Source organism: Leptopilina boulardi, unplaced genomic scaffold (assembly GCF_019393585.1).
Source record: "Leptopilina boulardi isolate dan_hultmark-lab unplaced genomic scaffold, ZJU_Lbou_2.1 LbouV2_44, whole genome shotgun sequence".
NCBI lineage: Eukaryota > Metazoa > Arthropoda > Insecta > Hymenoptera > Figitidae > Leptopilina > Leptopilina boulardi.
Window position 1 is genome coordinate 1,143,331 of NW_026137988.1, and position 72,089 is coordinate 1,215,419.

At 31.3% G+C, this 72,089-nt stretch overlaps 3 protein-coding genes across 3 annotated transcripts; 2 read left to right on the forward strand and 1 right to left on the reverse strand.

The window, feature by feature from the left end:
* The first annotated feature begins 11,604 nt into the window (after positions 1-11,604).
* LOC127289543 (uncharacterized) lies at positions 11,605-13,788 on the forward strand. The gene has a single exon (XM_051317529.1). It carries the CDS (start codon positions 11,605-11,607, stop codon positions 13,786-13,788), a length of 2,184 nt encoding a protein of 727 aa, XP_051173486.1.
* A 5,604-nt stretch (positions 13,789-19,392) lies between these two features.
* On the forward strand, positions 19,393-20,604 carry LOC127289544 (uncharacterized). The gene has a single exon (XM_051317530.1). The coding sequence runs from the start codon at positions 19,393-19,395 to the stop codon at positions 20,602-20,604; it is 1,212 nt and encodes a 403-aa protein (XP_051173487.1).
* Positions 20,605-22,698: 2,094 nt separating this feature from the next.
* On the reverse strand, positions 22,699-35,569 carry LOC127289545 (uncharacterized). The gene is made up of 3 exons (XM_051317531.1): positions 35,323-35,569; positions 24,693-24,817; positions 22,699-23,617 (listed from the first exon to the last, which is right to left on the reverse strand). The coding sequence occupies exons 1-3, from the start codon at positions 35,567-35,569 to the stop codon at positions 22,724-22,726; spliced, it is 1,266 nt and encodes a 421-aa protein (XP_051173488.1). The 3' UTR covers positions 22,699-22,723.
* Positions 35,570-72,089: the final 36,520 nt, after the last annotated feature.

The following is a 72,089-nucleotide window of genomic DNA, read 5'->3' on the forward strand; positions in this document are numbered from 1 at the left end:
ATGACGAAATGAATTGGCACAATTCTTTTCTTAAGATTCCTTGCGGAAAAGTTCCCTATTTTTCCAGCTAATAAGTGGGCGCCTTAATGGTATCCATATATAGGCCTCACTAGTTTTTCCTGTTTGAAGAAAATGCAAATAAATTAAGTTTAAAGATCACTTTCGTAAAAAAGTTATTACACTGAAAAAATTATATTCTAAATTTAAGAATATCTTCGTGGGACCTATTTAAGGGAAAGTAGGGGAATTGGAGCCCCTTAAGGGAAATGATTAAAAAAAACCAACTTATTCTTATAATAAAATATTGTTTTGGTCATTTTTTACTCCTTTTGTTATTAATCTTTAATTATAATTAATTAGAAATTAATAAAGAAAAATAAATTAGCAAAGTCAAATTTTTAAAAAAAATGCATTTCCTCCCATTACCCTACCTGTGTGGGCTATTGGGAGCTCTTACTTGAAATTCCAATAAAATGATATAATTTATATTTTCTTTAAATATTTTTTTTATTTTGTCAATAGTTTTTGACAGTTGAACATTTCACGAAGTATTTGAGATATAAACAAGATTTACAGCTACTTTTGTATTAAAATATCCAATAATAACACATTTTAAACAATAAAAGACAAATATGTCTTTTCCAATTTTCAAACAAATAAGATCCATATCAAGGTAACGAAACTCAGCTGGCTGACAATTCTCCCATTACCCAAAGAATTTTCACAGAGTACAATTTGACAAAAATAATAAAGACAAATTTAATTATTACCTTCATTTTTATTCATGTATCCAAATCTACACATATGTATCTCTAATAAAATAAGACAAAACATAATAAGGTAAATAATAAATTTTTAACTATTTACTTTGATCTCCAGAAATATTTTCCATTTAAGAAAAAAAAAACTTAAAAACTTGATTTTTCCATGTATGTAGTTTCTACATATCTGTCAGAAATGTGACCGTTTGTCTTCGTATGACATACAGGAAGATATCGAAGTTTTCCGAGTTATTTCCGCGAAATTTAAAGTCTCTAAGTCCTTGAGACCTTATAAAGGTCTCAAATGACTAATTTTATAAACTGACGTATTTTAATACCTTAAAATGTGTTAACTTCATTCTAATATACATATGTAAATATACATAAATAAATATTAGTCAATAATGTTTGCAAATTATTGACGACGACGTGAACAGCTCATGACTTTACCACCAATGATCCATTATTGGATGTTAATAATACACTAAGAGAAAACCATTGACTCCCATTTTTGGGTCATTGATATACCAATGGTATATCAATAGCTCATAAAAAAAATTGTGAAAAAGAAAGTCCCAACATTATAATGGATTTGAAATATTGCATTAGATAGAAATGTGAACAAATACATCGCAGATAATTATTCAGATCAAGTTTTGCCTCAGATTTCAGCTGAAGTAGCAGAAGATATAGTCTTGGTTCTCACATTTCTACATTGCAATGTCCATTTCTATTGTCTAAAATTACAAAAAATTATAATGGATGAAACACATCAAACTTTTATTAACACATTAATATATTCATTCAGCAAAACAAGAACTAAGAAATCGAATGGGACAATTGATACCTACAGTGTTTAATAAAATATAAAAAAAAATTAAACAACAACCCAACTAAAAATTTCGGTTTTCCACTTGTTGTATTTTGGTTTTGGTCTTACTTATTGATTGTATTGACTCTACAAGTTGAACACTTGACTTGAGAAGTTGACACTAGAAACTACATTTTTTTCCAAAAGGTAAAATTATTGACGGTTTAACCCTTTTAGTCACGCAATTCGAATAGACAAAACATTTTAAACGCTATTGTAAATATGGTTTTTAGCGTCGTTGAACACAAATCCGGTATCCGTTTTTAAATTTTAAAATAGCAGATCTAATATGGTGGACAAAAAAATTAAAAATTCATCAGATTCATCAGATATAATTTTTATTAATTACACAGGCCGACAAGATTTACTTTTCAAGAATCAGACAATATTTGCTATTTTCTCCCTTTAAAACGCATTTAAAAATTTTTTTAAATCTTCATTTGTCTCTGAGTAATCATTCATTCAATTTTCTGAGTTTGGCGAATTCTTCGATATTCCAAAATTGAATAGGAACAGATAAAACTTCGATAATACAGAAAACTAAAACTATACAAACATCTAAATTTCAAATAGTTGTGCAGATTTTGGTATAACTGAACACGAATTTGATGTCAGATTTTCAAAATTCAAATTGGCGGATCCAATATGACGATTTTTTTAAAAATCGATTGTTCCTTGTTATACCGAAAATCTGCAGAACTATTTGAAATTTAGATGTTTTTAGTTATATTCTTCTGTATTAACGAAGTTTTATCTGTTCCTATTCAGTTTTGGAATATCGAAAAATTCGCCATACTAAGAAAATTGAATGATCGATTACTCGGAGACAAATTAAGATTTTTTAAATTTTCAAAATGGGTTTTAAAGGAGAAGAATAGCACTTTCAGATGCAATATTGATCTTCTGAAAAAAATTGTCTCTTGATGTTGCATGACCTCAAATGCAATTACACAGAAAAAAACTGAACTCAGAATGAGCCGTGTAGGCGGCTCATTTTGATGTGCAACAAAAATGAACCAGGTTGGTGGTGCCACTGTCTATGTCGTTTAGCATTGGCTCATTTTGATTTGCAACAAAAATGAGAGAGCATGGTGAATTCTGAGGCCGGTTTCGGGTTCAGCACGTCGAAAACCTTCGGAAAAGTGTTGTCTGATTCTTGGAAAGTAAATTGAATAAAATTTTGTGGGCCTGTGTTATTAAAAATATATTTATCTATATATATTATATATACTATTTAAAATAGTTTCTGCACTTTGTTTCCTAAAAAATTACAATTATTTAATTCATTTAATTACACAGGCCTGCGAGGGTGAGTACCTAAAATAGTTCTAGGTGATTCTTGTAAATTTTTTTGTGCTGAAAACGAATCTGACCTCCAAAACGTCCCATCGCGTCAGGATTTTTAGTAAATGAAGCCTAAAGGGTCAAAAATGGCTATTTTAGCCATTTTTGATAGTTTTTTTTTTAATTTTTGACAAAAAGATCTTATAGTATGGTCAGTTAGTGTAAATAGAAACAGTAGTTATTTCAGTTAAATAAAATTTTTAAAAAATACATACGGCCTTAAACATTGAACCTTGGATCACCCTTAATAGGTTCTAAGTATTTTCCCATTTTCCATTTGTCAATTACCAGCAGTATAAACAAAGATATTTCCTATTGCATAAAAAATTGAAAATCAAAGAGGACACCCTTTTACTTTTTTTACTCACATTTGGAAAAAATAAACTAAAAATTCATATTATTATTTATAATTGTCTCTTATTAATACTACAACAAAAATCATGTTTGATTTTTTCCATTTGCAAAAAATTAAAAATAAGAGACTCTTTTTATTTACTCCCAGAAACTAAAACTTCGGGGTAAATAGAAACAGAAATTTCAACAATATTTCTTATATCAGAGAGAGAGAGAGAGAGAGAGAGAGAGAGAGAAAATTGTTTCTATCAAACTACAATACTATTTTCAGCATTATAAAAGTGCATTGAAACTTGAAAATTTGATTTGTAGGTATTTTATAGCGCATAGACGCAAGATCATTGTTTCAATGTATGTGTCAATGAGTATATTAAAGTTTTTGGGATCACTGAATGCAAATTTGAGGTCAGATTTAAAAAATTCAAAATGGCGGACACAATATGGCTGCCAAACTTAAAAATTTACCAGATTTACTTTAAAATTGTCCCTTGGTGGTCTTTGGGCTCACTGAATCCAAATTTGAAATCAGTTTTAAGAAATTAAACAATTGGATTTATAGACCCCAAAAAACCCCGAATAACGATTTTTGAACGAATCGAATCTATTTTTAAATGTTCCGCTATATTGGGTCACCATATTGGGTCCGCCATTTTGATTTTTAAAATCTGACCTCAAATTTATATATATTTATATATATATAAATAACATAATAAATACAAATATTTATGATATAAATAAGGCCGGATAAATAAATTTTCCGTATCCAATACCTTAATAGGGAACGGACAATTTGCAGCGGGGCAAATAGTATGTAGGGTCCGCAACAGTTTTCCTTACGCGGTCTGTAGTATTAATAAAGCAACCTTATCCGAACTTTAGGATGACCGGATTAAAATTTCTACACGGGTGGCTGTATGTTGAACGTACACACATTAATTTTCTATAATGGAAATCAAATATTTCTTTCTTATCGATATTTGCTTACGACACAGAGAAAAAAGAATTGTCGTGGTTACTAAAAATTAAGTCCACACAACAATTCCGGATTGTCAATATAGAACCAGCAGTTCTATTTGTTGTCGAGACAAAAAAAAATTGATAAAATGGGATTGTTCGGTGAAAAAACAGAATTGTTTGATGAACAAAGAAAATTGTTATGGAACAATTGAAATAACAAAACTAAATTGTTAAATCGGCAATACAATTTGTTTTATTAACAAAGCTTTGATCCATCTGATACAATTTTTTTAGTTTCTTCGCCTTCTAAAATAATCGATAGCAGATTTCCGTAGGTCATATCACCAGTTTCATTTGCATTAAAATCTGTGGAACATGCAGCTTCTGAATCAAATTCTTTGACCTGAAACCAAAAAATTATTTTGAGTTGAAATTTGTTTGCAAATAATATTCTATATACATTTTGTATTTTTTAAGATGAGGTAATGTTCAATAGTAAGCGTGTATAACTTACCTATAAACGATGAAATTGTCTTTTCATCCATTCACCATACTTGTAATAGATTTCACACTTTAACCGGATTCATTATTTAACAGCACTTTGTCATTTTAAAAAAAAACTAATAATAAAAGCAAAAGTGGCACATGTGCCAGATGCAAACGACGCGACGATCTGCACGCCAGTTTGCGAGAATTCAAGATGACCACGTGACATGGAACAATAAGCTTGTCAGCTGAACAAATCCGGATTGTTCCATCAGCAATCGACAGAAAGTTTGCTTCTGATGCAACTGTACGGAATTGCAAACTTAACAAAACTGACAACAAAAAATTCGTATTATTGTTAAAACAACATACATTTGTACTGACAACAATCCGAATTGTAATATTAACATTTAGAATTGTAATATCAACAAATCTATTGACAACAATCCAAAAATTGTTTGCACAACAATCCCATTTTTCTCCGTGTACATGTATGGAAGAATAAATCTTGTCTTAAAATGAACTCGAAAGATTATAATGACATAGTCGGTTGTCGACACGGAATATCGAGACCGTGAAGAAGGCCACCCTGACCCAGTCAGTCATGCTGTCCACTCGTCAACGAAGATCAATACTCTCTAATCAGATCAAGCCAACCAACTAGACGCTTAAATCTTCAACGCAGCACACTACGAACGTCCTGTGCCAACACATACGTAGTATTTGTTCTAAAATTGACTTGTTTAAACCAAAGCGTAAAATATTCATAGATTTTTCCTTGTATACTCGGAAAACGATCAAAAAATTTGAGATGTCAAAACTAAATATTTATTTGACATTGAAGCAATTGAAAAGTATACGAAACTTGTTTTTATTAAATTGGTTTTGTTAAGTCTTTATAAAATTCTACTGAAAGTAAATATGTCAGCTTAGTTTTTAATCTCATTCAAGTATGGAGTTTCATTCTTTTCACATTGTCTTTGGCACGAACTACACATAAGACAAGACTCTGTTAAAGTTTAAATTCTAAATCCAAGCAACATAAAGTGGTCTTTCGAAAGCTCGTCATTATCAGTTTAACACCGATCAAGCGAACCAAGCCAAGTCGATAAGAAACCTTGTGTCTGCATAGTTAAAGGTAACCAGTCTATATAATTAAATATTGCAAAATTTAAATAAAATAACTGCATGCAAATATTTATTAAAATTCTACAAAATCTTATCGAATATAATTTTCGTTCATATCTTAATAAAATTTACATTTTCGTCAAATAAATTTTTTTTTCAATCATTGTAAATCAATTAAATATTATTGATGTACAAAATATAAAAATGAAAAATTTCCATGAAAACAGAACCATAATTTATTTTTTTAAATATAATTCTAAAAATATTTTACAATAAATTAATAGAAAATCATCATTTATAAAAAGAAAAATTAAAATATTTCTTATATTTCCAGTACTTTATTTTGTAACATAAGAGATTTTACATTTTTTTATTGGTACTATCCTAGGAATTTTATCAAAGACAAATCTAGTCGTAATCGAAGTCTCTCTTTTACAGTGGCAGCGGCTTTGAACTAGATTGCCGGTAATCGTTGAAATAAAGCGAGTCACTATATATCTGATCGAAGGAAACGCTCAATTGTCCAGTGCGATGTTCAAGATTCCGCGCTGATTGGAAGGAAATGGCATTTGATACGCAAGACGTAACTTCAGTCTCGCTCTAGGGCGAAACTGTTTCCGAGGGGAACCGCATCGATTTCCGGTAATCACGTGATACGATTGCACCGCTCGTGAGGTGACTTCGTATATCAGAGGTCGGGACTATCCTTCCATATTTCGACACACTGAGCAGTGTCAAACAAGTATATTCATCCAATCTTTGTGAAATTCAAAATTTGTAATCAACATTTTTTGTACAAATAATAAAAAATTTATTATCAATTTTTCACATTTCATATATATTTTTAAAAAAATCGGACAAGTGCGAGTTACACTCGCACTGAAATCGAGGGTTTCATACATGAAACGAACTTATTTGGTATAAAAACAAATGTTTAATAAATATATGTTTTGTATGTCAAATAATAAAAAATTTAAGAAAATTGTTCCTCTTCGTATCACTTACATTATTTGATATACAAAGCTTATATTTATTAAACATTTGTTTTTATACCAAACAAGTTCGTTTCATGTACGGAACCCTCGATTTCAGTGCAAGTGTAACTCGCACTTGTCCGATTTTATTTTCAATTAAAAAAACATTTTTTTAAAACGTGAAGAAAATCGAATTAAAAAATAAAGAATAGGAGAAAGAAAAAATTAAATAGAACAGAGAAATGAATAAAAAACTAATAGGAAAAGTCCACTTTTTTCCAAAAATTTTCTTTTTCGAAAAAAACTTAATTAAAACAACTTTTTTTCATGTTTGTTAAATTATTTCTATAATCTACAAATAAACATACGTAAAAATGAATAAATAGGAAGCCCTTTTGATAAAATTTTCTTCGTTATTGGGAGAAAATTCATAATTTTTTCTAAAATTATCAGTTTTTTCTTGACAGCACCAGGAAAATCAACTCCAATCGTCTTGCTATATTTTTTTGTAATCTACACGTAAAAATATGTAAAAATGTATAAATTTGAATCATTTTAGAAAAAAAAAATTTTTGTTTTTGGTGGAAAAATACATTTTTTCCCTAAAATTATCATTTTTCTTTAAAAATTTGATAAAAATTGATCATTATCTCCAATTGTGCTCACATTTTTTCCCCTGTAATTTTCACGCAAAAATACATTTATACAACAAAAATAAACAGTCTGGGTTGAATATTGTGTGCGCTAAGGAGTTTAAACCATTTTTCTCAAAAATTTTGATACTTTCTCCTTGACAACGCTATGTAAATCGATCCGAATCAAGTTCGCTATATTTTTCCTGTATTTTTCACGTAAAAATACGTAAGTGTACCAAATTTGAGCTCTTTATGTCAAAAGATGTGGCTGCTAGGTTGGAGGGGGGGTGATACATAGTCATTTTTAGTCATTTTTCGTAAAAATTCATGGTTTTACCTTCACAACGCTATGATAATAATCAATTCCAATCAGGTTAATCAGGTCTAATCCAGATAAATTCGTGGTGCCGCGAGGGGGGGGGGGGTACACGATTTCAAAAAAAAGATATTAATAGGGTTCCGAACCAAGTACGGAACCCTAAAAAACATCAACAGCGCTACGAAGATTTCACTACGTAGCGATTTGACGCTAAATTCACTTAAACAAATTTTTAGTTACTGGGTGACTCAAAAAAATTGTATAAGTTTCACAGATTTAGTTTTTTTTTAGTCTTGAAGAAACTGTCAACGCTATTTTATTTATTATATTTTATTCCTACTACTGTAACGATTACTATTTCATTTAAAGTTACGATAATTTTTTAAAAATATATATTATCTCATTAATTAGCGACAAATCAACACGATAATTGGACCAAGCCAGTTCAATGAAGCCAAAGTTTTTTCATAATCATTTTTGCAGTAATAATGATAGATCCTAAAAGTCTCAAAGGATCTAATAATTCCGCAATTTCGAAAACCACAATTCTCTTAGTGATTTGTTTATCATAGAATTAATGTGCCATATGTGATAGTATTAAGAAGAGGGACTGCTGTAATTTCAACCTATCTAAATTGCGGCTGTTTAAGGTTGCCAATTATTTTCTGACTATATTGAGTATTTAAAACTGTAATATACTATGGGAAAATGAAAAACAATTAATTTATTAATAATTTTTTAAATAAAACTCGAAATCTTCAAAAACTAAAAATTTTAACTTCTGTGGCAATTTTTATTATTTTTCATTACTGATTTTTATACACTTTTTTATGATTCTAAACAATTAACCGTATAGATTTTAAAAAAATTTAATTTTTTAAAAATAAAAAAAATGGTAAAATTGTTAAAAAATGCTTTTTTTATTTTTTATAGTGACATATGATTTTAGATTATAAAAAATTTGTTAAAAAAATTGTTATCTTTAAACCAAACCAATTATTTTTGATTTAAATTTTATCAATTATTCCTTAAAAATTCAACTTCTTCTACAATTTTTATTATTTTTTATAGGTAATTTTTTTGTAGGCTTTTTACATGATTTTGAGCAATAAAAATTAGAATATTTTCTGAAAATAAAATTTCTAAAATGGTCAAATTTTTTTTTTAATTTTGATAATTCACAAAAATTTTAAATTACAAATGTAATGCCAGAAAAAATGAACACCTCTTAACAACATTAATTTTGATGAGTTGTATATGTTTATCATAAAGTTCATTTTCTCAATGTCTGCCGTGAAGACATGTGTGAACGAAAACGAAGAAGAAGCGCGAAAAGACTATCTAGCATTGCCGTACTATCACACTGATAAAAATTCATTTGGATCAAATAAAAAGTATTTGAATAAATAATTATTTTAATCAATTATGAAAATTATTTCATTCAATACTGCATGTTTTTTGATTCAAATAAATATTTATTTGCATTAATAAAATATTTTTCTTGAAACAACTAAAAATTTTCTTGAATCAAAGTAGTATAACAAGGTATGTTCTACGCCACTTACCGTCAGTCGATAATGCAGATTGCTGCATTGCCGACGGAGGGTTTGAGCCTCGGTCGATAAGTTGTCAGCGGCCGGCATGGCAGAATTCTATAGTGACTTTTTACCATCGGTCGGTAATGCAGATTTGTATATTCACTTTTTATCAACGGTCGGTATTACAGATTTCTATAGTGACTTTTTACCATCGGTCGGTATTACAGATTTCTATAGTGACTTTTTACCGTCAGTCGGTATTGCAGATTCCTGACACGTAATCAGCACTCAATCAATAAGGAAGGTACCTGTTTTACCGACATAGTGCATGGTTGATGAGGCATCAGATAAGTAGTAGGGGGTAGGTAGAGTGGGGTATAGTGTATCCTTGAGTACATGTGCACTGAGAAGTCCTTGTGAACTTTCAAGACTTAGTGTACCCTGAAGACCTAGTGAACTGTTAAGTCCTAGTGTACCTTTAAAACCTAGTGAACTGTAAAATCCTAGTGAACTATAAAGTCCTAGTGTGTACCAAAAAAAAACTTAGTGAACCCCAGAGATTTAGTTAACTGTAGTTTAGTCTTGTGCAAAATGATTCTTAAAGAGTGTAAGAACCTTTTACCTGATATTGAGGTTGCGCTAAACTTGATGATGACATCAGGTTACGCCTCCTTAGATGAAGTTAACAAATGGATGAGTTTATGCTCCAGGTGTTTGAGGACTGTTCGTAAGGAACTATACCGGAAACTTCCGCTAAATAGTGGACAAAAACGTCAATGTTTAAATATTATTGGCAATTTAACATATCTAAAGCTTCAATTTGAGCAGTTTTTAAAACAAGGAAGTGGTTTACTAATAAAGAAAAGGAAGCTTGCAAATACAGAACAAGACATTCATCAAAGAGTGCAATGGGTTGATTTAGACAATGCGTTTAAAAAACGAGTAAGAACATGTGTCATCGTTAACTTGAAACATAAAGATGTGAGGGCTTTTTTCATAGATGTCGCTGTACTTCTTACGGAGCATATTGGAAGGCTTTTGCATGAACATAAAGCTCTTAAAGTTAACACTATGCTTACAGCCAAATTTTGTAAACCTGTTGATAAAAATAATTCAGAAAATCAATGTGAAGAGTTTTCTTTCAAGTCCAAAAATCATGAAATTTTTGCATCTTCAGACCTTAACTCTTGGATTGATGTTAACGTCAAGTCACCAATCATTAAGGAAATAGAAGAATTTGAGGAAAAAGACTCGGGATGGACACTACACTCCATAGTAAAATTAGATGTAAATTTTAATAAACTTAATCCATTGAAAGGTAGTTCCTATATCATGCTACCGAAATCGATTAAAGACAAAAAAGCATGTATCAATGTAATAAACGAGGACAATGAGTGCTTTAAGTGGGCTGTATTGTCTGCACTGCATCCTATAGAATATTACAATCATGCAGAACGTGTTTCAAACTATAAACCTTATAAAGACTCTCTCAATTTTGATGATATCCCTTTTCCCGTTGGATTGCATCACATTAAGAAATTTGAACAGCAACATGATATCTCTATAAATGTTTATGGTCTTAGCAAAAGAAAACAAAAGTTATCTGTAATTCCTCTTCACTTGACTGACTGTAACAAGAATCAACACATCAATTTGTTGCGAGTTGAAGAACACTATTATGAGGAAGACAGTAGTGATGAGGAGGAGGAGAAAGATGTAGTGGATCATGAAAGATGTTTTGTGATTCTAAACTTTCATTATGTGTGGATTAAGAACCTTTCACGATTAATAGGTAGTCAACTATCTAAACATACGAAAAAGAAGCTAATTTGCGATCGCTGCTTGCACTACTTTTCACACGAGGATAAGTTAACAACTCATATTGAAGATTGTGTAAAATTAAATCATTGCAAAGTTGTGCTCCCACAGCCAGGAAAGAACTTTATTGAATTTAAAAATTTTTAAAATCGTGAGAAAGTGCCATTTGTAATTTACGCAGACTGTGAATCTCTTTTAAAACCGGTTCTAGAAGACCACAATTCCAAACAATCTACCACTAAAGTTATTCAGCAGCATCAAGTAATCGACATTGGTTACTACTTGAAATGTAGTTTTAATGACTCAATGTCGGTTTATAAATCGTGTCCAGATGTGGATGTGAATCCAGCAGAATGGTTTGCCCTGGAGTTGCAGCAAATAGCGTTACAATTTGAACAAATTTTGTCACTCCAGTAGCTATGTATCCACTAACAGCTAAAGAAAAAGAAGACTTTGTTTGTGCAGTGATGTGTCATATTTGTAAAAAACCAATACGTCCACAGTTTAAGAAGGTTCGCGATCACTGCCACTTAACTGGAAAATATCGTGGGGCTGCACACGAATACTGCAATCTCATCTACCAAGACTGTAGTGTTATTCCCGTTGTATTTCACAACTTGAGTGGATACGATGCTCACTTCATCATTAGGGATGTAGCTACACAATTCAATGGAAAAGTTAAAGTTCTTGCTCTCAATAAAGAAAAGTATATTTCTTTCACAAAATATGTGGAAAATACGCGGATCAAATTTCGATTTATAGACTCATTCAGGTTTCTTGCTTCATCTCTCGAGAAGTTAGCATCATATCTCACCGAATACAAGTGTATCAATGCTGAGTTTTTCGATATAGAGAGGGAAAAAATTGAGTTGTTAACGCGAAAAGGTGTTTTTCCTTATGAATATCTAGATAAAAAAGAAAGACTTAGTGAAACGCAACTACCAGCGAAAAAACATTTTTATAGCACGCTAAACGATTCCACAATTTCTGATGATGACTATAGACATGCACAGAATGTATGGTCTGCATTTGAGTGTCAAACTTTAGGTGACTACGTCAAATTGTACCTCAAAACTGATGTTTTACTTCTCGCCGATGTTTTCGAGGGTTTTCGTGAGCAGTGTTGTAGTGTGTATGATCTAGACCCTGCGAATTATTACACAACACCGGGCCTAACATGGGACGCTATGCTTAAGTACACAAATATACGATTAGAACTCTTCACTGACGTTGACATGCTGTTGATGATTGAGCAAGGCAAACGAGGCGGTGTGAGTCAATGCTCTAACCGTTACTCGGCTGCCAACAACAAGTACATGACAGCTTACAACGAAAGTGAGGAGAGTGTGTACATTGTGTACTTGGATGAAAACAATTTGTATGGGTGGGCAATGGGACAACCGCTTCCTCATGGAGAATTTGAGTGGGTGTCCAATGTCGACGATAGCTTTGATTTTAATATTCCGGATGATGCACCATTCGGTTACATCTTAGAAGTCGACTTGGATTACCCGCAAGAGCTCCATGATGAACATAACGATTTACCGTTTTGTCCAGAACATGCGAGTCCACTAGGTTCAAATCAAGCAAAGCTCCTTACAACCCTCTCACCGAAACAAAAATATGTTCTTCATTATCGCACTCTAAAACAAGCTCTAGCAAATGGATTAGTATTGCGTCGAATATACCGTGTTATTAAATTTTCACAATCAACGTGGCTTAAAAGTTATATCGACTATAATACTAATCTTAGAGCAAATGCAAAGAACGATTTTGAAAAAAATTTATTTAAATTAATGAATAATGCCGTTTATGGAAAAACAATGGAAAATGTTCGAAAATATGTAAATGTTAAACTTGTGACAAAGTGGGAGGGAAGGTATGGAGCTGAAGCTTTAATAGCGAAACCAAATTTTCATAGTCGAGCGATTTTCAGTGAAAACCTTGTCGCTATTGAATTGCGTAGATTGGAAGTTCTGTTCAACAAACCCATCTATATCGGCCTCACTGTACTTGATGTGTCAAAGATATTAATGTATGAATTTCACTACGACTACGTGCGTAAAAAGTATGGTGACAAGTGTAAGTTATTATACACGGATACAGACAGTTTCATATATGAATTAAAATGTGTAGATGTATATGAAGATATGAAGAATGATATTCAGAAATTTGACACTTCCGATTACCCAGTAAACAATGTGTATGGAATGCCGCAGGCCAACAAAAAAGTATTAGGTCTTATGAAAGATGAATGTAGTGGAAAAATCATAACCGAGTTTGTTGGTCTGCGGAGTAAAATGTATAGTATACGCATAAACGGTGTGGACGGAGTTAAAAAAGCAAAAGGTGTAAAATCTAACATTGTAAAGAAAACTATTACTTTTGATGATTATAAAGAGTGCCTTCGAGAAAATATAAAGCAAACGCGAACTCAACATCTTATTCGGTCGCGATTACATAATGTAGAAACGATTCGTCAAACAAAACTAGCACTTAGTTCTTATGACGATAAGCGATTCTTACTGTCAAATAGTACTGATACCCTTGCGTTGGGACATTTTAGAATTAGAGAAGTCGAGGAAAATGATATGGAAGAATGAGAGAGAGATTTTTTAAATAATTTTTATGTAAAGTAAATAAAACACATAAAATGTAAATACTTTATATAACATCTTTTTATTTAATAAACCTTATACTTATTACAATGATAGAAATACTATACTTAGTACAATCACAGTAAATGTAGATATATTTAACGTTGATTCAACATTGATTTAACGTTGAATCAACATTGATTTAACGTTGATTCAACATTGATTCAACGTTAATTCAATGTTGCTTATAGATCTGTATTTGCTATCCAACTATTGTGCGTATGGTCAAAGCCTAGCCATTTAACAAAAAGTTTATTGCCACGTCTCTTTAAAACTTTTTCTACTAAATAAATATCGGGTTGTTTAACTTTAAGTAATTCAAATTCATAAAAGCCGCCAGCGATGGGTTGATCCTGATAATCCTTTAGCTTGTAAGTGATTGGAGTTGTGTGCATAACACGATCGACAGTAAATATCTCAGTTGTCCAGTTGGGAGTGTATCCTTTCTCGAAGATGTGCTTAAACTTGCTGACACGGACTTTGTCACCAACATTTAACTTTGGATGCTTGATGGGTATTTTTCGTAGTGCAATAAAACGCCACTTGAGGTCCTCTACATCAGCAGCAGTGACGTCTTTCGGTTTCATACCAATCGTTCGATGTTTTGTGTCGTTGTATTGCGAGACAAGTTGCGGTAAAATGTCTATCCACTTGTAAGTGCCTCTTAAATTAAATTGTGGCCACATCTTATTTTTAAGTGTACGATTAAAACGTTCAACGATAGATGCTTTTAGATTACTATGTGTTGAATACAAGTGAATGCCATAATGTGACATTAGACTTTTAAAAGTTGTATTGTAAAACTCTTTTCCTTGATCAGTGTGTAAATTTTTTGGTATACGTCCTTGTACAAGTATGGATTTCATTGCTGCAGTAACGTCGTTTGCATTTTTACTTTTGACAGGAACAGCCCAAGCATACTTTGAAAAATTGTCGATAACTGTGAGCAAGTACTTGTAGCCTTTGTTTTTTTTTTGCATAGGGTATCATTTCTACTAAATCTGCCTGCCAAGTTTCATCGATACTACGCATGTGTACACGACGTCGTGGATAGTTTCTTCTAGCTGGTTTATGAAGTTCAGTCACTACTGTTAACTTTTTGTCGTTCATTTTCCAAAGCGCTTAAGCGAGTATCTAATTCTTTAAGAATTTCAGCGTTTCGATATGATAAATTTTGATTTATTTCTCGTTCCAGCTTAATGAGTCTTTCATTTAATGAGTCTTCGTAAATTTTTAGCAACAGGTCAATGTTATCAATCTCTTTCCTCTGTGAAGATGTGACTTGATACAGCAGACGTACTTCGCTATCTATCATATGCCGTGCAAGTTGCAATGTTACTGCGTCATCTGCCGCTACAGCCGCAGCAACGTTGCAAATTCTTTTACCTTCTATGTCGTAGTTACCATCAGCGTTGAATTTAAATCCTATTCCAGGTGGTCCACGACTTGATGTCCCAGATGATTTCTCCAGATGACGTCCAAACACGTCAAGACTCATTTTTCAACTGACCAGTGATGACAATATTCACGTCTAATATATAATTTTTGCTTCACGCAGTTCTTCAATGATGGAGATGATCTCATTGTTGTGACTAGGATTTCCAGCTGCCTGAGATGCAACTAGTAGACGAAGTCGATCCACCAGTTCATTCGGATCATCCCAGTAGACGTAATCAGTGTTGATATTTTTGCTATTTGTCATGAATTTAGGTAATGCTCCACCACTTTTTGAGGACCGCCTGTTAGATGATGATGATGATGATGATGATGATGGTACCAATTTGGCAATAAAATTTTTATACTTTAGTGTTTTGCTAGTACGAGTCGGACCACTTGGGCTGTAGTGCTTTTTGTGTGCATTTGTGTCAATCAAAATTTCTTTATACGTCTTAAGATCAGAATCACTTATCAATGACTCATCAGGAGTTTGTCGAAAAAGCAATTCCATCAGACCAACAGTTTTAAAGTAACGTTTACCACCAACGTCAATGTACTGTCCCTCAAAATGAATAGGTGAGTTACCTATCATCAGAGTACCATTATCGAGTTTACGCACTCCATAAATCATATCTAAATATTGTTTGCGGTTTTGTTGCAATAACCTTAGAAATTTATTTGTTAAGTAGTCATAAGTTTCAGGAGTGGTTGGTGTTGTTGTTGTTGCATTATAATCATCAATTAGAGTTTGATCATCATCATCTTCATTTACAGCGGTAGTAAAGGAAGTATTTTCATTCTCTTCTTTTTTAACTTCTTGTTTCATTGGTTCTACTTTAATTCCCGTTGTTGAACGTGACATGTCAACAAGTTTTTGAAGAGGCATAATTATCGGCTTGAATGTTGTATTCAACGTATGTTCAGCAGCTTCTTTGCCCAGCTTGAGCGATCGATGCTTACGTCGAATTGCTTCGCTAGCTTTAGCAATTTGATGAAGAACATTTTTTTCCTTGTGAAACGTTGACATTGTGCTGTGACAGTCAGTATTAACACAATAAAGGTCACGTCACTCGTATTTAAAGAATGATAAAGCAGTCGAAACCTTTTCTGTATCTACCCTCATTAATATCACTGTCTTTATCAATGACAAGGAATCCATGTTTTTCAAGATTCCAGCAAGCTGCACAAAGATCACGAAATTGTGTGTATGACATATCAGTATTTACATGATCATAATACACATGTTTCAGGTTTTTCTCATCTTGACGAAAGAGTACCAGTAGATTAACATTATCACGAACTAGATGCTTAGGAATACGTGCATATGATTGACATAAATAGAAACTATCCACATGACCATGTCTACCCATGCAGAAAAAAGCTCTGATGTTGTCTTGTTTTTCACAAGCAACATCGTCAAAAACAATAATTGAATTTGATTGAGCTTCACTCGGTAATATTACTTCCTCATGTTCACTGTATGGAAAGTACTGTACACCCTTTACAGCTTTTAATACTCGCTCTAAAAATTTATATTTTGGTTGTTTTAGAGATTTTGAGTAAATGTATACGTTATCGAAACGTAAGCCATTTGGGTGTAATATAAGAGCAAGTAGTGCATTTGTTTTGCCACAATTTGATGGTCCACAAAAGACTACACGAATACTGTCAGGAAGTAGACTGCTGTGTCGTTTTCTCTTGACAGACTGTTGCTGAATAAGATTGTCAAAGTTGACAACTGGAAGTTTAACCGGTTGTGTTGTGAACCGCATCTTTAAAGTTACTGTCTAAAACGGTATAAATACAACACTTTTATAGGATTTTCATCAGTTGTATGTGTACCAAGGTGCAGTGAGGAATGATTGTACATTGCAGAAAACGAAAATCTCCTAAGCATCGTGGTAAACGTCGTCATTGTGGTAAAGGTCTCCTCAATAAGGTTATAAATCGTTTACCGTTTGAATTACACTTACCTGGATATCAGTACTGTGGTCCAGGAACAAAACTCGCTAAACGTCTTGCGCGCGGTGATCCTGGTATAAATCCACTGGACGCAGCGTGTAAGGAACACGACATTGCCTACTCACAAAATCGAGAAGACGTGGCAGCAAGAAATTCTGCTGATAAAGTATTAGCTGATAAGGCGTTACAACGTGTTTTTGCTAAAGACTCTAAATTTAGTGAAAAAGCAGCAGCTTTGGCAATAGAAAACATAATGAGAGCTAAATCTAAACTTGGAATGGGTCTAAAGATGAGGAAGGGAAGGAAGAATAAAATAAAACGCCGAACCCAAAGAAAACGCAAGAACAATAAAGTGAAATTTAGAAAAGTTGTTGCTGCAGCTAAGAAAACGATGATACCAAGAGGTGATGCAACTATGACAATTCTGTCTGCACTGAGGGGAGCGCAAGATGTTATTAAATCAGCTGGTGGAAAAAAGAATGTTCATCAACCACGCATTATACCATTACCTTCAAAAGTTGGTGGTTTTCTTCCTCTGATACCCGTCTTTGCTGGACTTAGTGCACTTGGAGCTCTTTCCGGTGGAGCAGCTGGTATAGCAAAGGCTGTAAATGATGCGAATGCAGCTAATCAACAACTTCAAGAGGAAAAGCGACATAATCAAACAATAGAAGCTATAGCCTTAGGAAAAGTTCTACACCTAAAACCATACAAAAAAGGTTTGGGTTTGCACATGAAACCTTATCCTCGTGGAAAGGGACTACATGTAAAACGAGTGAATAAAAAAAAACCTTGTAAAACTGCCACATCGTGCACTTACAGACGCTGATTTACACAAATATGCTAAAGCAGTAAAAATACCTCATTTTCGTGGTGTTTTTATGCGTAATCAACTACCCATATCAGGACCACTTTATAGCGAAACAGCTATTGTAAATCTTGATGACAAGAACGGTCCTGGAACACATTGGGTTGCATACAAAAAATTAGGCAACACTGTCTTATACTTTGATAGTTTTGGCAATCTTCGACCACCTACGGATCTGGTAGACTATCTTGGTTTTGATAGTAGAATACAGTACAACCACGAAAGATATCAAAAATATGACAGTATTGTATGTGGACATTTATGTTTGAAATTCTTGTGTAAGCAACTCGATAAAAAAGATAATTACAATCTATATAAGTGAGTGTCATAAAAAGTTGAGAGTCAGTAGAGAGTGTAAATTCATCATGGATGAATCGTTTACTCTTACGCTTACTGGCAATACTTCCATACTGGAGGCTATTTACTTTCCTCCAATTGAACTCTCTCCTTCCAAAAGTTATGCACTTGGTCTCGTGGAATTGCTCACATTTAATGCAATACCTAACATTGAAGAAGGGAAGAACAATAAAATCTATGTTGGAGATACGATTGTGGATATACCTACTGGTAGCTATGAAATTGAAGATATGAATAACTATGTGCAGAAGGTAGCAGCACGTGACAATATTTTTATTCAGATTAAACCAAACAACAATACTCTACGCAGTGAAATAAAGTGCAATCGAGACATAGATTTTCAACCTGTAGATTCAGCTGGACGTCTTTTAGGATTTACACCGCGCATTTTGCAGGCAAACATGACTCATACATCGGATTTACCTGTTGCTATTCTCAAGGTGAATGCCTTGAGAGTAGAATGTAATATTACAACAGGTGCCTACATCAATGGAAGAATAAGTCATACAATCCACGAGTTTTTTCCAACTGTTCCTCCAGGATATAAGATTGTGGAATTACCAACACATGTCATTTATCTTCCGCTTGCTGTGAAGACAATACACAGTATACAGCTGCGCATAATTGATCAAGACGGAGATTTGGTCAATTTTCGAGGAGAAATTATAACTGTACGTCTTTATGTAAAAACATTGTAATGGGTATTGTATACAATAGTAAAATAGAAAAAGAAGGAGGAGGAGGAGCAAGAAACCTTTTAAATTACCCAACATGTCAGAAAAGCATCAGTCTGCAACCAGTACACAAAGTGCTAACACCACAGAACAAGATTTTCTTAAAACAATTAGGACTCAAAATCATACCTCGTGGAAAAAAAGATTTAAACGTCCTTTCCAAAATACTGATTTTCTCTATATGTTGCAACAATGGAAAACGTTTTAAACATTCACGCAGGAGTACAGTTTGATGAGTCTGTTTCACATTACGAGATTCACGCTCATCAACCATACGCATCCTCCTCATCTTACAACAACAGCGATGAAATAAGAATTGTCATTCAACATCAAGATTTGTGTATTCTACCCAGCAAAAGTACTTTACACATATCTGGACGTTTAACAAAAGCTGATGGAGTTACGGCAACAGCAGCAACATCTCTAGTTACCAACGCCATCTGTTTTCTATTTGATGATATTCGCTATGAGCTCAATGCTATAGAGATTGATCATTGTAAAAATGTTGGTCTCACAAGCACGATGAAGGGATATGTATCACTTACGTTGGGACAACGTAATATCATAGAGAATGCAGGCTGGATCGATACAACACTTGCAAATAATGATGGATATTTTGATGTCACAATACCGCTAAGTTTGATCTTAGGATTTGCTGAAGATTATCGAAAAGTCATTGTAAACGCAAAACATGAACTCATCATGACGCGTGCACGTAGTGACATCAATGCAATTATTCAAGGACAAGACGTTGAACAATTTAAGATAACACTTTACAAGATTGAGTGGATGATGCCATATATAATGGCTGCTGATCGTCATAAAATACGTTTACTTCAATCAATTGAGAAAGATTCATTCATTACAATGAGTTTTAGAGCCTGGGATTTGTATGAATATCCTTTACTTCCCACCACCTCAAAACATGTATGGACAGTGAAAACGTCAACGCAACTTGAAAAACCGCGTTATGTCTTGCTGAGTTTTCAAACTAGTAGAAAGGATAAACTAAAGCGGTATGCTAATCGCTTTGACCACTGTGACATTACAAATGTCAAATTATTTTTAAATTCTCAATACTATCCCTATGGAAATTTAAATTTGGATATTGAACACAATCAATTTGCATTGTTGTACGAGATGTATGCAAACTTCCAACGCATTTACTATGATAAAGAGCCAGAACCTTTGTTAAAGAAAATTGATTTCAAGGATGCTGTTCCATTAATAGTTATCGATTGTTCAAAGCAAAATGAATTTCTTAAGCAAGCTTCAGTAGATGTGCGTTTGGAGTTTGAGTCAAGAAACAATTTTCCTGCTGAAACTGCAGCCTACTGTCTAATTATACACGATCGTATTATCCAATACAAACCAATCAGTGGAGAAGTTAAAAAACTTGTTTAAACCTGAAAAAGGAGGTAGTGGTGGGGGTAAATATTGGTTATGGTGGGGGAAGAAGGTATAAAAGCAGAGACATACACACCAAACATTCAGTATACTATCAACATGGAGTTCATTGTTGATGTTCAAGGCTTCAAAAAGCCATTCAACGAATTTGTTTTTAAAGAATTGGCAATAATGCCTCTTGAGGAAGACGCTCAACCTCTAGTGTACTTGTTTGAACCACCATGTTCCTGGAAGTCTTTACCTGCACGCTATAAAAGTGAAAATCTTTGGTTAACACGCAATTACCACGGGATAGATTGGTCTGCAGGTGACATACCCTATGAAGAAGTGAGACTTTTACTTCAAGATGTTCTGAGAGGAGCTCGCAGAATTTTCGTCAAAGGGCTTGAAAAAAAGAAATGGTTGGAGGTGTTTGTAACCAACGTGTGCAATGTTGAAGAATTGGGCTGCCCTGCCTTGAAGAAACTGCACAGTGCCATTCCCCCACTGTGTCATCACCATTGCCAAACCTGGTACCATAACTGTGCAGTTCGCAACGTTATGGCTCTAAAAGCTTGGTTCTTGAATCCCACTGCAACAACGTCATCGAGTACCCAGTGCATTATAGGTACTCAAGAGGATGATGTTCAAGAATCCTCTTCCTCTGGGCATGATACTGTGGACACCAACCTGACTACGTTAAGAGATTATTACACAAGTTGTGATTCTATGTTTTAGAAAAAAAAATGTAAACTTTTAGATTAAGATTTGTTTAATAATAAACAAAATAAATTTAAAAAAAAATTGTGTTTTAACTTGCTTAGACCTGCATTAATTGTCATTTCACATACGTATTATACAAAGTTCTAGAAGGTTTTAATTAGTAGAGAGGGGGTGGGGATAACTGTCCCTATAAAAACAGAAGACAACAGCGATGTCTTCAGTCTCAAAATTCACAACTGCTACGAAACATTAAAAAAGAACAGTACAAAGTATCATTGAAAATAAAGTGAAAGTAAAAAATAATGACTACTAAAAAACTGGACCTAACTAAAATCAATAAATTGTGCAACATGGAAGGTGTGTTACCTACGAAACCGATGTCTGAGTTGACATTGAAAAAAAAATATATGGTTTCAAGTCTTCGACAAGTTTCCACAAAATACGGTTCCAGAATAGTAGCCGAACTAGATAAACAGTTTAACGTATTCCTTCCTGGCAGAATCGCAAAAGCCTTCGAGGATGATCCTGAAAATACGTTCGAGAACTTGGCAGAATCCGCAAGATCACAAAACCTTTATTTATACTATTTTGGAGGACCATATAATGTTTTCAAATTCAAAACTCAATAAAAATGTACTATAATTGTAAAACATAATTGATAAATATCAATAAAAGAAAATTGTTTATAATGCAAGTTGTTTTATTGACTTACTATTTTGTGATTTATGTATTAAAAATTTTAAAAGAAATTTTTATTAATAGAACGTTAATTTTATTTTAAAAATTTCAATAAGAATCTACAATATTTTAAGTTTTTTTTATTTAAATATCATCGTTGGAATTTTGTAGTCTAAGAATTCGAAAAGTACTTCGTTGGTATCCTGCAGTTTTTTAATATTGAGAAACCTTATTAAATGTGTCGAATCATCGTTGAAAATCCAAAAACCATCGTTGAAAATCCAAAAACCAACGTTGAAAATCCAAAACCATCGTTAAAATCAAAAAACCAACGTTGAAAATCCAAAACCATCGTTAAAAATCCAAAACCATCGTTAAAATCCAAAAACCATCGTTGAAAATCCAAAACCATCGTTAAAAATCCAAAACCATCGTTAAAATCAAAAAACCAACGTTGAAAATCCAAAACATCGTTGTAAATCCAAAACCATCGTTAAAAATCCAAAACCATCGTTAAAATCAAAAAACCAACGTTGAAAATCCAAAACCATCGTTAAAATCAAAAACTAACGTTGAAAATCCAAAAACCATCGTTGTAAATCCAAACATAAATTTATCTTTTTTTAACTATTAAAATGAGAGAAAAAAATTAAAACAAATTAAATCTATTATATTTTTATTTATTTTTTTACACCACCATTTTTTGTGTATGTGTACGTGTGTATAGGTGTTTTTTTTATTTATTTGTAATATCCTCCATCATCTTTCTTTTTTTATTCTTCTCCATTACCACTTTCAGAGGAGTCATTCTTTTTGAACTGTTCTCCTTCCACTCAAAATCATCATCGGTAAAAAAGAGATCCTCCAAAAGACTTTGGAGGGGCTCTTGAGGTATTGCCATTGAACCGGAAGATGATTGTTCAGCTACCGCACTCATCTTCCGGTTCAGTGGAACCGGTGGTGGTGGCATCATCGATGATGATGATGAGTGGTAGGAGGATGATGAAACTGGCGACTTCATCGCAGCTGACGAGCGTGGTAGTGGTGCTGGCGGCTTTCCCGAAGAGGATACGACGCGTGGACGTGGGAGTGGCGGCTTCACCGAGGAGGATACGACGCGTGGACGTGATGTTGGCGGCTTCGTCAAGGAGGATGAACGTAGTGGTGGTGCTGGTGCCTTCACCGAAGAGGATGCATGCGTTGGTGGTGCTGGTGGCTTCGCCGAAGAGGATACAGGTGGTGCTGGTGGCTTCGCCGAAGAAGATGCAGGTGGTGCTGGTGGCTTCGCCAAAGAGGATGCAGATGGTGCTGGTGGCTTCGCCGAAGAGGATGCAGGTAGTGTTGGTGGCTTCCCTGAAGAGGATGCAGGTGGTGCTGATGGCCTCGCTGAAGAGGATGCAGATGTAGGTGGTCCAGGTGGCAACGCCGAGGAGGATGCATACGATGGTGGAGGTGGTACTGGTGGCCTCGCTGCTGGTGATACTGGAGGCGGTGAGACAGTCACCACTGCTGCTGCTGCTACCTCTACTTCCTCCAAGGATGATGAAGAAGAAGAGGAAGACGAAGATGATGATGATGTTTTTTTTGTTGGTGGTGGTGGTGCATCAGCCTTCTTTTCCGGAACCGAATTCTAAAAAAAAAAAAAAATTTCTTAATAAAAAGTTAAATTTTTTTTATTAAATATATATATCTATATTATAATATATATAAAAAAATTTATTTATTTTTAAACACAATATTTTCACGGACATTTCATAATAAATTAAAAAAATTTAACTTTTTATTAAAACAAAAAAATTATTGAATTAATCCCTTAAAAAACACTACACGATATATTTCATAATAATTTTTTTTTTCACTGATGTTTAAATGATAATTAGCATCACGAATGAAAAAGACACATAACACAACACGACCACTGACACTTTACAATTTTTTTTCACTAATACAGTACATCACTACAATAATAAATTCAAGAAATATTAAAAAAGCACACAGACACTAAGAATTTTTTTTTTATCACTGACAGGCTGTACTTCGACGATAGGCACTGACATTTTTTTTTTACTGACAGACTGTACTTCAACGATAAGCACTATATTAAAAAAAACTAAATGCGGATGCTGACGAGAAAGATGAACACTAGACGCAAATGCTGACAATAAAAATAAACACTAAACATTATCAAAAATCACTCAACGCGGATGCCGATGAGAAAGACGAACACTAGACGCGGTTGATAAAACACTGAACGCGAATACCCACGATAAAAATGTACACATAAAGTCGGTTCTACAATAAGCGCGTCGGACATGGACGCAAATGCCCACATAAAAATGTACACTGAGCGCGGATACCGGCGATAGACACTAGACGCAGATTCTCACAAAAGAAACGTACACTAAACGCGGATGCCGACGATGAAGACGTACACTGAACACAGTTAACAAGCATTGATCGCGAATGCCGACGAGAAAACCGATCACTAGACGCAGTTGCCGAAGACGAACACTGAACGCGGTTGACAGGCACTGATCGCGAATGCCGATGAGGAAACCGATCATTTGACGCGGTTGCAGACGACGAACACTGAACGCTGTTGACAGGCACTGATCGCGGATACCGACGACGAACACTAAACGCGGTTGACAATCACTAAACGCGAATAACAAAGACGAAGACGCGGTTCACATCACTGTACTCACCCTTGTTTCCAAAAAAAGCAGCCAGCGGAAAATCAACAAATATTCGCCGATCCTCTCGGCGGAGACAGGAGCAGCAGCAGCGGTGACAGGCGCACCGACACTCCCGGCATAGGCAGCAGTCCTTCCTGAAAAATAAAAATTATTATTATTATTATATATTATGATATTACATTATTATTTTTTTTTCATTACTTTCTTTCACTTTCACTTTTTTTAAATTGTTTTATTCTTTTATTTCTATTTTTTATTATTTTCACTTTCTATTCTTTTATTATATTCTAATTTATTTTTCTACTTTTACTATACTTACTTTTCTGACATCTTTTTTTTCTTCTCTTCTTTTCCTTTTTTTTTGTGAACACTGGACAATAGACAAATGACGCGACTGGACGCAACTAACTGGTGACAATACGTGCGAGCTGCGGCTTTAGTCGAGAAACTACGCTCTCTCAAAGTCGCAGCTCGTATATAAATCTTCGCACATGCGCATCGAAAAATATTCTAGATGCACAACTGGATATTTCCAGATTTCGAAAAACGTTTATTTCTTTTTCAGGTTGTTTTTTTAAAAAAAACTTTAAATATATAATTAAATTTATATTCTGCAAGTAAGAATATAATTGTCTTTTTATTTTTAAGTATTAATTTAGGTAATAAAAATCACATTTGTTTAATAAATTCAATAAATGAATCGAACTTTCGTGTCGAAAGTTCTATAGCTGTCTCTCTCTAAAAATCAATACATCGATACTATTTTTATTCTTTTACGTTTCAAACTTTTCTATTTTAATATTATAACATGTAATTTTTAATTCTTTAATAAAATAAATCCTCTTATCTATAAATATAGAATTTGCTTTTTCTTGAAAGAGTTTTTAATTATTTTTATATGAAAAAAGTATAATATAATTATATTATAATAATAGTGTATGTATATATATATTAAAATACTTTGTGTGACGTATTATAATTAAAAGAAACGCAAAATTATATTATTAATTTTAAACCCATTTTTTAAAATTTTTTCCAATTTCTACTACACTATATATGTAGTGTATAAAGATTTCAAAAACTTTTAATGACATTTTTATAATTTAACAACATCTTTTTTAGATTTTTCAATTACTAGTACACTATACAGTGTAAAAGTAGTGTAAAAACGTTTAGTGACGTTTTTTCAATTTAAACATATTTTTTTATGTTTTTTCAATTTCCAGTACACTATTCAGTGTATAAGGACTACAAAAACGTTTAGTGACGTTTTTTATATTTTAAAAACATTTTTTTAATTTTTTCAATTTGTAGTACACTATTTAATGTAAAAGGAGTGTAAAAACGTTTAGTGACGTTTTTTACAATTTAACATATATTTTTTTATGCTTTTTCAATTTCCAGTACACTATTCAGTGTATAAGAAATACAGAAACGTTTACTGACGTTTTTTTAATTTTAAACATATTTATTTATGTTTTTTCAATTTCCAAGACACTATTCAGTGTATAAGGAGTACAAAAACGTTTAATGACGTTTTTTTACTTTAAAAACGTTTATTAATGTTTTTTTTATTGCAGTACACTATAAAGTGTATAAGGAGTACAAAAACGTTAAATGACGTTTTTTTACTTTAAAAACTTACTTACTTGATGTTTTTTTATTGCAGTACACTATATAGTGTATAAGGAATTGAAATTCGGTGAGTGACTTTTCAAAAAAATTCATTTCTGTCGGTAAAACAGACTCAATCTAATTTAAATTACTAAAAAAAGTACCCACACAATTATAGCAATTCATTTATTCCTAATCTGCATTACCGATCGATGGTAAAAAGTCACTATAGAATTCTGCCATGCCGGCCGCTGACAACTTATCGACCGAGGCTCAAACCCTCCGTCGGCAATGCAGCAATCTGCATTATCGACTGACGGTAAGTGGCGTAGAACATACCTTGTTATACTACTAATCAAATATTCGATTATTTGTCATAAGTAATTGTTTTAATTGAAACTAAAACCTCTTTAATTGCGGCAATTATTATTTTATTTGATCCAAATACATAATTTATTTACATAAAATGTAAGAATTTTTTGATTCAAATAAATCAAAATTTGAATTGAATAAATAACATATTTATTTACTAATTCTTCCATTTCTGAATTAAAATCTTACTCAAATAAATAAATTAAAAAATATGTAATTGCTGCAAACTATGATCGCATATTTTCATTTTTCAACTAATTCATACATAGAAATAATTATTAAACGCAAACCTGAGAAATAAATAAATCTAACGCATGGGGGGAATCGAACCTACGACCTACGGATTATGAGTCTAACGCTTTACCAACTACGCTACGCAGGCTACGTGCAAACGAATGTTAACTTCTTGATGCCATTTAAATTTGCAAAAGATCTAACTCAGAAAAGTGCTTAACATCATTTAGTTCAAATTAAGATATTAAATTATATTTTCCAATTAAATGCAATTTATAAAATATAATTAATTATATGCTTCATGATTATTATCGCATGAATCATCCCAGGTGAATTTTCAAAAAAGGGTAAATATATTTTTATTAAAAACGCATTTTTCGTTGTTCTGAATCATTGTAAACATTAATTTTTTGTTGATGAAAAAATATTTGACTTTGGACTAAGAATATTAAATAATATATATAAATAAATGAATAGTATCAAATAAGTCATTATTATCATTACACTTAAATATTTAATTGATCAAAATATTTTATTTTCCTTCAATAAAATAGTGTATTAACATTAAATAACACATTATTTATATTAAATAATTTAATTAATTAGAATTAATAAAGTTATTGTATAAAATACTTTTTATTTGTATGAAAAAAATGAAATATTTGAGTGAAATAAATTAATTAATAGTTGCAAGTAACTCATTATTTTCGTTTCAAATAAACATTTAATTGATTGAAATATTTTTTATTTGTCTTGATAAAATAGTGTATTAGGATTAAATAACGAATTATTTGTATTAAATAATTCAGTTTATTTGAATCAATTACATTAATTTATTGTGTCAAATACTTTTTATTTGTATCAAATAAACGAAATATTTGAGTGAAATAAATTAATGAATAGTTTCAAGTAACTCATTATTTGTATTAAATAAATCCATTTATTCAATTCAATTAATTATTTAATTGAACCAAATACGATGTATTTGGTTCAAATAAGTGCGATTCAAATAATTTAAGTTATTTGAAACAAATACATATTTTTTTGATTCAAATAAAAAGTATTTGAACTAATTAAATATTTTTCAAATAATTTGAAGTATTTGAATCAAATAAATTTTTTTTCAGTGCAGTGTATCGTTAACTGATATTCTAGTAGAGGTTTTAGCGGATGTATAAAATACGATGCCGAGTTTAGTAAATGCAGGGATACTTTCAGTCAAATGACCAACCTCAATATATTCTTTTATGAATTCGATATATTTCTGTTTAGTGGATTCGTTTTTTGCTAAATTTCGCTCGAATTAATAAAATCTTTTGAACGCCATTGAGTTTGATTTCCTTTATCGACATTTATTTCCCCAGAATTTACTAATCTGATTGTCTAATGTATTACAGGAAACATTGAAAATTTATACCTCCGGGATTTTTCTAAAAGAAATTGGACCAGCGAATAACTTTTCTATTACCTATGTATAAGGGTGATTCTCCACGTAGCGCCCAATTTAGTTTTTGCTATTATTAAAAATTTTTTTGCAATAATTAAATTAAAATAGCAACAATTATTATAAACAAATGAAAATAAAATAAATTTCTTCGCCTAATTTCGTTTTTTTGGCAATTATGATTCCCTACCCAGTAAAAAAAAAGAATTGGGAGTAAGCGATAAGAATTGGTGGTAACTTAAGCTGAATTCGGTTTGGCGAAAAAACCGAATTGGAACGTTACGGTGAATTATTTTTTTCTTACCGTGAGTTCTTTTTTCTTAAACATTTGAATTGACGTTTGTTTATTCGAGTTTGCATTATAAATGAATAAAATAAATGCTTCGAAGTCTAAAAAAGCCGATTTGGAATAAGAAATATATAATTTAAAAAAAATAAATGAAAGCGAAGTGTGACAGATTCACCGACGATTTTATCAAGTGAGTAGTGTTCATATGACAAATTTACCATATGAGTAGTACTCACATGGTAAAATTGTAGGTAAATCTATCACATTTCACTTTTATTTCTTTTTAAAAAATTATATACTTCTTATTCCAAATCGGCCTTTTTAGACTTCGAAACATTTATTCTTATTCATTTATAATGCAAACTCGAATTCAAATGTTTAAGAGAAAAGAATTCACGGTAAGAAAAAAATAATTCACCGTAACGTTCCAATTCGGGTTTTTCGCCAAACCGCATTCAGCTTAAGTTACCACCAATTCTTTTCGCTTACTCCTAATTCTTTTTTTTTTACTGGGTATTTAATCACGAGTATTTCAAAAAAGTCAGTATATTGCATTAGGTCAAAAGTTATTAATATATTTGTGATTAGGTGGTTTTCAATTACTAAAAGTTAAAAAAACAAGCTATTTGTATTTAATCTACTAAATTGTTTATAACAATTATGAGCTGTTTTTAACCACTTCACTGGCAAGTCGTTCCAATTGGCGTGCCAGGCTCAGAATGGTGAAAACACCAAATTGGCTTTCAGTACTATACTTGCCTTCAGAAATTACAATTAAACGGATGCATACGGATTTTATCAAGAAATACCCAAATTATTTATCATGTTCGTAAGAAATGTACCGCAGCGAAGTTAAAAGTATGAATATTTCTTTTATTAAATTAGGAGACGAAGAATGTGAGCAATGTGAAATATTTGAAATGGATCATCCACAGCATAATAAAAATGATATAAGAGTTTCAGGTTGTCTTGCATGAATAAAATCTTTAGTTTGAGTTATCGTGTCAATTAAAATATCATCAAATTCATTACTCGCGCTATATTCTTCTTCTAAGCTATTATCATCTGCTAATGCTTCTACTTTTGTTTGTACAGAATCAAAGCTTTTTTAATATTTCTTTAATTTGTTCAAATTTTGTTACTAATGTTGGTATATTTACTCTTTAATGAACCGCGTTGTCTAATTAAAATTCGCATCTCTTCTCCCATTTCTCCGATAATTGTATCATCTAACGTTATTTTGAAATAAAGCAATAAATATATACCTTACTTGGAGAAAATGGAAATATATTAATCAGGATACTTGACGATTGATAGAAACAGAGAATTACATTTGAAGAATGTTCTCCTTTTTTTTGAAAATCAAAAATTTTTTTGACCTTTTTTAATTCTTTTTGAAAGTTAAAAATGTGTATATTCACCACAAAAAATATTGAGATGTCCTTCTTTGTTATTTTCTAGATATTAATTAATTAATTAATTAATTAATGTTAAGAGGAAATTACGGTGATTTTTTTTCAAAAAATCAAAATAACTTTTTTTTCATTTTTGGTTAGCATAACTATTTAAGTACACAGAAAAATTAGTCTAAAGTATTTCCAAGGTCTAGAACTGATATAAATATGCAACAACTCACCGTGCGCGCGAACGCACTCGTTTATACCGGTCGGGTATCAGTAAATAGCCCAGAGGCACTCACTGCTACTTTACTGGCATTAAACTACTCGAAAATGATATTTTATAAGCCAAAGAAGGATCTGTGTATATAACCGGTATCGCCGATTGAGTAAGAATCACTTTTTTGTTTAATTTCTACTTAAAAAATTTTAAACGCGTTTTTCTCAAAACTGCATATTTTCAACTTTGTCACACTCTCATTTTAAAACTATTCAACCAATTAACTTTAAATTGAGACAATATGTTCCTTACATGTGTAGTTTTCGTCTAAACTAGAATTTTTAAAATCCATTAATATTTTTAAAAGTTATAAACAATTTAAGTTGCAAAATTGTTGTCAAAAAATGAAAAAAGTCTGCCAATCGTTTTTTTTCAATAAATATTTCTCATTCTAGTTTACACGATAGCCAAAATAGTATAGATTAAGAAAAATTTTGGTTTTTTCATTTTAGATTAAATGTTCTAGAGAAAAAGTGTGACAAACTTTTAAAATGTACCACTTTCGGCAGCCATTTTTTATTAGATTGTTAAAAAACAAAAATTGTTTTAACTCTTTAAAATATTTATCTTATCATAAAAAAATGTAACTAATAAATATTTTTTTACTATAAAAAAACATCGTGAAAAAAATCACCGTAATCACCCCTTAATAGAAAATGAAATATTTCATAAATAAATAAAATTATTTGCAATTTTGAAACTACCAATTGAAAGCTGACGTAATTGCGCATCCAATGAGTCCTATATGAACTATTTTGGATTAGAGAATTTTTTATACACAATTTCAATGTTAGCCAATTGTTTATTAACAATCCACTAACCAAAGTTACTCCATTATAGAGCTCGTTGGATGCGAAATTATGTCAACTTTTATTTAGTAACGTTATAATTACGATAACTTTATTTGTTTATAAAATATATCATTTTTTATTAACCTTAATAATTATTTAATTTATTAAAAGTGTAAATATTACACAGGCACTCAAAAAAAAAAAGTTGTCTGTTTCTTGAACTACACATATATTTCCTATAGTATTTTGGCCCGCTGAAACCGAATCTGAGCTCAGAATTGCTCCATCACCCTCAGTTTTTTTTTAAATCGACCAAAACCACCCTTAAACGGACAAATTCACACTTCGGAGATAAAAAATAAATCAACTTATTTTTTAAAAAAACCAAATTTTACATCTACGAAACTTTGCTCCACTAACTCAAAAACAGAGCCAGCATTGATCCAGCACCCCCTGAATTTTTTTAATCGAAAAAACTACCCCTAATCTGAAGAATCAAATTCAGGAGAAAAAACAATAAAATAACTGATTAAAAAATTTTATAACCAGATATTTTTACTCCAGCAATGCAGAAACAAAGCCAGAAATGCTCCCTCACCCTCTAAATTTTTTTTAAATCGAAAAAACCACCCTTAAATAGAAAAATTCAAATTTAAGAAGTAAAAAAATATTAAATTACCGGCTTTTTTTTAAAACAGAACCTTACATGTTTGTAGTTTTGCTCTACTAACTCAAAAAAACAAAGCCAGCATTGATCCAGCAACCCCCGAATTTTTTTAATCGAAAAAACTACCCCTAATCTGAAGAATCAAATTCAGGAGGTAAAAAAATAAAATAACTGATTAAAAAATTTTATAACCAGGTATTTTTACTCCAGCAAGGCAGAAACAAAGCCAGGAATGCTCCCTCACCCTCTAAAATTTTTTTAAATCGAAAAAACCACCCTTAAATAGAAAAATTCAAATTTAAAAAGTAAAAAAATATTAAATTACCGGCTTTTTTTAAAAACAGAACCTTACATGTTTATAGTGTTGCTCTACTAACTCAAAAAAACAAAGCCATCATTGATCCAGCACCCCCTGATTTTTTTTAATCGAAAAAACTACCCCTAATCTGAAGAATCAAATTCAGGAGGTAATACAATATAATAACTGATTGAAAAATTTTACAGCCAGGTATGTTTCCGCATTGCTGAAGTAAAAATACCTAGTTATAAAATTTTAATCAGTTATTTTATTGAGTTAGTAGAGCAAAACTACAAACGTGTAAGGTTCTGTTTTAAAAAAAAGCCGGTAATTTAATATTTTTTTACTTCTTAAATTTGAATTTTTCTATTTAAGGGTGGTTTTTTCGATTTAAAAAAAATTTAGAGGGTGAGGGAGCATTTCTGGCTTTGTTTCTTGCATTGCTGGAGTAAAAATATCTGGTTATAAAATTTTTTAATCAGTTATTTTATTGTTTTACCTCCTGAATTTGATTCTTCAGATTAGGGGTAGTTTTTTCGATTAAAAAAATTCAGGGGGTGCTGGATCAATGCTGGCTCTGTTTTTGAGTTAGTGGAGCAAAGTTTCGTAGATGTAAAATTTGGTTTTTTTAAAAAATAAGTTGATTTATTTTTTATCTCCGAAGTGTGAATTTGTCCGTTTAAGGGTGGTTTTGGTCGATTTAAAAAAAAACTGAGGGTGATGGAGCAATTCTGAGCTCAGATTCGGTTTCAGCGGGCCAAAATACTATAGGAAATATATGTGTAGTTCAAGAAACAGACAACTTTTTTTTTTGTGTGCCTGTGTTATATAAGTAGATTAAAAAAAATTTTGACATATATGTTTTCCAAAGGTTTTTTTGAGCTCTTTTGATTAGTGAACAATAAAAATTCAAAATTTTTCCCAACTTTTTTAAAAATCAAAAAATTTTTGACTTTTTTTCAAAATCGGTCATTTTTTACTTTTTTTTAGAAATTGTTTGAAACGTATACTTTCAACACAAAAAATATGGAAATGTCCTTTTTCGTTATCAGCAAGATATTAATTAATTAGAGTTAATAAAAAATGATATATTTTATAAACAAATAAACTTATCGTAATTCGAACGTTACTAAATGAAAGTTGACATAATTTCGCATCCAACGAGCCCTATATGAAGTACTTTGGGTTAGTGGATTGTTAATAAACAATTGGCTAACATTGAAATTGTGTATAAAAAATTCTCTAATCCAAAATAGTTCATATAGGACTCATTGGATGCGGAATTACGTCAGCTTTCAATTGGGAGCTTCAAAATTGCAATAACTTTATTTAACGTCCGCTGACTTGTGCTAACCGAGCACAGAAAAAAACTTTTACTAATGTTTTTCCAAAAATTCATATTTTCTATGGAAAATCATGTTTTTCAAATTTGTTGAAACAAAAATTTTCAAAAAAGAGAATTTTTAAAAATGAAAAGTTGTGCTGACTTGTTCTAAGCGAGCACTGTACAAAACTTTTAATAAACTTTTCCCAAAAATTCATATTTTCCATGGAAAATCACGTTTTTCAAATTTGTATAAACAAAAATTTTCAAAAAAGAGAATTTTTAAAAATGAAAAGTTGTGCTGACTTGTGCTAAGCGAGAACTGTACAAAACTTTTAATAAACTTTTCCCAAAAATTCATATTTTCCATGGAAAATCACGTTTTTCTAATTTTTTTTAAACAAAATTTTTGAAAATTTTGAAAAAGAAAAGTTGTGCCGACTTATGTTAACCGAGCACAGTAAAAAAATTGCAATAAACTTTCCCCTAAAATTCCTATTTTCTATAGGAAATCATGTTTTTTCTAATTTTTGTTTAACAAAAATTTTCAAAAGTGAGAATTTTGAAAAATTCAAAGTTGTGCTGACTTGTGCTAACCGAAGACAGTAACACTCTTCCCTAAAGTTCATTTTTTCCATTGTCCTGAAAAGGACAGATTGTACAGAACTGCAGACTTTTAATTCATATTATTTTAGGTTTCAAACTTAAAGTATTTCCTACGTTTGACATTTTGTTCGGTGTTTGTCCTGGAAAGGACAGATTGTTTATAACGGCTGGCGGTTGGTAACATGGCGTTAAGAAGTTGGCTGGTTCCGCGACAGCTTGACTGGTGAGAGAGTTAGTTGAGTTAACTGACTTGTTGCTCCGTTGAAGATTGGGGGCGACTGAGAGCGAGTCAGGAAAATTGCAGTCTTTATGCGCCTCTACTTTGTCTCATCCGCCGCTTCCCCTTCCCACATGGCAGAAGCCAATCAACGTGTGAGATACCCCCACCAACACCGCGCCTGTGCGGTACGGTGAAGGTGTCAAGAGCGAGAGTCAGTCGAGTGGTGCAGCGGTATTTCTAATTGAATGTTTATAAAAATCAAAATTTTTCCTTCACACTTTACAGGCTTAGGACTGGCATCAAGTTGAAGTGTTTTAACTTGGTGGCGTGTTTAAAAAATTTGATAGTTTAAACACTATCTTGCTATTAAGTTTAAGTATATTTATAAAACTTAAATATTTTTTACAAATATCATTATTGTATACTATTTAATTTTTTAAATTATTTGAACATTCATGATGCTTTAACTTTTTTGTGAAATTGTATTTTTTAATAAATTGTATCAACTAATTAATTATTCAAACTTCTTCTAAAGAAGTTATTACAGAAATTTTGAAGAAAATTGCACTTTTGCTAATAATTTTTATGTTTTTAGCCAATTTGTATTAATAACCCAAGAAGCACGTAATATAACCTCAATATCAAGGTAATATTACATGTAAGATTCGTAATATAACGTTGTAATATTACAGTAATCTTACAGAGATCTTAAAATGTCCGCCTCAAGCTAATATTACCGGTAATATTACAGTAATATTATACCGTAATATTAAGGTAATATTACAAGAGAATATTACAGTAATATTATGGGAACATTTCTTTACGAAAAAAATCTACCCATCCAGGGAATCGAACCCCGAACTCAAAGCACACGAGTCGAGAGTTTTACCAACAAGCCAAATTGACTTATAATATATTTACGTTTTTTATGCTTTATGAATAACTCAAATCAGTCTGTAATATTACTGTAATATTACCGTTAATATTACAGTAATATTACCTTGAGGCGGACATTTTAAGATCACTGTAAGATTACTGTAATATTACAGCGTTATATTACGAATCTCACGTGTAATATTACCTTGATATTGAGGATATATTACGTGCTTCTTGGGAATACATAAGTTTAACGTAGATGAAAAAATGCAGATCTATGATTTCTTTACTGTCTATTCTTTGAGGTAATTTTGAAGATGACAAATCGTCATATTTCAACCATCTCCTACCAACGTAAACATAAGCTACATAATGTCCAGGTACACTTAAGTCATACAGTCCTTCATAAGCAACAAATCCTGCTATACCGTAATTTATTCCTTCTGTTGTAATTTTTATGGATATATCAGACATTTGTACTTCATTTTTCATTTTAATTTCAACAGAGATTAAAAGATGAGCTCCGTAGTCAATATTTGCTTTAAATATTTTAGAGCAACAAACATTGTTTCTTTTAATCGGAGATTTTAATGCTTGTTGTAAATTGGATATACCTAAGGACTGTATATCTTGTAAGTTAATGTGTGCTAGGACATATGTATCAGTGGAACATTGTGAACATGTTGTACACAAATATATTCGATGCTGTAGCTTGGTAAGTCAGCAAAAAGCTGAATAGCAAGATCTGTGACATTGGATAATGCGTTTACTTTTATTATTTTAAGGAATAATTTCTTGGCTTTATTTTTACAATATTCCGTGCTCTCCGTATTTGTTACATTTGCTTCACGAAGAATCTTTGCTCTTTCTTTAAAAACTGAAGCACATAATTTATTGTTAATAAAATGTTTTGAAAAGGAGAATATTGCGCCAAGAGCATTGTTAATTTTTTCATTATAAAAAGAATTGTTTAAAATTTACATGCTCAGGATGTGCACTAAACTGTCAAACGCACAAGTATTTGTGACAATTGTAACAGAAGTTGCTTCCCTGATGTTTTTGCAACGATTTCCATTTGTCAAAATCGGAGAATTTGTTAATTTTTCACACGATGGCTCGAATTCGGGACAAATTTCATCATATTGAGCCCCATTCCTTTTTCTGTTTTTTGGTTTTGAGTTCTGAATATTTTTAAAGTCAGTAACTTCCTTCAAAGAATCTTCAGAATCTACGACGTCAGTTACGAAATCTTTTTCGACCTCTTGAAAACTACAAAAATTTTACAAAAATTCTTACAAAAATCCAGAATTTCTTTAATAACTTCATTATTATTAAGTTTTCTTTTTTTAGTTTCATGTTTTGGCGTCTTTGATGATTTTAAAACTGCTTCAATTTGTCCATCTTCTGTTATTGTTAAAGATCCAGCTGCAGCTTCAAGCAATTTCTTGATTATTTCCAAGACATATATTGCAATAAATTTATCAAGTCGAAAAGGAAGTCCGTAAATTTTGAAAGAGCGATGTTTTAAATCATTAAAATATGATTCTATACACGCTGACGTAGGATTAATTGCTCCAAAATTACGTTCTTTCCTCAATATTTCTGTAAAATTTGGGAAACATAAACGAAGCTGTTTAACCTTCAAAGCAAAAGCTGGAAGATTATAACCATTAATATCATCCTCATCAGCAAAATTTTCACAATCCGCCTTTTTTTAATATTAATATACGTATTGTGAACCCATTCCTGATGCTGATAATGATTCCGTTTCTTCTTCAGTCTTCTTCCACTGTTTCATCACTTATTCCCTTTATTTTTGACCTTAAAAACTGTTTAGCTTTATCAGCTGAACTGTCCTTGTTTCCGCTTCTACAAAAAGCAAGAATTAGACTTGCTCAAGCCATCTCCTTAAATTCGACGAAATCCTCTTGTTTTCTAAGTAAACACATTGCTCGCAAGTATATTGTCCTGACTCTAGGTTGATTTTTTGGATAACACTTCCATCGAGCAATCATTTGAGTAAAATGACAGACATCTAACCTTAAGATACAAACAGGAATAACAAAATCGGCACCTTTAATTATTTCAAAGCACAAATTTAAATAATATGGTAAACTTTTTACTTGTACGTAAGCACAAAAATGGAAACAGTGTTTTGAGATGATGAAAGCATCTAAAATAGTGGCACAGATTTGCCATTTACATCCCCCATTGCTTTATACAAATAAATATGCGAACAATGATCACCATTTGGGAGTTTGATGGGTTTAATAACACTCCCTGTTGCATCCAAGTACAATGTTGTTGGGAATTTTTCGAAAACCAATTGTTGCTCTTTCGTACAGTAGTATACGAAATGAGGATCTAATTCTATATTTCGGATAGCTCCTTCGCACTTTTCACTATATTTTAAAAAGTACAATCCATCCATGGATTTTGAAGTCAAAATACCCAGTTTTTTGTTAAGGGCTTCATGCTTCACTTTACTAAGCACATCATTTTTGCTTAAATGCGGTGGACTATCTTCTCCTATAGTTTTAATTAAACGATGAGCTTCGTTCTTTCTGTGTTGAGAAGGTAAAAGGTTTCTTTCCACAAGTAAATTGCCTACTGCAGAACGAAGCTTTCCCTGAAGATGTCTCTTCTTAACATGGATTGCACTTGAATCAAATTTTTCTATTGTGCAATCCATGAAAATTGATTCTCCTTCTTCCGGTTCATTGGCAATTTTTCCAGTGAATTTATAGGGACATTCAGAACAAACTGCAGTTACTGTGACGAAAATTTCAGAATCGGACAACTTAGAATAGTTAAAACTAAGGGCACAAGGAATATTCGTAACATGATGGATTTCTTCGAATAGTACATGTGTCCACGAATTTTTCCTTAATTTTCTCACATTTCGGTCTCTCGTTTTAAATTTATGTAACTCATACTGCGGTTGCATTGACGGACAAATTTCAGTTACATGAATACAAAATTCAGAAACTTCGTTTTCAAAATCAAGTGTACTATCATTGCTAATAATACTTTCTTGAAACGGTACTTGAATGTTTAACAGCTCCGTCAATTCAGAATACACATTGTATCTGTTTTGTAAAATAATGGTATAAATATACTTTGGTGCCATATCATTTTCCTTGTCTAGAGCAGAAGAAATTTTTTTATATACTTCTGACGAAGGTGCAGCAACTTGACCACCAGAATTTAATACTTCATGAAATTCCGGAATACGCAATAACTGTTTCAAATTTGTTACTTTTCTCATCAAACAGTTTTTTTTGGTAATAATTTTTTTTTAAACTGAACTTCCCCTTCACTTTTCTCACCATTATTTTTACTGGTATCCATAATGTCAAAACTAAATTTCAGTCTAACTAACCTTATATTAATAGTAAATCACTAAAATAAAAACCACTTAAATATTTTCAAAAATAACTTATAAAATGCGAACACTGTAAAATATAACAAAATTATAGACTAAATCTCCTTATAATAGTAGTAAATCACTTAAATATTTATAGAAAATAGTTCATAAAATCAAAATAATGTAAAATATAACCTAATTATAAACTAAATATACTTATGATAATAAATCACTAAGGTAAAAATAACTTCCGAAAATAGCTTATAAAATTTGAATACAGTAAAATATAACTAAATTATGTACTAAATATCCTTATCTTAATAAATCACTAAAATAAAACTTACTTGAATATTTCCTGTAAATAGTTTATAAAATACGAACAATGTAAAATATAACCAAATTATAAGGTAAATATCCTAATAATAGTAATATAGTATAGTAATAATAAATTCAAGGATATGCCAATATACAGATACAGAGCGTTCAAGTACCACTATTTGGCAAGGGCGTAGTCTAAAGAGTGACCGTTTTTCATTTGAGCATGCAGAGCGTAAGAGAGACAGACGTACCCCCACTCTTGACTCCTTCACCGTACCTCACAGGCGCAGTGCTGGTGGGGGTATCTCACACGCTGATTGGCTTCTGCCATGTGGGAAGGGGAAACGGCGGATGAAACAAAGCAGAGGCGCATAAAGACTGCAATTTTCCTGACTCGCTCTCAGTCGCCCCCAATCTTTAACGGAGCAACAAGTCAGTTAATTCAACTGACTCTCTTACGAGTCAAGCTGTCGCGGAACCTCGAATCGAATATTCGATCCGAGCCCATACAAAATTCGAACTTTTGCACAGCTCTATTTTAAACCTAAAATAATATACATCAACCATCTGCCGGTCAATACAATCTGTCCTTTTCAGGACGGTTAACACAAGCCAGCACAAATTTTCATTTTAAAAAAGTCTCATGTTTGAAAATTTTTATTTTCAAAAAATTTAATTTTTTATAAAGTTTTTTTAAAATTATTTTTGAAAAAAATTTTTTTTTTACTTTGGCATAATATTCTGTTGTGATTGATGTGTTCAACACAACTTTTGTTTTTAATTTTTAACAAGATGGCGTTTTTGTGAAAGAAAATAATTTTTTTGAAATTGGTCTTGTGGTAATTAAAATAGGAATTCTCTTTGCATAGACCCTAATATGGGTCATTTGAATGTATTGCTGACAATTCGATGATCATAGCATATAATCTTTATTTGAGTAAAAAATTTAAAGGTCATATTGACTGTGCTAGTGTTCACAATTTCGAAAAAAAGTTGTTTTGAGAATAACGTGTTTGAAAAAAAGTTCCAGAAAGGGTTAACCCTTTGAGTCATGGAATTCGCAAATAATCGAAATGTTCCAAACAGTACTGTATACTATGTTTTCGGGATCGCTGATTACGAATCTGAGGTTGATTTCTTAAAATTCAAAATGGCGAATCCAATATGGCCAAGGAATTTTTAAAAAAATTTTGAATTTGCTTGAAACTAGTTACTCGAGGTTTTTGGGGTCGCTGATTACGAATCTGATGTCATATTTCAAAAATTAAAAGTGGCAGATCCAATTTGGTGGACATCCGTTTTTAGAAACAAATGATTTCGTTTAAAACTTGTTTTTGGTGTTGTTTTTGATTACGAATCCAGTGTTAGTTTTAATATGTGTAATGTTGTGACTCAAATGGTTATCATAAGGCATTAATGAATCAAGTTAAACAGCTTCAAACTTTTCGTTTTCAGCTTGGAGTTTGTCTTTCCGAGCTTCCTTACTCTCCATGGAGCTGTGTAGGTGTTTGGGACCCAATCGCCAAATAGTTGAGTTGAAACTTTCATTCGCGTTTTGTGTATGACCGCCCAAACATCTTTCCAATAAATCATCTTTCGACAGATCTTTATATATTGGAAGAACTGTTTTTTGGACGTCAGGATGCAATGGATTCGGATGTGCTGAAGGTTCTATCCCAAGAGCTTCAGCTTTTTTCCATTTACACCAAATGTTTGCATCGGTTGGACAATCATTATGTTTTGGAACGTCATCCGTTAATATCATGTGATGATAAGTAGCCATCTTCTTCATCATGAACTTCTTCCCAAGCTAGATATTCTGGTAAATTTTTCGGTTTGTTTTTCCATACAGCACACGCATGACAGTAACTACTCCGAATAACGAGATCAATGACTTTTCCACTGCAATACTCTATAAGAGTTGTAACACCATATAGTTATTGGAATTCACGTTTCTTTCAACTTCCATCAACAGATACTTTCAAATTAAGAAGAGGCCGTTCGTGTTTTTCATTTTCTGTTTTTTTCTTTTCTACAGCTTTTTTGATGCAAAATTCAAACACTTTTTTGCAGCGGTATGGATATGATCACATATTGAGTTATAGGTATCTTCACATATAACAATACAAATGTCCATATAGTAGCAAAATAAATTTAGTCCTGCTCGGCCAACTCCCAAGAGACGCATCACGAACACACTCCTATTTATTGATTAATATTTGTTTAAACAATTAATTTTTGTAATTATATTTGTATATTTCTTAATTATAAAATTATCAATTACTTTTAAAAAATACTGAAGAAATGAACATTTTTCATTTAGAAATGACAGAAGAGTGCATTTGTTAATTAATATTTGTTTAACCAACCATAAAAACTTCTTAAATTACCTTAAAACTTCAGTTATTTGTAGTTTGGTCAGATAGGGCTCAAAAAAGTTTAAAAAATGTTACTGAAAACGTTAAATTGTAGTGTTCTACTTAATTATCTTTTGCCCTAGCGCGCTCTGACCCATTTTCGAGGGACACTCACTTAATTGTTTATAACTTTTAAACGACTCGATATTTTCGTCTGGAATTTTCAGAATATATTTTTCAAAAGATTTACAACCGCTTTATGACAAAAAATCGATTTTTTTGAAGCACTACACCTATTTCCTCCTTTAAGTCAAAAAAACATGGAACTATATTTAAAAAATAATTTTTGGCGGAAGGACATAGTAAGGAAATTAAATATGATTAAAAAATGAATTCAGAAATCACACAGAAATAACTTAATCTCAAATTGAGTATATTTATACTCAATTTGATACGCATCAAAAATTGAGCGATCAAACGAACTTACCTATAAGTGATGTTCGATCGTGATTATATGAGAAGCCTCGTCGAGAGATTTGACTTGTAGTAGTCCGCCGCGCGGCCAGATGTAACCATACATTTTAAAGCTATCTTTATAATTTTTCCTTAGTTTAGGCGTTATTTAGCATTGAGAACAGATTTAGCAAATATAGATTGATCAGTTATTATTGGTCGATTATAAAAGCGAGTAAAGACATCGGACTTGTTGAACCATCCAGCTGTCCGTCGAGTCGTGTCGATATCAATTCCTATTAGGGAAGCTGTTGAGATTGCTGCATGTTTAGTGCTATATGCTGAGAATTGCTGGGTATCGACTCCTGCTTTTTGAAGACATGATTTGATCCATCGAGCAAGGGTTTGAGAAGATGCAGTTTGATAAGATTTTTTGAACGTTATAAATATACTTTTTTCTTTGGCTCTTAAATCCTTGGTCTTTGTGAGATAGTCTAACAATGTAGTGGCTACGCAGATATTAATTCTTTTATTGAACCACCTGGTCGTATAGATTTAATTCTATGAGGAACTGAAATTTCAACTTTTGAAGTTTTCTTCTGAATTTTATGAATCTGAATGAGTGAAAAAGTTTGAAGCCTGTGTGCAGTACTTAGGGCGAGTAAGGTTATTGTTTTTTCACTCAAAAATTGGAGACTTAATTCTTCCTTAGGTGGTAAACCTTCTAAATAGCATAAGATGATTTCTGAATCTCATAGTTGAGTATATTTGGGTCTCGATGGTCGCAGTTTGTATGTATACGCCTTTAAAGAATCGTTGCACTTCTGGGTATTTTGCAATTTCAATATATGATATTAGTGCGATTGCCGATCTAGTTAAATTGAGCGATCCGTAGGAAGCCCTTTCGTTAAATTCTTTTGTTAAAAAATTTAATACCGTTATGACAGACGGTTTGAAAAAATTGAATTGTTTTTCTTGGAAAAAACCCCACTATTTTTGTAAACATGAATTATATTGCTTGTGAGTGGATTTTGTAGTAGATTACACTAAAACGTTTGTTGTCTCTTCAGCAAGACCTCTTCTCAGATACGCTTGCCTGACAGCTTCCCTGCTACCAGGGTAAGTTGTTGAGCTAGTAGATACATCTTGGACCTACAGGGAGAGAGTAAAAGGTTACCTGACGGTTTTAATATAATAGGTTTTTCTACAAGACATGATAGGAAAAGAGGGTACCACGGTTGGGCAGTCCACTGAGGCACGACAATCAGACCGGTTGCATTGTCGTTTATAACTTTTCGAATAGTGGGAAGAAATAAGGCGAAAGGGGGAAAAGCATCAAAGTGAAGATTTTTCCAGTTAATGGTAAACGCGTCCACTGATGATGCAAATGGATCTCTGTGCCAGGAGCAATAGTTTTTGCATTTGGCGTTAATTTGAGTTGCGAATAAGTCTATATCTGGATATCCAAAACGATGCGTTATTTGTTTAAATGCATAATTCGCGAGTTCCCATTCGGTATCAATGTTAACGTTTCGAGATTCCTAGTCAACATCTGTGTTTTCGGTGTTTTCTCTTGAGGGTATGTAAGATGCGAACAACCATAAGTGCCTTCGCTCACACCACTGCCATATTTTCCTAGCTAATTTGTTTTAATGGTTGATTTTTGTTCCACCTAATTTATTAATGTAAGAAATGTCATTGATGTTATCCACTCTCAAGAGGATTTCACAATTTGTAAGACTATGAGCAAAACAACGAAAGGTCAAATATAAAGCTAATAATTCTAAATGGTTTATGTCTTTCTTCTGCAGACCAGAAACCTCTCGTCGACCTACCATTGCAAGCAGCACCTCATCCAGTAGTAGACGCGTCTGTAAATATTGTAATTTAAAATTTTTTAATTCTAATTGGGGAACAAGAATTTAAAATATTTTTCCACCACCAATCAAGATCTGCTTGACACGATTATGGAATTTTCATTAGACTGTCGAAGTTATTGTCATTAATTATTATTAATCTTATTTGTTTTTCTTTTTCAAGATTTTTTGAATATAGGGTACCATAAGCTACTGCAGGGCAACTAGATACCAGTGTACCGATTAGACAAACAAAGACGCGAATTGAAGAATAATTTCCCACTTGGAGATTTTCGACAGTGCCTTTAATAGCCAATCTTTTTCTTTGGGGTAATTCTAACGAAAATTTTTGATTATTGATTATAATTCCAAGATACTTGCAGCGAGTAGACGGAATTAGTTCGCTCTTTTCATAATTAACAAAGAACTCTAATTGTTCTAAAAGGGTAATAGTTTTTTGGATATTAATTTGACATTGTCTGTACGTAAGGGCTGTGCACAGGACATCGTCAAGATATATTGATGAAATTAAACCTTGAGATCGAAGATGATTTATAACAGGTTTCATTATTTTTGTAAATGTATAAGGGCAAATTGACAATCCAAAGGGTAAGCAAGTAAATTGGAAATATTAGTCTTCGAATGAAAATCTGAAGAATTTTCTGTCTTCCTTGCATACCGGAACTGATAAAAAGGCGTCTTTGAGTGTCTATTTTTGCCATAAGGGCTCCAGGAGAATCTAATTTTGTTGCTGTCCTAAGATCCTCAAGTTTAAAATGAACTGTATTTATAAATTTGTTTAACTTTTTTAAATTGAATATAAAGCGTTTTTTACCATTTGGTAAAAAAAAGTTCATTAAAATAAATTTATAAAACTGTAAATTATGAAAAAAAATAAATTTTTTAATCAAAAATATTGTTGAAAAATTAATTTTTTTATCAAAAATAGTGTTAAAAACCATTTTGTTTTTCACCAATATTTTTGATTAAAAACTTAATTTTTCAACAATATATTTAAAACCGGCATGATGCCAGTTGCCAAAACCGTTTTCAACCTAAGTTTCTTTTGAAATTACATTGTGTCTGTCAAATTTAATTATCAATTTTCCATCGCACGCTTCAGTGAAAATTGAGCAAAAACCTTTATCATTTATAATAAGCCGATTCGGTCCTGAAAATATTATTTTTTTTAAAAACTTATTCACAAATACATAATTAAAAATATTATTTCTTGGATTGCTATTTATTTAATATAACTATTTTTATAATTATGTTCAACCATTTTTGATGAGTTTTCATCTGTCTTTTCATTAACTTCAAACCGTTTAGAATTATTAACAACACTGTCATCACTGACACTTTGAGAGATTATGAGCCGTTTTGTGCTGATCTCATCAGACCATGTTAAATCACTTTCCCGGCTGCAAACAGCGTCAAAATTTTCATCATTTTCTCTTTTCCGCTTTATAAGATATAGATCCATATTTATTTCTTTTTACACTCTTATAATATCATTGACATTACAAATGGTAAAATAAAAACATGTGAGCTTTAAACTTTCGTCATCGTCAATCTAAGGCCAGGAACACAATCCCAATGAACATTGAAGCAAAACTGTAAGGGTGCGGTCACAGCATTTAAATAGTTCGTTATATCGAACTTTTGCAGACCTTGATTCGTTGGATCTAACGAAATACTTTTCTTACCATTAGATCCAACGTATCAAGTTCTGTAAAAGTTCGATATATCGAACTATTTAAATGCATGACCTTTAGGGTGACCGCACCCTAAAGACCTAATGAAAATAAAGGTGTTAAGGCCTAAACAGAACAGGAAAAAGTAACCGCAAACGTAAGCGTAAGAATGAGTTAGAGAAGGACAAAGTATGTGTCTATCATTTTCTAACTCATTCTTACGCTTAAGGCGCCGTCCCATGACAGCGTAAAACGCCGGCGTAAAAGCGTAAAGCATGAGAGTGAAAGAGACGAACATATCTCACTATCTCTTTCATTCTCATGCTTTCCGCTTTTACGCCGGCGTTTCACGCTGTCATGGGACGGCGCGGTTACTTTTTCTATTGTGCTTTGGCCGTTATTGCACAAAAGTTGAAGGCATGAATGTAGGAAATCTTAAGGGTGCGGTCACAGCTCTCAAAGCAAGAATTTTGCTTACACAAGCAATTGGCCGTTAATAGCTCGCTTGCTTGAGCAAGATCGTCATGGTAACGTATAAGGGTGAGAGAAATAAAAGTATTCTCTGTTTCTATCACTCCAAGAGCGAGTGAAACAGAATCTTTTCATTTCTCTCACTCTTATACGTTACCATAACGACCTTGCTTAAGCTAGCGAGCTGTGAACGGCCAATTGCTTATGCAAGCAAACAAAATTCTTGCTTTAAGAGCTGTGACCGCACCCTTACTGTAGGGTCATCGCCTGTGCTTGCAAATTTGCGCATGTCCCGGCATTGGAGTAAAGGAGCATTCAGACCTCTCGGCTGCCTGCCTACTGTAGTTACCATGGTAACATGATAAGAGTGAGTGAAGCAGAAAATTTAAATTTTTCGTCTGTTTCACTCACTCCCATTATGTTACCATGGCAACTGCAGCAGGCAGGCAGCCGAGAGGTCTGAATGCGCCTTAAGAAAGGTTGAAAGATGGCGCGCTTATTTAAATATATAATTTCGGAAGGAAACTAATAAAAAACAAATTTTAAATTATATTGCAAGTTAAATATAAATTAAATTTATGTTTTTCGATAACAGGGAACTGCACCCCCAGTTGAGTATTTCCAAATTTCAAGTGAGTCATAACCCACTTAGAAATTTTCAAGTAGGTCGTGCGACCCCCCATACCCACGTCTCTTGCCGGGCCTGTCCATTCTTACGTTGAGATTATAGTAATAAATGATTTGAAATTTTGTGTTTGTCACGTTTCAATAATTTAAGTTATAAAACTTAGAAAAACTTGAGTTTGCAGTCCTCATTGTAATAATATTTTTCAAAGAAAATTCCCTTTTAATTATATTCACTTAAATTCTGAATATAAACAGACTATATTGACAAAATGTAGAGAAAGGATATAAAATAATAATAAATTTATACAATACATATACAGTTGAAACGAAAAACCAATAGGTAATAAATAAAAATTGTTAGCTCAACTTTTAAAGTGTTGACTTATGTTTTTATGACTGCAAACTTTAAACTCGTTTTTTTCGAAACTAGATTTTTCAAAATGGGCCGAAGGATTACTTCCACAGTTTTTAATGTATTCACTTGAAGTTTGGACTGCAGCTTCATTACACTATTCCTGAGGGAAGTACGTAGGATGTTTTAAATTGGTTGATGCGTTTCCATTCTGTAGCTGGGGTAAAATTCCTGTAGCGTACTAAGTGAAAAATAAAGTTGATCGAATCGGGTTGTAACTTGCACATAATTTAGCCCAAGGGGTGACTACTTTAACCACAAGGTATTGTTAGTTTTCTTCAAAAACTGTAGGAGAGGGAGGAGATTGAATTTTTCTGAAAAATTTAAACAGTGAATATTTGAAGAATTGTAACTTTTAAACAGAAAAATAAAAAAAAATTGGACATATGTTTTCGAAAGGTTTTTTCATGTTCTTTCGAATGGTGCAAAAAACTTTTCAAAAAATTTAAAATTTGATCCTTTTTTGAAAATCAAAAATATTTTTGACTTTTTTTTTGTTCGGTCCTTTTTTTGAAAGTTAAAAATGTGTATTTTCATCACAAAAAATATTGAGATGTCCTTTTTTGTTATTTTCGAGATATTAATTAATTAATGTTAATAAAAAATGAAATATTTTACAAATAAATAAAGTTATTGCAATTCTGAAGCTACCAATGGAAAGCTGACTTCTATATGAAGTACTTTGGATTAGTGGATTGTTAATAAACAATTGGCTAACATTGTAATTGTTTATAAAAAATCCTTTAATTCAAAATAGTTCATATAGGGCTCGTTGGATGCAGAAGTACAACAGCTTTCAATTGGTTGATTCAGAATTGCAATAAGTTTATTTATTTGTAAAATATTTCATTTTTTATTAACATTAATTAATATCTCGATAATAACAAAAAAGGACATCTCAATATTTTTTGTGGTGAAAATACACATTTTTTGCTTTCAAAAAAAAAATAAATAAATAAAGGACCGAACTTAAAAAAAAATCCAAAATATTTTGAGTTTTCAAAAAAAGGGTCAAATTTTGAATTTTTTGAAAAAATTTTTGCACCATTCGAAAGAGCTGGTAAGTACTTAGTACGCCCCGCGTGGAAATTGTAAGTATGGGTCAAATATGGGTAAACTATGGATCAAAATTTCATTAAGTTTTGGCCCACGGTTGAAACCATTGCATGGGCGAAGTATGGGATTTGTCCAAATCCCATAGTTTAACCATGGTATTTTAGACATGTAAAATTTTCTGGAAAAATCACTGTTAGAAAAGTTAGAAAAAGTTTTTATAATTTCGCAACTATTAAGAAAGCTTTTTTAGTTAAAAAAAATAAAAATTTGTCTAAGTTTAAGAAAAATAAAAAATTGTTTGAGTTAAATAAGCTAAAAATTTGTTTAAAAAATCGTGTTTTTAAGGCAAAAAACAAAAAACTTCTAAATTACAGAAACTCAAAATTTTTTTAAATATATCACAAAATTGTAGTTAAAAATATCCAAAAATTTTTTACTTAAAAACAATTTTAACATTATTACAACTCAAAATGATGTACTTGACACCAAATGCTCGAAAAGCGTTCTTCTGTCTTCAATATTTTTTACTTGTCATAAGAACTCCGAATACAATCGAATTATTGTTTAAAAAAATGTAGTATTCATGAAATTAATAAGGTAAGTCAACTTCATATCTACATGTTAATAAAACATTTTAAATCCAAAATTTTTAAATTGTAAGAATTTAATTTTCTGTAATTTCGAAAATATCTATTTTAAATTTATTTTAAATCACAGTTCAATAAAAACGATTTTTGCTTCGCACGATAGTTTTTTATTATTGTTTATGAAATTTAACAAATGTAAAATCTTAAATGAAATCTTTATAAGTGTTAAATATCGTATTGGTGCTATGAGTTTAAAAAATATATGTATTTTTTACTCACAACACACACTCGTTAAACTAATAAGGAGTGAATTTCTTGGGAGGATAAACAAAATAAAAAACTCCAAATTTAATTTTTAACTCAACATTTAATTTAAATATTTCTATTCGTCGGAACGGTCAACAGCAGACTGGTTATAACGAAGTTTTTGTGGGTTTTTATAAGGGTACAATATTTGAAAAAGTGGTGGGATGAAAAGAGATAGAATTTAACTAAACGAAGACAGACATAGAATTTATGAATTCTAAAGGTTTGAAAGATGTGTCCTTCTAATATCTATTTTACAACTTAATCCTGGTGGCAAGAAGTACCTTAAGTTTATTGCTGAACGAGGTACAAATTTGTTTTCTTCTATCTTTATGAGGGAAACTAAGATGTATTTTTAAGGATTGACAACAATCTTGTCTATTAAAAACTGCAGTTACCAAACATCTGCTGACAATATTGTCATGCAATTGTAAATGTGAAAGTTTTATAGTACCTTTTTTTTATTTTGAAAGAATGAATTTGAAAATTACATTTTATACTTTTAGAAATTATATATATATCTATAAAGATTAAACAATAAGTTACAACTATTTTTATTAGAAACTTTATATTTAGCTAACAAAATTTAACAACTCTTTCTGAGTGATTAAGGATAGTAAAAATTCAATAAATTCAGAACCTCGGATTAAAATAAATGTGCGGTATTAACAACGATACTTATTCATTCTCAATCATGTTGACTGGATCCGCAAAGTAAGTGGTAACTCGTTCATTTTTAACTGCAATTTTAGACACAAAGCATACTGCTTGTAAAGAGTTTACATTTATAATGCTCAATTCATTTTCTGACACTTCAACTTTGTAGATGAAATTTAAATCAATGCCTTGTATTTCTGTTCGTGGATAGGCAATGCTCGATCTGCAATTTTCAATTGCAGCATAATATTCTGCTGGACACTGACAGCGAACAACACACTGACACAGATTTACTTTTAGAAAGAGGTGAATTATGCCAAACTTGACAACATTATTTCTCATATATTTGACGCAACTAGAATTTGTGACTTTTGCTTGAGTGTGTATTTCTGATGTATATAAAACATTGTTTTTAAATAATTTTTTAAAAATTGTATATCTTCCATCTTCTATTCCTTCATTTAATAGTGCAATTAAAATTTCGTATCTAATTCGTAATCTTGAAAGACCACCGGCGATGTACATAAATTCACCTATACGCTGTAATTTCATCTGCTTCGTGGAGGATAAATGTTTTTTGCAAAATTTGTAGGATTCACTTCCTTCAACTTGTCTTTCCTTATTCAACGTAAAAGTGTTTATGTATAATGAGGCTCCAAAATAAATTTGGAGTTGGGCACACTTACTTCCATGGATTAAGTTTCTTAGTTTACCATTAATGTCTTCGTAAGCGAAACATTGATAAACAAAAAGTGGTCCAAGTTCTTTGACGATATCAGGCAAATGTAATAGTGAATGTAGATTGCAACTCATGTATTGAACATCATAAAGATGCGGAAATCTTGAGACAAATTCATGAAGTAAACGAGAAGCCTTTTCTATCATTTCTTCGGAAATGCTTTGCTGACAAAGCAGGTATATCGCGGCTACTAACAATTTATAATGTTCGAAATAATCTTTAGGTAGAACATCTTCTAAAATGAGAAAAGAATAATAGAAAAAAAAGATCTTATACATGGACGCTTTCCAAAATTAAAGATGCTTTTATATCCTTCAAACAGTGTGGGCATTGTGGAACTACTTGCTCAAGAGAATTATAACATTCTGGACAATAATAATGTCTACTGACAGGACTTTGCAAATTTTCAAAATATTTTTTGAATTTGTATAGACTAGTTCGACTAAAGTTTGGTCGAGGGCAGTGCAAGGAAATTAATTCCAATATACTAGCAAGAACTACTCCTGACAGTGAATATCTTAAAACTAAAGCGAGAACTGCTAGCATGCTTTTCTCCTACTGTTAAATGCGCTCCTTCAAAAAGTGGGAGATCTTCTTCTCTTACATTGTTATCATTTTCAAAATTATTTTCATCGGAAGCAATGCTACAACCAGAATATATACTATCATCTTCTGAATAATCACTATCAGGATCAGAATAAATAGTATCAGCATCAGAAAAATTCTATCAGCATTAGAAAAAATACTATCAGCATTAGAAAAATTATCATCAGCATCTGAATAAATACTATCAGCATCAGATTCAAAATTATTAGTATCAAAACTAGCAATAGAAGAAGCAACGCTATCATCAGAATCAATATGAGAGTTACTAGCACTAGTAGAATGGTAACTGGCATTATTTTCGTCTATTTGTGAAGCAACATCGACGTCTGCTTCTGCATCTTCAAATTCTAAAATAATAAAATGAAGGTTTAGGTAATATTCAAAAACGTTTATTAATTTTCAGATAAAAGAAATTATTATTTAAACCTGAATCACTGGAAATTCATTGGTTTTTTAGTGACTCTCTTTTCACGATTTCAATAAGTGAAATATTATTGACAATTACAGGCCTCCGAAGCGCCTTTGATATTAAAAATTATATACTTTACGTAATCAAAGTTCGAGTGTCATGGCTGGCATATACTAACTGGAAACTTTATCAATTAATTTCTTAATTTTATCCCACTTTTAACTGGAATAATTAATTTTATTATGAATTTCGCGTGAGAAACGAGCAAAAATTTATAAGTATTGAACAGTTTCAGTTATAGAAAACTTCTTTTAGAAATAAAGTGCAATACACTAACCTGCATTATTGTCTGTGGCAAGTGAATAAAGGTAAGTTTACACATGCCTACAAATGATTATCATGTAAAGGTACTTGTACGTTTAATGTACGGTCATTAGGCTGTGTCAGTTCATCGAGATATTTCGAGTTCAAGATATGACGTCAGAGGCCTGGAGGAACAACAAACAGACGACACAATGTTATTCTTATGGGGATGAAAATTAGTTTCCACTTTCATCAATTTTATTCATACTTTAAACATGGAAAACGCTTGTTGACATAAATAAAATTAAAATGTTTGTTGGTAATTAATTTTGTTATATATTTGATTCAATTGCATTTATAGATTCTCTGAATTCGTGATAAAATATAAATTTTGAGGTTAGGAGTGTTTGTTTACTAACTTGAAATCTTTTACTTCTGCGGTAGTTCCCACTTAAAATATATATTTTATATCTTTTTAATAACATGCATACTGGATATTGTTTAATAATGTTGTTAAAATGTAAAATGTGATTAGTAAACAAACACCCATAACCTCAAAATTTATATTTTATCACGAATTCAGAGAATCTATAAATGCAATTGAATCAAATATATAACAAAATTAATAATTAATTGTTGTTAATAATAATTGTTCATTAAAATAAAAAACTAAATATTTCACGTGTTATTAATATAAAAAGAAAATGAATTTATTTAGGCGCAACAGATTATGACAGAGGACGTGAAAACTTTGTCTTCTTCAAAAATGACGGAGTTAATAGGAGGTTCGAAAGTTTTTATAGACAAAAATAAATTATTTTTAATAAAACGATACAAAAAGGACCCTAAAGAATTGACACGCCAATTGCTCCTTCAGTTAGTTGGAGCAGACAAATTAAAATCTATGACTGCAATAGGAAGGAAGGGAAACGGAATTCCAGAAAATATAAGATCTGCAGTTTATAGTAAGTCCATATTATTGTCAACAAATGATCTTTTAAGCAATATTAAAAATTTAATTTAAAAAAATTATATTTAAAAAATAAAAATATTTATTTTAATAACTAATTTTATGCATTACACATATTTTCTAAAAGCAATCTAAAAATTAATACATAAAAACTTCGCTGAAGCACAATTTATAACAACTATAAACAATCAATGTGGGACATTAAGACACCCAAATCTGAAACAGAAAAATAAGAAGTGTGAAGAAAATGAAGAAGACAAAGAAAATAAAGAAGACAAAGAAAATGAAAAAAGCAAAAGAAAAGAGAAGAGCAAAGAAAATGAGAAGAGTAGAGAACATGAAAAGAGCAAAGAAAATGAGAAGAGTAGAGAACATGAAAAGAGCAAAGAAAATGAGAAGAGTAAAGAAAAAGATAAGAGTAACGAAAATGAGAAGAGTAAAGAAAATGTAAAGAGCAAAGAAAATGAGAAGAGTGAAGAAAATGTAAAGAGCAAAGAAAATGAGAAGAGTAAAGAAAATGTAAAGAGCCAAGAAAATAAGAAGAGTAAAGAAAATGAGAAGAGTAATGAAAATGAAAAGAGTAAAGAAAATGAGAAAAGTGAAGGAAAAAATAAAAGTAAAGAAAATGAGGAGAGTAAAGAAAATGAGAAGAGTAAAGAAAATGAGAAAAGTGAAAGAAAAGATAAAAGTAAAGAAAATGAAAAGAGTAAAAAAAAGATATGAGTAAAGAAAGTGAGAAGAGCGAAGAAGATGAGAAGAGTAAAGAAAAAGATAAGAGTAAGGAAAGTGACAAGAGTAAAGAAAAGGAAAAGAGCAAAGAAATTGAGAAGTGTAGGAGAAATGAGAAGAGTAAAGAAAATGAGAAAAGTAAAGGAAAATATAGAAGTGAAGAAAATGAAAAAATCAAAGAAAATGAGAAGAGTAAAGGAAATGATAAGAGTAATGAAAATGTGATGAGTAAAGGAAAAGATAAAAGTAAAAAAATGAAAAGGGCAAAGAAAATGAGAAGAGTAAAGAAAAAGATAAAATTACAGAAAAAGACAGAAGTAAAGAAAATGAAAAAAGCAAAGAAAATGAGAAGAGAAAAGAAAATGATAAGAGTAAAGAAAATGAGAAAAGTAAAGGAAAAGATAAGAGTAGAGAAAATGAGAAGATTAAAGAAAATATGAAGAGTAAAGGAAGTTAAATGAAGGGAGCAAAACGTAAGCTTTTATCAAAAAATGACAAAGACAATCTTCAATGAATAGTATATTGTGCAACGACTGGAGAACAAGTGCGATTTCTCGCGAGCCCGAAGTTTGCTGCGCAAGCGAAGCGCGCGCAGCAATCGAGCAAGCGAGAATCGCTGTTCTCCACGAATAGCACATGATACTTTGTCCAACAACTGTAAATTGTAAATTACAGTTGACAGCTGTCAAATAAACTGTCAAGTTTGCTGAAAGTCGACCTTTTTGTTTTAAAATGTAAGTAAAAACATTTTCAGATCTGCTGGTGATGAATTAAAGGTAAAATTGATATTTTTTTTACTTACGTTATAATTTGACAGCTGTCAAATCAAGTGTCAACTTTTATAAAAAGTGATTTGTTTTAATAAAAAATTCAATAAAAAGGTTTTCGGTGTCATTGATGACAAATTTGATGTTAAGTTGACAGTTAATATGACAGCTGTCAATTTGACATCAACTATGTGATTAGCGACCATTAAAAGTTTCGGTGAGTTGGTTAATATCTATTATTAATTTTGCAATTTTTATTATGCCTTTTATCCCCACTCTACTCTCAGTATTTCTCATTCCTCCACTGGCCAAACCACCAGTGGAGAAATGTAGTACATTCCTTCACTGGTGACTAGTGTACAATAGCACAATTCCACCGAAGGCGTTGGAAAAAGAAATTAAAACATTAATACTATTTTCTCAAGCTACACAATTTTTGCAAAGTTTCCTCTGTTTTCACCCTTTCCTATAATATTTTTTTAGAAAGGAATTCGCACACACTTTTTCAGTAAAAACACTTTTTTGGTCTATGAAATGCAATTTTTGTACAATGCAATTGAATTTGAAAATGATAACTATTTTTAAAAATAATGTCAATAATAATAATACTGTGATAAAGTTTTTTTTGTCATTAATTTATGTTAGGGGATAGCATTGCGGGACTGGTGCTAGCTCGCATATTAAAATATTAAAATATGATATTTTAAACAAAAATATTTATTTAAGAATGTTAAATATAAACATTGGAAAATTATAACTTTTTTTTAATAATACTGACAATAATTTGGTAATACTGACAATAATTTTGGTAATTATTTTATGATAAAATTTCCAGAGAAAAAATGACCTTTTGCTTCCTCGTGGAGGAAGCTTTATAGTCCTTTCGTTTATAAAACTTTTCAAAGTGGCGAAAACAAATTTTTTTCCTTATAGGAACATGTTATATGAGATCCTGATCAATTGTCCGGATGTATATATGTGTGTGTGTGGGTCATTTTTTTGTTTAGAAGATAACTTTAACAGGTTTTAATGGATTTAGATAAAATTTGGTAGGCTCATTTATAATATTAATACCCCAAATCTGAGCAAAGGATTTTTAAAAATACCTCAAAAAAAAAATTTTATCGTCTTTTTTCCAAAAATTTTTTTTTAATCGAAAAAAATTTTAAATAGAAAAATTTAAGGTTATATATAATAAAATCGTATTCCTCACGTCAAGACGAATCGATCGATATATATAAAGTATACATTTGAGGTAAATTTAAAGAATTAATGAAAGTTAAAAAATCAAAAATTCACATTTTAGCAATAAAATTTTGCTTTCTACACGAGGAAGAAAATTTTTTTGCTGATCGTAAAGAGGAAGCAAAATGTTCATGTAATGAACATCTGAATTTACAACTTGTTTTTCTTATTCTTCATCGAAATTATCTTCCTCAGTCATCTTTTTTTTGCTTTTTAAAGCGCGATATCCATCCCAGTCTAAGGCATTGGTAAGAACTGAACCTAATTTGTTCAAAAATTCTTTTTCGGTTATACGTTCAGACCTCTTCATATAGTAATTTGTTAAAAAATCTGCAAAAGGATAAAAACATTTTAAAAATTTAAATAAACAATAGCAAGATGTCAATCTCCAGCGGTCAGAGATTTAATTTAAAAAAATATATATTTGAATTCCTTTCATTCTTTTTGTATTAAATTTGTCTTATAGAAAAATGGGAAGACGGTGGATCAGAATTTCTGAAACGGATTATCAAAAATTTTCAAAAAGTAATTAATTTTTAAATTAAAATTATATTTTTACTATTGAATATTAGACTCTAAAATTATTAAACAAAAAATTTTTTGCTGAAGTTATTATTAATACATAATTTAATAAATTTTTTCGCACGTGTTGCTGGACATTTTATTTTAAATAGTTTAAATTATTTACCATAAATACACTTATAAAATTGAGTGTTTTTAAAAATTCCTGGCCTTTTATCCGTTTCCTTTATTGCGTTGAAAAGGATTGCAACATCTCTCGATAAATAACATTTTAAAATGTTAGTTACCGTGCGGGTCAAAATACGATCTCTGTCTAGTAAATTGAATAACGTCTGTTTCTAAAACTGAAAGTCGACATTAGATACTGCTTTCAAAGACAAAATTTCCTTAAATCTAAATTTGTAACTAAAAGTATATAACTTATATAATATTTACTCATAAAGTCTGCTTTAAAAGCAATACTTGCTTTGAACGTTTTATCCATGTGTATAAAGTCCTTAAAATTTTGCAAGGGTAATGACAACTGATATTTTTCGGAAAAAGATTGCGGTAGATCACTACTACCATTTGAAGAATTAATTTTATCTTCCATAGCTGCTAACTGCTGTTGAATCGAAAGTAAATAAGGATGTATGATGTGCATACCTTGCAATACTCTCGTTTGTAAAAGAAGTGGATTTTCTAAAAACAAAAAAAATCTCATATTTAAAAAATTAATTTGAAATTGTTATGTGACAAATATCAAATCATTTTTATTATAAAATATTTTAAAATATTACCTTTTTCTTCCTTAGATGGAACTGGATTGAAAACGTAGAGATATTTATTCTCATCAAGTTTCATATTACTTCCTAAAAAAAATTCTTCAATTTTTAGTATAAATAAATATAAGAAATTGTTTAAAAAAATTAATGTATTAAAATATTAAATGTTAATATTGCATAAAAGTTGTTAATACTCGGAATTAAATTCTGCTTTTGCTCCTTGTTTAAAATTTTTCTCCGTGCCGGCAACACTTTTGGTTGCTCAGTTAATTTCTGATGACTGATATATAAGTTAGCACGTGAAAGGGTGTTTTCGGCATTCACTCAGAGTTAACTCTAGAGTTAGCAGTGGTGCTCAAATGTAAATTTTGATTTTCAGTTCGTCTGTTGGTTGTGAACGTTGTTGATTGGCAATTTCGCATAGACGATTCATTTTGATTGGCGCAGGGTTTGCAATTGTAACAACATGTGAAACGGGCCTTTTATTCTAGTAATGTAATGTTAAAATAAAATTTTTTGTTTTTAGATTTCATAAAAGTCCCCAAAAATTTATTATTAGATGACCCAGAGTTAACTCTGTTTTCTTGCGAGAGTAAAGAAAAAGGGTCAGTCCTAACCTTTAATGGCCGACAAAATTTGTGAACGGATTGTTTGTTTTGAAAAGTGTAAATTGAAACATAATAATTTATTTTTATTAAAAATTATTTTAACTTTTTATTTATAAAAAACAACTTTAATTAAAATAAATAATCTAGTTTCTAAAACAATTCAGATTAATTAAAGTTAGGGAAATAATGAAAAATTTGAAAATTATAAACTTTAAAAAAATAACACGTTTATGGGTAGCAAAAATATGTTCCATTTTTAAATGAAAAACAAAAAATACGTATAAATTAAAAAAAAGTAAGCAAACAAGAACAACTAACTTCAAACTCAGGGTGATGAAAATAGAAAATCAATTATTTTATTTAGGTAAATAAATTTTCAAAGATAATATCATTGAGCACCACTGTTAACTCTAGAGTTAACTCTGAGTGAATGCCGAAAACACCCAAAGTGAATTATTTTTTAATTTTGATGATTCACAAATTGTAGGAAATGACGTTTCTTTTTTTGATTCGATGGAATCTACAAATGAATTTAAAGTAATCAAACATAATTACTTTTTTTCTGCATAAATATTTTAGCATAAATACATAAAAAACATAGAAAATTTGTTTAAAAAAAATATATAAAATTAAATTTTTAAATTGCATAAAAGTGATTATTCTTGATAGTAATCTCTGCTTTTTATTCAAGGGTCTGCTAGGTCCATGCCCGGCTACAATTTTCTTAACTGATTTTTTACTATTTTTGTGTAAATTGTCACTCGAAAGTGATTCATTTTTTAATTCTGATGATTTTGAAGACCAAGAAAACGAAGAATCGTTATTTGAGTTGCTAGAACCTACAAAAGAAAATGAATAAAAATTCTTTTTTAATAAATATATAAAAATTAAAAATTATACGAACTTACCGCAAGATTTTTTTTTCTTTGATTTAGAAAGATATTTTTGAAGTGTTTCCTTAGAATTTATTTCTAAATCGTCATTGGAATCATATGACTCTGTCGACCTTTCTAGAAATTTATTTTTTTAAATTTAAAAAATGAAAAAAATATATCATAGATAAAAAAAATTAAATATAATTTATAATGATAAAATTGTCAAAAATTGTTTAATTTCAAATTTTGTATGACTACTAAAAACCTCTCATTATTTGTTTAGCACAATTATATGAAAAATATTATGTAAAAAAAAATTTATTAAAATAATGTATATGAAATAACAGAAACAAAAATGATAAAATTGAAAATAAGTGGCTATACTTGATAGTAACCCTGTGGGCAAAAAACCATGTTCGTTCTAAAAACGTTTTAAGAACGTTTTTAGAACGTTTCATGTCCACCAAATAATGTTCTGGAACATTATTTGAACATCCATGTTCTTAAAATGTTCCAGAACATTATTTGGTGGACATGAAACGTTCTAAAAACGTTCTTAAAACGTTTTTAGAACGAACATGGTTTTTTGCCCACAGGGAATCTCTCCTTTTTCTCCATGGGTTTGCTAGGTCCCGGCACGACTTTAATTTTCTCAATTGTATTTAGATTATTGTCAAGCGAATTATTTGGCGTAGGTTAATGAATTTGTAAGTTTTTTGGTCTATGAATATCCAAACCAGTAACTTCAGGTATTACTTCTTCACCTAATGTTTCGTTCAAATTTACAAGTAGATTTTAAATTAATGAATTGTAATTTAAATATTGCTAGAAATCAAATTAAATTGCTATCTGACCTATAATTTTTTGTTGTTTCTTTTTTTTGGAGATATATTTTTGATGAGTAACTATTTCTAAATCATCATTTGAATCATCTTACTCGGATAATTTTTCTAGAAATTTAATTTTTTAATTTTAAAAATGATAAAAATATGTCACAGATATAAAAAAATTATGAGCCAAAAGTTTTGAACGTTAAAATAAACAAAATTTTGTTTGCAACTTTTTTAAGTACGAATTTTATTACAAAATATTGTTTTAAATATCTAAAAAGAAATTATTAATTTAATAAGTGTTTCATTTACTGTTTTACTTTATATTGACATCATAATTTTTAATTATTTGTAGATTGAAAAAAATATTTCGTTCATTTGAACGTTCAGAACTTTTGGCTCATAAAAAATCAAACATAACCTATAATCATAAAATTGTTAAAAATTATTTAATATGAAATTATAATTATAATCTCAAATTTAATCTCTACATTTTAGTATAATTTAATTATACCGAGAAAAAGATAATTAATGAAAATTGAAACAAAAATTTTATTATTCTATACCTGATTTTATTTTTTTCAGTCCAATCTTGGGTACATTAAATACGGCATTCTCTGTTTTGTTTTCAACTGTGATTTTTTTATTTCTTATTTTTAGTTTTGTTTTTTCTATTTTGTTGGTGATATGCTCATCGGTTGTGTAAGAGTATTCCTTCTTGTAATTTTTTTTAACCTCAAGTGAGCTTCAGTATATGTTTCTAAGAAATATAATAGTAATAATAGTTATTTTTTATGAACGCACCATAATTGATGCACTTACCCTATTAATTTTTTTCAAATTCTATTTAAAAAACTAACTTGCATGTCCCACAAATTCTATAGGATACTCCATCCAAACTTCTGGGGCATCATGACCAACAGCTCCCTGTGTATTATCTACAAAAAAAGGAACATAAACAAATTTTGAACATAAAAAATTAGGTATTATATTTCTTTTAACAATGAATCTTTTTTAATCGTTTTAATTTTCCATATATTATATTTCTTCAAACAATAACATTCCGCATAACCCAAAAATGTACACCTCACTTACCTGCTTCAACTTCAGACATGATGATAATAAAAATTTCACTTTTAGATTTATATTATTTTTTAATTTTTTAAACCTTATTGCATAAATAAGACTTGACACTTCACACTTTCCACACAAATTAAATTTGACTTTTGTCTTTTTTCATTTGTTTTTTGTCGGAAACACGTTTTTAGTCGCCATGTACAATTTTCAAAGCGCATGCGCCATATTACACGAAGAATAACTGATTGAATAAGGGAGAAGTTTTATTTATAAATTATAAATTAATTTATCTTATTTAGAAATTTGTTATAATATAAACAAATTGTTTTTTAAATTATTCTATAATATTATTATATGTAAAATTAAATTCCAAATCTTTATAGGGTCAACCGGGGTAAATCCGAACGCTTTTAGTAAGTTTCAACAATAACATAAGTTTTTTCTTTAAAAAAAAAATACTTCCGGTATTCTGGTGCATGAAGTTGTTACTTTACTTCCATAGAACAATTTTATGGGGTAGCAAAAATTTTTGATAAATTACAATCGCAGGAAACTTAGCGTTCGTATTTACCTCGATACTTTGCAACTTTCCTAAAATACTGGGGTAAATACGAACGCCACTGTATTTCAGAAAAATCTTAGGGAAAATAAATTTAAAGTATTGCAATTGTTAAACTTATATAAGAACTCAAAAAAAATACGATAATAAACCCATTATGTATAATAATGCATCATATATAAATACAAAAATCAAATAGGTTAAAAATTAAAATGCATTACACAATTAAAACCTTCAATAACTTTATCAAATTATAACGGATTTTTGCAAAACTTGCTACAGAAAGTATTTTGGAGTGATTGAATGTAAATACAAAAATAAAAGTCAAATTTTTTAAATTCAAAATGGCGGACTTTCCTAAAACTTATTTTTAAAAATGATGAAATTTGCTAACTCCAAATTCGTAATCAGCGACCCTGAAACCCCCCGAGTAACAATTGTCGAGCGAATCCAATGAATTTTTTAATTCTCGTCCGCCATTTTGAATTTTGAAAAACTGACTTCAAATTGGTAATTAGCGACCCCAAAAACCGTAGAATACCAAATTTTATTAAGATCCTGAAAAACTTTTTTCAACAAACCATTTGGCAAAAAAATTGAAACACTCCTTCGAGAGAACAGAGATTAAGTTTCTGCTTATTAATTACTAACGAGGATACGTATAGAAAGAAAAACTTTTTTCTATGTACTTTTATAATGTTAAAATAATAGTGTAATGAAATAAAAACAATTTTGTGTGGCTCTGATGTAAAAAAAAATTATTGAAAATACCGTTCGGATTTACCCCGGTTTTCCAATTTTCCTGGGTAAATACGAACGGTCTGATATTATTAATAAAATTTTACAGAAGGCAAAAATGAAAAATAGTTTCTGTTCTAGTATTCATAACAAACAATTATAAATAATAAAATAAATTTTTAGCTTCTTTTTCTTCAAATACGAGACAAAATGCTGAAAGAGTGTCATCTTTGATTTTCAATCTTTTTTGCAATACTCGTTATCTTTGTTTATGCTGTTGCTAATTAACAAACGAAAAATGGGATAATACTTAGAATCTCTTGAAGAGGATCTGAGGTAAAAATTCTCATATCGAACTTATTTTTAAAAATTTTAATTAAGCTGAAATAATTAGCGTTCGGATTTACCCCCCGTTCGGATTTACCCCGGCTGACCCTAAACAATCCTATGTAAAAATATTCCCGGAAGTTGATTCTCGAAAAAATTTGCAAGAAATATTTTCACGTGGTTATTACGATTTTATTGATCGAGATTTCAAACTTTGGCTCATACGTATTATATATGTCGTAGGCCGATAGACATTTCAGGCCGTTAGTCAAAATCCTGGCTTATATTCTAATGGCCGGCCAGTAGACAATAGCATAGGCCATTAACCGAATAACTTGCTGAATGGCTACTAGCCTGACAATTTTTAGGCCATTAAAAGAAACAATTTATAGGAAACAATAATAATTTAACGATTTCATGTTCAAATTTCTATTTTTATTTTAAATTTTATTTATTGCAACACGAGTAACTCAAATGGTGTGGGTTCACTAGGATCACTTCTTTTTAGAATTACGCGCATTTCACTTCCGATTTTAAACAGTTCATACAATTTCGAATAGTGATAATGATGACTTTTTTTGTCATATTGTGACTGAATTAAACAAAAGTTTTATACTTCAAAGATTCTATGATATATTCTTATAGATAAAAATTAATATATATATATATAAAAACAATTGTGGTTACTTACAAACCGTTTTGTCTTCGTAAATAATTTCACAAAAGATAAAAAACGAAATCACTCGTTGACAATGTGGTTGGTTGGTTTTGGTTATTGGCCTGTTGTCCCCTAGGGTCAAATAGCCATGACTGTATGTGTTGAGCTTTAGTCTTCAAATGTTTCCTGAAGTGGAGTTGATGTTTGTAGTGGCGCGAAATTTGAATTAAATGATTGGTCTGTAGGTTGTGCTTCTTAGAGATTGTGTCCATAGGAAAAAAAAAATTTTTATTAAAAATTCCTGTGAGCATTAAGTCTTATTAGTTCTTGTTCCATAAATAGTGTACTCGTTTGTGATGCTGACTTTATCGGAGAGGTTATTTTCTTAGGATAAATTGTGTATTAATTTGGTTCAAGGAAGTATATGATTAGGATAAATAATAATAATTATTGAAATATTACCAAAGGTATTAGTGCTACGCAATTGATTATCAATTCCTGAGTGTTACGCCCATGTTCTATTTTTGCCAAAATTAAATTATTTTACTTATATTTTAATTTTTGTTTGTTTGAAAAACTTTATTATATCTCTATGCATGCCACCCCACATGATCAATGCAGCTTTTCTGAGGTTTATTACAGGGTCTGTGGTATCTGAAGGAACTGTCATTAAATAATTTAGGAATCTCGGTCTGCCCGTAGAATAAAGAGTGCAATCACACAGGAGATGTCGCAGAGTCATATTCCGATTTCCACATTTACAAATAATTTGAGATTTCCAATTGACCTTAGCAAAGTGATCAGCAGTACGAGTATGTCCGGATCTCAAAGCTGTAATCAAACTTGTTGACCATCGATCAAGTTTGTCACACTCATTAAACCACGGTCTCTTCGATTTCACATTAATGTTTTGATAATATATGTTTGTAGAACCAGCTATTGAACCATACGGCCAACACAGTTTGCTCCAGAAAGTATGATCATTCCTTATAAGTATTTTCAAATCTTCGTAAGCTATTTGATTTCTAAGAGCAGTAGGGAATTCTGTGGCAATTTTTGCTAAATTGTCAGCGATCTCGTTTCCTCTTATTCCAGCATGAGTTGGAATCCACAAGAAAGAGACCTCCCCCAAACCGAGAAAATTATATTCGTCTATTGACTTTATTATTAATTGAATATGAACAGAAGACTTATGTTTCCCGTATATAGGCTGTGATAGTAAGTTGACAGATCTTCTGGAATCACTTAAAATGAGGACATTTTTAAGACCATACGTAATGGAAAACCGAATAGTAGACAGAATTGCCAACAATTCCAATGACAGCACCGAATGAAAAGACGATACTCGAACTCCATATCTGATCTCAGTGGAAGGGATGTAGTAAGAAATTGAAGATCTTAATGTTGTTGGGTTGTGACAGGCATCTGTATATATGCATGTACTATCAATAAAGTTTTCCATGATATGTTGGTCTAATTTTATATTAGGGTTTGGTTCCTTTTGCAATTCCAAAGCATAATTGATATCGGTGTTATTTTTAAAATAATATCTGACTCCAAGAAAGATCATAGTATGATGAATTGCTTGTTTTAAGTATCATACTCCTGAGTCCTTCTGTGGCACTCAATCATGAAAGAAGACCAATTTTGTCTGAGTTAATTTTTCTATTTAAAGGATATAAGGATGTCATCTGCATACATAGTAATCCTAATGTCCTCAGTAATTGATTCACCAATGTTTCTCAATGCTAAACTAAACAGAGAAGGGGACAAAACTCCACCCTGAGGAACCCCTATTCCTGAAACATCGGGATTCTCCTGACCAATAGAAAACAAGAGATGTTTTTCGGAAATCAAGAAGCTGACAAAGTTTATTATTCTTGCTGGAGTGCCCAATGCCACCAATTCGGTGATAATAGATTCTGGGAAAATTGAGCTAAAAGCTCCCTTTATATTTAAAGCAAGAGCTACTGTAGGTCTATTCTGGGAGAAGGTGACACTAATGTCCGAAACCAGGGAAGCCACTGCGTCCTCAACCGACCTTCCTTTTCGAAAGCCGTATTGGAAGTCCGGGAGCCATCCCGAAGTCTCGAAAACAAACTCCAAACGACCCTGTATCAAACGTTCGAATAATTTTGAGAGACAAGATGTAAATGAAATAGGCCTAAATCCTCCGCTATTTTTTAGAATAAATTTTACTAATGTTTTTTTCCAGGATACAGGATATTGCCCAGCAATATACATCCTATTATATAACTCAAGAATAAAGTCTTGAACAGACTGAGGGAGTTATTTTATTATCTTATATGAAATCATGTCCAAACCAGGTGATGAATTAATATTGCAAGAAGTTAAAGCGGATACATATTCAGTATTAGAAAAAGGTAGGTTCATAGGTTCATTTATTTCAACTTCAGTAATGAGGTGATGCCGCCTGATTGGGATATCCCTTCTGATTAAACCTTCCTTTAATTATTTTATTTTAATTGTCTCTTCTGATGTAAATCTGTCCTTAACCACCACTCCCATTTTAGACGAGAAGCCCTTGACCGTTCGCCATATATTGGTCATACCCTTGGAAAAATTGAGGGTTTCACAGAATGTTTCATAAGATGTAGTTTTAATTTTTCTAAGATCTCTTTTTATTTTATTACATATCGTTTTATGCTTGACTAAGTTTTCTATCTTTTGATCCTGCAAATATGCTTTTAATGCCTCTCTTCTACATTCTACTAGCCTGGCACAATCCTGATTCCACCAGAGAGGCTGAGGTTTTCTTTTCCCCAAATTATTTCTTGGCAGATATGCGCCCACACTCATCAGTATATTACATATGGTTTGGGAGAGTTTTTGTAGTACAATTTCTGGAGAATTCATATTAAGTTCATCCTTCAAAACGCCAAGTGCTTCTATTATCTGTTCTTGAAACAAAAACCAGTTGACGTTCTGAAGATTTATTCGAGTTGAGTTAGAACCAACTTCCTGAGGCCTAATAGAAAATTCACAGATAACTGGGATATGGTCAGAACCATAAGAATCTTCGCTTAACGAGATATTGGTCATATTGATCATAGATAGAGGAACCAAAATAAGATCGAGATTATTTGCTATTTCGCCCATCCTGGGTACAAATGTGGGTAATTTATCATTAACCGAGATAACGTCACAATCTTCCATTGCCTGTGAAAGTATATTTCCTTTTTGGTAGGCATGTATGGAACCCCAAGAAGAGGAATGTGCATTGAAATCCCCGCATATAATTCTGCTATTGACTTGATTGGATGGTGTTATAATTTCCTTCCAAGTACTAATTTCTGGTATAATATTGGAGGGTGAATAAACAGCTACAATTTCATATGTTATCAAGGAGGTATGGATATTCAATCCAAAGATTTCCATACCCAAAATATCGCTTCTATCTGTCACTATAATGTCTAGTGCAGATGTTACTAAATTCCTAACTACTCCTATAAGGACACCACCACCCCTTCCCCTTTCTCGATCTTTACGATATATATTATATCCATATATGTTAAACGGTATAGCAGGTCCTAACCAGGTTTCTGTAATGCAGAAAATTTGCAGTTGTATCGAGGAAATCATTGCTTCAATGTCTGTTTTTTTATTGATAACACTATGGGCATTCCAATTGATAAGTCTAATCGAATTTGTCAACATATTTGCTGGTTTGTTCATGGATAACAGAATAAGATTATAAAATTATAACTAATTGTTTCAAATAAATGTTTTAAATTTAGATCCTGTCGGATTATTGTAAAGATTTACATTAAACTATAATTCAAGCCTATAAACATATATACAAAATTATTATCGCAAGTGTGTTTCCGAAACCGGTCTCACTTGTGACAAGGTAAATGAAATTAAACCTAGTTACATAAAGTTCTATACAATTTGTTTTCAGTTTGTTCCAATGTATTATCTTAGTATGAAAAGTTTGAAAATAGATACAGAGTTAGCTGCTACACTTAGATCGACTATTTAACTCTGTATTTCTTCTTATTGGATCAAACATATAAGTATATGAATCTATTCAAATCTAAAGTACATATAGGCTCCTCCAGATGGTGCTGAGAATTGACTCCGGCTTTCGGAGTCAACACAGAACCCAGGAAGACAAATAGTTATTTTATTCGGAGCCGAAATTCTGCCTCACCCACATGGCTAGGCATGTGGGGAACAGAAAGACTTCGAAATAATATATTCCGAAATTTAATACAATCGCTAGTTTAGCTGCTACACTGAGATCGTTCTTATTTGTCTAGCAATTGATCAGATGGATAAGTATTTTTAAACCTATAATATTACCCAACTCCTAAGGATAAATTTTTAACTAAATTTTTAAAGTTTTAACTAAAGAAATAACTAATTTAAATTATAAGAACCAAAGAAAAATTTCAAGCTTAAATTTACACATTAGGGGATTTAGTTCTTGTTCTCTTAACATCGTTTGAGATTTCCTCTAGAGAGCTTGTTGCAGAAGGCATCTTTTAAATTCTAATTTTTGATTTAAATTAATGTTCAAGTCTGGTAAGGAACATGTTAGAGTTTTAGCATCTCTTTTCTTTAGAGAGGTAAAATTCATAGGAGAAATCACTTGAGTGTGAGAAGATGAGGGAACCCCTATCTGATTATTGCAAGTATGGGGGGGATTCATAAAATTTCCCAAATCAATAAGAGGTTTAAAAGGGCTGCCTGTGTCGGTTGTATTGTTTTTCAAAGTAGATTGATTATCTTTGGGTAGATACTGGGAAGTATCCATCTTCTCATCTAGGTTCTGATTTTCTGGATATTCGGTAGATTTTTGTAGAATGGTAATATTAGAACGTTCATTCATGGAGTGGGACTCTCCATCACTGGAACAATGGTCAGAATTATGATCAAAAAGATCCTGGTTGTCTATGTTTAAATTGCTTTTACTTAAGTTTGTTTTCTTATTCAGCCTCTCCTCTGCCTCTTGATAGCCCACCCCGAATTCTGACCTGATCCTTTGAATTTCATTCTCCCTGATATAAATAGGGCTGCTAGTAGAAGATGCAGGATGATTGCCCTGACAATTGCAACATACCGACCTTCTTAGGCCATTTTCACATTTGCCCTGCTCATGGATATCATTACAATATAGGCATCTGGGGTATCTAGACCTGCATTTGGACTCGACATGCCGAAAGCGTTGGCAATAAACACCTTATTGGTTTCATGCTAATATGAGTTAAAGGGAATTTAAAAGATGAAACCAAGATATTTGTTGGGGAATTAGTACCAAAAAATTTGATTTCCATAGATTCCAGCATTTGTTTGTTGAAAGTAACCCTGCGTCTGATGGAAGCAATTCCCTGCACAACTTCTGGAGATAATCTAGATACAAAATCTCCCACTGAGATGGAGCAGTCATAATCCTTGATTACTGACCTGGTAAACTTGAGAGAATTACGAATGTAAACATTATAAAATTTTGAAATTAGAATTGGAGAGTCAATTAACCGGTTGGCAACCTCATTAGATTCACATGTAATTTTAACTCTATTGATGCTACTGCGTTGTATTAATCTTTTCCCACCAATAATGGTCTGAACAAGATCAGCAATCGCGATTGGATTAAATTTTCCAATATTGAGGGAGTTGATTTGACACTCCATTAATACTATGTAGGGGGGAGGAGCTTTTTCATCAAATGTGGGAGAAGGTGGTGTAGAAGGGTTATTCCAGACGAAAAATTCGTCTGGATAAATTCTTTGTTCAGCTGTTTGATCCTCTTGTGCGTTCATGTTGTTATGATTCTTAAAGGATTTTAATTCAGATACGATTCTAATATCATTAGAAATCAACGAGAGCGATTCAATGTCGGAACTTATAGAGGATGGTGCTGTCATGATCTGGAGTTACGAATGTTTTACTTATCATAAAAGTACCAATCACTTAATTTACAATATGGGTAACAAATTACTCCATTAATTGAGCTAATAGTTAACAACTAATTCAAAAACAAATCTATATCTCCTTACAGAGTAACAATTAATATTACATTTAATCAAAATTAGGCTTATAATATATTCATACTGGTTCACAAACAATATTTTCAAAATTATACAGAATCCCATATAAGTGTTAAATGTATATTAATTTATTTCATATTTATTTGTTTATCTGTTTAAAGTTATGAAATTTTGTAGATGAATCTACTAAGTTAGACCATCAAAATACCGATTGTTATATTTTGATACTTCAGAGACATTGACCGCTCTTGGTGATTGCAATCTCCATAGAATTTATTTGCTTATTTCTATGTTAAAAACAATATAATAATTATGGCTATCAATAAATATTATTAATATTATAAATTGTATTTAAATTTTGTAAATTCAAATCGGATTATTATGTAAAAATTTTCTTAATTTACGTTACTTTTAAATTTTTATTTGATTTCCTATTATTTTACTTTCTCACCTTTCTATCTTTATTCCTTAATTATAAACCGGCAGGACTAATACTCTAATGTGTTAAGTCATGCATTTTGAGAAATAAAATTTTATTTTGATATTTCGATCAATGAGCTTATTCAATGCTACGGAGGAATTGGGATCTGACATTCGTACACATGCCATCTGGTGTTGAAAAATGTAACTAGTTTTGGATAACTGTTTGTGTCACTTGCAATTGTAGTTCCGCTGTCATTGTTAATTATTTTATCATTATGAATGAAGCTACATTTTTACCGCGTGAGAAATCTTCCTGCAGAATTAAGTGTTCTGTGAGAGGCTGTGGCAGTACTGTAGCGAAAAATTTAAGCGTAATTTTCCATAAATTTCCGAAACCAAAACCAAAATTACACGATTTACACCACACTTTATAATGTGCCCGGCTTGCAAAACGCGTTCACCTTCAATAAATTTTCATTGAGCAGGATTTGTACCTGCCCATGCGCAAATACTGTCCATAGAAATAAACATTTTCTGCATCCCATGTTATTCCCATGTAAATTCACTAAAAGTGTTACCCAATTTACGCCATATTGCTTTAGGCCCCGCCCCCATGTCAGATCCCAGAGACCGATCTTGCTGTAGTAGCGCTTTTGAAAATCACAGAAAACATGTACGATAAATACCAGTTTCACTGCAGTTTAGCATGCGCATTAGCCATGTGCTGTCTCTTTCTCTAGCAAAAAGTGTGCGAGTGAGATCTGGCTGACGTATATTTCTCAAGTCTTCCATGCGTGTTGTGATGAAGGGGTTATGTGTTATTGTTATATTATTATTTTAATAATTATTATTAGTGTTTATTTTAAAATGTCGTGCTGTGTGCCAGGATGTAAGAAAAATCTTTTTCATGACATACCAATAATGCTCCAAATTGCACAAAGGGTTCCAAAACGGCTCCAAAACACACCATTTACGCCACTCACAATCACTTAATAACGATAAAAAGTTTCCATAAATATTAGTTCTGATAATTTTAATATACTTGAGCGACGCTTAAACACGTCTTATATGCTAAACTGCTAGATCTCCGTTGACAATGGGTGTTTTCGGCATTCACTCAGAGTTAACTCTAGAGTTAACAGTGGTGCTCAATGATATTATCTTTGAAAATTTATTTACCTAAATAAAATAATTCATTGTCTATTTTCATCACCCTGAGTTTGAAGTTAGTTGTCCTTGTTTGCTTACTTTTTTTTAATTTATACGTATTTTTTGTTTTTCATTTAAAAATGGAACATATTTTTGCTACCCATAAACGTGTTATTTTTTTAAAGTTTATAATTTTCAAATTTTTCATTATTTCCCTAACTTTAATTAATCTGAATTGTTTTCGAAACTAGATTATTTATTTTAATTAAAGTTGTTTTTTATAAATAAAAAGTTAAAATAATTGTTAATAAAAATAAATTATTATGTTTCAATTTACACTTTTCAAAACAAACAATCCGTTCACAAATTTTGTCGGCCATTAAAGGTTAAGACTGACCCTTTTTCTTTACTCTCGCAAGAAAACAGAGTTAACTCTGGGTCATCTAGTAATAAATTTTTGGGGACTATGAAATCTAGAAACAAAAAATTTTATTTGAACATTACATTACTAGAATAAAAGGCCCGTTTCACATGTTGTTACAATTGCAAACCCTGCGCCAATCAAAATGAATCGTCTATGCCAAATTGCCAATCAACAACGTTCACAACCAACAGACGAACTGAAAATCAAAATTTACATTTGAGCACCACTGCTAACTCTAGAGTTAACTCTGAGTGAATGCCGAAAACACCCAATGTGTGTTGACACTTTATATACAAATATTTTCACTGTAATAAATTAGGTTATGTTGCATTATATTTCTAGCAGAATGATCTCGCGCCATTGACGGGGCTAGATGAAATCACTGGGCTAGAGTGCCATCACGAACCCATTGGTGGCGCTAGCTGTATCTAGACTTCCACGATTAATTTCCGCACGAGTTGTCATGTAGACTGTAAAAAAATTGTGTTTCAAACATACAAATTGGAAACAGCACAACCTGATTTGCGTTAGTACAGAGACATAGCGCTTGCGCAACGAATTGTATTGTGACACACTCTATGAAATTTGTTTGTTTCCCAAACCTCAGCATTTTGTGAATACTCCAATCGGGTTTTATAGATGGCGCTAGAGATCCTGTTGATAACACCAGAAATTTTTTTCCGTGTACGTGTATTTTTTAGATATTTTACTGGATGATAAAGCTAAAACTATATTACAGATTTGAACAATAAATCCGATATATAGGAGAAAAATTTAACTCAAGGGTTTCTAAAAATTGGTCCGATGTAAGCGGGAATCCGAATTATGCTTGCTCTTATAAAAATTGCACAAAGGCATATGATAATGTACAATCGTTTACCAGTCATGTATTAAGAATTCACAGAAATAGGGATTTGTTAGAAAGAATTGTAAATGACTATTCTATTGACAAAAAACCTAACTTGGACGAAAACTTACATGAAACACAAAACACCTTGTCATATACTGAGATTCATGATTCAACAGTTTCAGGTAATACAAATGAAGATTTTAGTCATACAATTTCCCAACCTGATCAAACAGATTTATTTATTTCAAACCTTGCTCAGCTTTATTTAAAATTAGAAGTTTTGAGACGAAATTTAAAGGCTCGTTTAAATGAAGAACTTAAGACAGAGGAAAATGTTGAGAAAATTGTAAATGAGGTTTTTGAAACTGATCTGCTTAAAAAAGGAAATGTTTTAAAAACCGATTTTTAGAAGATAAATTGAAACAAAGAATTTTTTGTTATGTACCAATAAAAGAAACCATAAAAAGAATATTTCGAGATAAATCAATAGAGAACGAGCTTTCAGCTACTAGCAAATCTTCCGATTCCGACTTACTAACTGACTTTACAGAAGGAATTATTTTTTCACAGAATGAATGCCTTAAAGATGCAAATAATTTAAAATTAATATTATATCAGGATGCTTTTCAAACAGTTAATCCACTCGGTTTTGCAAAAAACATGCACAAACTTGTTGGCGTTTATCTTAGCATTGGTAATTTATAACCCGATCATGTTAGATCGCACATTAATACAATTAAACTAGTTGCCTTGGTTAAAGAGAAAGATATTATTCATAATAAAGTTTATGGAAAAATTGTTGAAGATTTGAAAGTTATAGAGTCAGAGGGAGTTCAAATTAGTCCTGGCAAAATAGTTCAGGGATTTCTTATATGGGTGATACTCAGCGTAGAGCACAACTTGCTTTTTTCACGTTGTGAAAGAAAAATCACAAATAATGTTCACATAATATTTCGATTCCAATGTAAAAAGGTAATTTCTGTGATTACAAACAAAAACCTTAGGTTGGGGAGCGACATTAGATTTGATATTTTATTAAACAATAGTTATCCTTTTGAAATACATATCAATGCAATAATTTGCAAGCAGCATTGAGAAGAGCAAACCTTACTCAAGATTTTCTTCAAGAATGTAACTCTGTAAGTATAAAAGGAACAGACTATGAGAAAGGAAATATTTTACTGATAAATCAATCTGCTTATCAGCATGATACTGTACTAGGTAAAATTTGTATTTTTCTACATGAC

Bases quoted from the DNA above. Each gene is read 5' to 3' on its own strand.
- LOC127289544 (XM_051317530.1), top strand. From the start codon at position 19,393: ATGGAAAACGTTTTAAACATTCACGCAGGAGTACAGTTTGATGAGTCT.
- LOC127289545 (XM_051317531.1), bottom strand. From the start codon at position 35,569: ATGTCTGATATATCCATAAAAATTACAACAGAAGGAATAAATTACGGT. The intron at 24,818-35,322 runs GTAATATATCCT...TTTATTTTTCAG, and splicing joins TATGTATTCCCAAGAAGCAC to GAAGGACTGCTGCCTATGCC. The intron at 23,618-24,692 runs GTGAGTACAGTG...TTTTTTTTTTAG, and splicing joins TGCTTTTTTTGGAAACAAGG to AATTCGGTTCCGGAAAAGAA.
- LOC127289543 (XM_051317529.1), top strand. From the start codon at position 11,605: ATGTATCCACTAACAGCTAAAGAAAAAGAAGACTTTGTTTGTGCAGTG.